Raw genomic sequence first — 72,089 nt, forward strand, 5'->3', positions numbered from 1 at the left:
ATAAAAATATTTTAATTAATTTTAATTTTTAATTTTTTTTTATATTTAACAGAAATATTTTATTTCTATTAAAAATTAAATAATTTTTATATATTTTTTATAATGTTTCACATGACAAATAAATTTTTTAAGATTAAATTCTGAAAAAAAAAATGTTTAACTTTATATAATGTCAAAAAAAACCTTTTTAAACCATCAAGTCGTCAAAATCACTCAATATAAATAAATAAATAAACTTTACAATAGAATAATATTATTACAAATCGAACACGAAAACATCAACACAACGGTAAATTCAGTGTAAATTCACGAAAAAAAAAATTCAATGATAAATTACAAAACTCCCCAATGATTTATTGTAAAAATTTGAAAGATGAGTAGAATTCCTGGAAATAAAAAAATAAAATACTGTCACGCTGTTAAATGCCTGTAATTACACTTCGGGGATAGATCGAAGGTTGGGCATGGAATTGAATTATTTAAATTAAAAGGATGGTCGCACTTTTTTCGTGTGGTTGATTATTTTTGCTAAAAATGTTGCTTTTGGGCAGAAGGAAGAGAAGTCACTCAAGCGAATGATTAAGGTCGATTTTGGCAAGGCATTCAACGGTGACATCTTCAAGGTTGTGCGTAAATTTTAATCAGGAGATTATTGGGAAAATCTGTTGAAATAATGAGAAAAAATTTTTTTTTTTTTTTAATTAAGAGAAAATATTTTTTTTACCTCACTCATTATCATCATTATTGAATATCCACGAAGAGCAAAAAAAAAAATGAGAAAAAATACGAAGAAAAAACTCCCAAGACGATCAAAATAAATTATGAAGACAATTTGTGTGGTACGAAACTTTTTATTATTATTATCATCGTCTTTGTAAATTTATTATTTATGTCCCGGTACAGTTCAAAAAGTTGCGATAAAAAAGTAGGACAAAGTATTCCTCTTTCATAAGCCAAGAAGGAAGCAAAACGAAGGATGCAAAAAATTTTTATTTCAAAAATTAACAAAGAAGGAAATTTTTTTTCTCAACATTATCAAAGTTTTTCCATTTGATTTGTGAAATATTTATAGACGAAAGTATCGGTGAAATGTCTGGAATTTTTTTTAAATACGGAAAAAATTTCACAGAGTTGGAGAAAAATTTAAAAGTTTGATGAGAAAAAGAATTTTGATGAAAAAAATCAGGTCGATGTACCTTCTTTGGGCTTTAAATAGCAGAAAATGTGAAAAATCAATATAAATAACAATCAAGCCCATAATCGTCGGTATCCTCCGCATAAAGACATTAAAGAAACATCGTCACCTAAAAACAAAAATAACTTTCAATTTTTACTCTTTTACTGCCAGAATTCCGAGACAAAGCAACGACACATTGGCAATTTCATGAATAAATAACACAAATGGCACCTTTATAGCTTGATTCACTCAAAATGTTCCTTTTCTCCTTACTCGTCTGCCATCGCATAACCTTCAAGACATACTTTTTCGGAGATGCTGCCTTAAATGTGGGTTGATGTCGACACAGAAGAAAGGTGAATAAAATGTAAAATATGTTAGAGATTTTTTTTTTCGTTTGAAGATACGAAGACGAGTGTGAAATGTGAGATATTTGTGAAGAAGAAGAAAAAATTCTTTAACTTTTTTTTCGTGTGTGTGTGAGCACATTATTGGAGTGAATGAACATGTAAATGTCAAAGGGAAATTAAATGCTGCCACTTGTAAGAGGGGATTTATGGCGGTTTATCAGTTAAAAAGATGTAATTTTGAGGAAACGAAAAAGATTTGACGAGGTAAGGATGGCAATTAGGGAAATGAAAAGGGTAAGTAGCTAATTTATGACATTTGAGTATTTGACTTTTTCATGTTTTTTGAGGTTTTGTGAACGTTTTGAAGAATTTTAGAGATTTTAAAGGAAATTCTTGAATTAAAATTTTATTTAAATTAAATAAAAAAAAAAAAATGAATAAAGTTTTTCTTTACATTATTCAACAATTCAAGGAATTTAATGCAAAAAAAAAAAATAATTATATAAGTTGAAATTTTAACTTGAAATATATAAAATATTAAAAATTAATTTAATAGAAATTAAAAAAAATAAAAAAAAAATTATAAAAAAATATAAATAAAAAAAAATAAGAAAATAAAAAATTTAATTTATAAATTTAAAAAATATTAAAAAAATGCAATATAAATAAATAACTTTTAATAATTTGTAAATTAAGAGACACATTTTGAGATAAAATTAATAAATTTTTATTTCTTTGGGTTTACAAAAAATTCTTGAATTAATTTAAATAAAATTTTAATATTAAAAAAAAATAATTGATTAAATTTAAAATAAATAAACTAATAAATAAATTGTTTAAATGTTTAATTTTTTTTTAATATTTAAAATTTTTTTCAGAGAATTATTTTTTAAATTTTTAATTTTCGTTTGAAAATCATAAATTATAAATGATATTTTTGTAAGTTTATTTATTTTTTTTTTTTGAAAATATTCGTAAAAATTAATATTTTATCAAAAAAAAATCGAATTAAATAAAATTCATAAAAAAATAAATTTATTATAAATTAAAAATAATTATTATAAATTAAATATATTAATCTTAAAAAATGCAAAATTAAAAAGAAAAATTTAAAAATAAAATATTTGAATATTAAATTAAAGTAAATTAATAAAAATTAATTAAATTAAATAATTTATTTAATAAAATTAAAAGAATAATTAATTCAAAAAAAATTTATAGTCAAAATATATCAAAATATACAAAAAAAAAAATAAATGTTTATTAATTTTTTATTTTTATTAATTATTTTTTCATATTTTTCTCTATCATTATTTGAAGTTTTTAATTGAAAATTTTTCGTTAATTTTTTTTAAATTTAAAATTTTTCTTTATCCCTTTCCCGGGCCAAAATTTTTTCGATTTTTTGCGCGTTTTGAAATTTCTCTAAAATTTCAAAGACCAAAATTCAAAAATATTTTTTTGTTGAAAAGCTTGAACCCTTGGCTTTCAAGTACAACTTGAATTATTTTAATAGCTGAACTTAAAGTTAATGAAAAATTAGTTTTTCCAAATTTAGAAATGTCCTCCTCTGTGGACAAAACCGGGAAAGGGATAGAAAAAAATAAAAAAAAATATTTTGCAAACAAAATTTTAAATTTCTTATTTTTATAAATTTATTTAGTTACATAAATTCACCCATAATCCATTAAAAACTTCCATTAACTTGTAATAGTTACAAAATAAAACTTTTTCCTGTAATTTTCCTACATTTATCTAACCAAACCCCCTTTTTGCGGTTATTTTCCACACACACAGAACGAACCAACCTCATACAGAATTCATTTGAAAAATGTAAACAATGCTAAAAGTCCACATTTTCCCATAGGAAATTACTCCATTTGAATTGTTTACTCACATAAGGCCACATAAAAAGGTAAATAAATAGAAAAACACAAAAAAAAACTACTTCCGCATTGCATTGTTGTTGTCTTTTCCTCCTTTTTCTCGTCAAAAGACAAACAGAAAAAAAATAAATAAAAAAGAACAAATGGTCATCTTGCTTATCAAAAGAATCCATGATTGAAACGATTTTTAGTGTCTTTTTATTTTTTCAGGACACTGCTCAGGCGAAGACACGTGTTTGTTGTTTTTTATTTCGAGTTTCATCAATGAACTCCCCTCAGTTCACGTAAAAATGGTCACGCATGCGCTTCATGCCAACCTTGAAAACGAAATTTCTCCTGTTCACGACACTTTTTCAACGAAGGGGAGGCAAAAAGACACACAGGACGTTTTTGCGAAAACCTTGCAAATTTTGAAAATGAAATTTAGTACTAAATGTGCCGTTCGTGATTTCACACGTGTTTTCGAAGGAGCTCCCGGTAAATTATTTTCCAATATTTTATTTTTTTGGAAAAAAAAATAAAAAAAAATTATTTGAAAAAAAAAATAAATAAAAAAAATTCGTGACATGTTAATTACATGACAAACAGTTAATTAAATTTGTGGCGCAATTCCCATGTGAGCGTAAAATTACACGAAAAGCACAAAAGATAGGAGTGCATAAACAAAAGTGATTAATTAATATATATGTCAAGGAAAATTTAAATAATAAATTAAAAAAAAATGAAAATGGAAAACAATTTTGATGTGCATACTTAATTAAAATGTAAATATTATCACACATAAAAAAATTGTAATGAAAAAAAAGACGGACAGGAAAAAATTAAAAAATACATTCAGCATTCAAATGAAGGTAAAATAAAATAAAATTAAAATTGTCGGGAGGAAAAAGTGTGAGCGAGATTTTTTTTTAAATTTATTCAGAAGCATGACAGGATTTTTTTTTCAAAGTTTTAAATTAAAACTTTAATTGTTTAAATTTTTTTAAAGAGAAAAAAAAATTAATTCCGGAAAAAAATTTAAAAAAAAATAAAATAAACAACAATTTTCTTGTAAAACAAAAAAATACCTTTTCACAACAATTCGCTTCAATATTCATGCCGAACCGACATACACAACAAAATATGACTTGAGACTTACAACAACTTGCTTTTTGTTGTTATGCGAGACGTGCAACAACATCACAGCCAAATAAATTTTTCACAAACTTTTTTTTTCTTTTTTTTCCTTTGCTTTATGATGCTGCCGACGAGTTTTGCACATTATATCTTCATAGAATTCTCGCTGTGCATTAGATACAATAAAATATTTCTTGTAATTTTCATACTTTTAACAGAAAACTCCTCGGAACGGATATTCTTTCAACACAAAAAGTTGTTACATATAAGCGTCATGAGAGACGACGAGATAAATGTAAAGAAATTTGTTTTATTTTTATGCATAAGTACAATGTTCGTTTTAAGTGTTTTTCATTTTTTTTTTTGCTATTTTTATTTTTTATTGGAGAAAAAGATGGAATTAGGTTAGGAGTTGAAACGAGGTCAACATGCAAATTTTTTTTTTCGATTTTTTGTTAGAAATTCGAGAGGAAAAAAAGATGGAGACATTGAACTATCCTTGTTCGTACATTTTTTTATTTTTTTGTACGGTGAAAAATTGTTTTGAATTGCTTTTGTTGTTTATAAGTCTTCATGCCGTTGAAAAGTTTTCCTACTTTTTTAATATTTTTTTTTTTCATTCAAATTAAAGTCATAAAAAATTTTAATGAAAAAGATTTGAATTAAAATTATTTTTTTTAGAATATTATTACTTTAATTTCTTTATTTTTTTATTTAATGAAATAAAATAATAAAATAAATTCTTGAGTTCACAAAAACATTAATTTTAACCTCATTTAAATTTTTTTTCTAATTTTTCAATATTAAATTAAATAAATATTTTTAAATAAAATAATTTATAAACTAATTTTAATTGAAATATTAAAATATTTTATTTAAAAAAATATGATTTTTAATTCTTTTATTAAATAATTTTTGTTAATTTTTTAATATGGAAAAAATTGAAAAAAAAATATTAATTTTTAAACAATTATAATTTTTAATTTTTAACCCTTTTTATAATAATTGAATATGTTTAAGAAAAAAAAAATATTAAAAAAAAAGAATAAAAAATTAATTAAAGTCAAAAAAATTTTAATGAAAAAATTTTGAATTAAAATTAATTTTCTAAATAATTTTATTTTTATTTAGGTATTTATTTTTTAAATGATGAAATTAAATAATAAAAAAATGCTTGAGTTCACAAAAACATTAAATTTAACCTTATTTAATTGAAATAATTTTTTTACAATCCAAAATATGTATTTTATAAAATAAATACCTATGTCGAAAAGAAAATTTAAATTTTTATAACTTTTTTTTTCAATATTTGTCATTTTATTTTTTAAAACTGAAAAATTAATTAATATTTTTAATTTATTTATAAAATAAAAAAAAAATTTTAAAATATTTTTTATTTTAAATTTTTTATTCAATAAAAAAATTATAAAACTATATAAAAATTATAACATAAAAGTTCTCTTTACAACACATCAAAAAATTATCTTTTTTTCATTCAAATGAACAATCACAAAGTATTTTAACTGAGTTTGAACTACTTTTTAACAAGCAAATTAATTATTATTTTAATTGAAATAGTTTTGTGCAGTCAATATAATTTTTAGCGGTTTCAAGATTGTTAGAGAAAAAATATTTTTTATTACATAAAATAGTTTCAACAAACTTTTTACATGAAAATTGTCAATTTTTAATAAATTTTAATTGAAAATTTAATTTTTGATTAATTATTAAAAATATTAAATATAAATTTAATTATTATTAAATTAAATTAATATTTTTAAATTTATTTAATTTTTAATTTAATTAATAATTTCATTTTAATTTTCTTTTATTTTTATTTATTTTTTAATTTAAACTGAAAAAAATAAATCTTTAAATTTTATTTAGTAAAAATTTTAAAACTATTTTTTTCTTTTAAAAAAAAAATATAATATTGCAACAATCCCAAAATGTCACAGTAAACCATATAAAATTTTAAAAATTAAAATAAAATCCAACAACGTCAAAAATTCACAAAAAAATGTTCAACATTTCCCATCTTCCGGTTACTCACACATGATACCGTGTGATGAACATGCCAATCAAACAGAACCACATCGTCGGTTCAAATAATTTTCCGCCAAAAGTAAATATTTTATGCGAACTCACACACACACCGCCAACATACCTTTCATAATAAAAATAAAAGCATCAAACATTTATTTTGTTTTTTTTTTTTATTGCAGATCCGTGACCACTTATATTGATCAGGGTGTGATGATAATTAATTCTATCGGATAAACACACATTAAAAAGTGACGAAAATGTCGAAATGAGAAGGGGGCAGTGTTTTAGCATCACAAAAATAAATAATAATAAACATCATACAAATTTAATGAGTGGATTATAAATAATGAATAAAACGTACGGAAAAATGTCGTTAATGATGTTTTTTGTGTGTTTGCAATTTGAATAAATTTCAGTATTAATAAACTAAACAGATTACCGAACAGCAGTGGTCAAAAGTGCAAACAACAACCCCCTCTTTGGAAAAAAGTGTTTTTCATGCAGATTTTTTCTGTGTCTATACACATACGTATACAGCATACCTCGTACAGAAGTGCACTCGAAAAAGTGATACACACGCCCGATAAGGGTTTTAATTAAATAAATTAGCAAATGTCGAGCAAATGCTGCAAAAAATAAAATAAAGCTGAATTGACCGTCATAATATTCGTGCGGTTTCAAAAAAAAAAAAAAAATTTGTGAACTCATGCAGTGTAATATCTATTCAATTTAGCGCACAATATAATAAACTTTAAATGGTCGTCGTTGTTTAGCCTCCGCCAACCTCCCCCCGTATATCGTCATCATCAGATAAAAGGATTAAATTAAAGGTAAGAGAACATTTATTTATTCAAGCGTTTTATTGTTCATTGTTGGCGGACCAGTTTTATGTGTTCGTGTCGTGTGATGTTTATATTTTGTATTGAATTTTATCTCCACGTAAAAACTGGGTTAAAGTATTTAGCAAAGTAAATGTGTGTGAGAAGCATTAAAGTGGAAAAGTTTATCGATGAACGTTTACTTTTACGCTACGGAAATTTATGTAAAATTTACATCGATTCGATTTGAATTTCGGTAACAGACGGAATAAGTTATTGTTTCAATATTTGCGCAGTGATTTGACGCTTGGTTATCGTTTCAATCAAATGGAGAAGATTTTGAATCATTCTGAGTGATTAAATTTAAATATTTTTGTTTGAATTTTCTACCGGGTTTAGTTTTGATTTAATTTTTTATGAAAAATGTTGAGAGATGATCGTTTAATTTAAATTTTTTAAAGGTACCTAATTTTTTTTTAATAAAAAAAATAAAACCTGATACTTGAAATAATTTTTTTTTCATAATTGCGAAAATGACTATATTTTATTAAATATTTTAAATAAATTAAATTGTAAAATTTTTTAAATTATTTTTTTAAAAATTTCCCTTAAAACTTAAATTTTATTTAAAATTACGAGTATTAAAATATTTTTAAAAGTTTTAATTAAAAATAAAAAAAAAAACTTAAAAAGTTATTTTTTTAAAAAATTTAATTTTAAAATAATAAAAATTAAAATTAAAAGCTAAATTAAATGAAAAAAGTTAAGGTTTATTAAATATTTTGATTTCAAAAAAAAAAAGTATTAAAATAATAAAAAAAAAAATAAAAATTAAATCAAATTAAAAATTTTTTATAAACTTTTTTTTATATTTAACATTTTTTTTTTAAATTAAGAATATTAAAACATTTAATTTTAATTAGAAATAAAAAAATATTTAAAAAAATTATTTTTCATAGAGTAAATGGTAAAATAATAAAATTTTACAGAGCAAAATTAAATAAAATTTTTAATTTTTCAAAAAAAAAAAATTTTTTTATTTTTAAAAAAAAATATATGTATTATGTATTCTTTTAATTTTTAATTTTTTCTTAATTTTTCTTTTTAATTTTTTAAATTGTTTAATATTGAAATTAAAAATTATTTAAAAATTTTTAATATAAAATATTAAATAAAAAAATAAGGAATTTAAAAAATAAAATAATTAAAAATTTAATAAAATAAAAATATTAATAAATAATAAAATAAATATATATTAATTTATCTCAGTTGACCAACAACATAAAATCACAAAATTTAATTAAAAAACAAAACTTTCACAAAACATAATTATTATTTATCAAATTTAATTAATTTCTCCTGTCGCCAAGCAACTTTATCTCTCTCTATTAAAATCTCTTTAAAATTTTCATCTTACAAAAAAATTAAAATTCAAGTCAAACCTCGATTTTCAGATAAACAAAAACAAATCCACAAAGACAAACAAACCCCATTCCATTGCCAAGTCAAGCCAAAAACTTTTCCCCAAATCGATAATGACTACTTTCCAAATTGATCTTTATTGATCCATTTTGTTCTCTTAGATTTGCAATCACTGTCCCTTACGTGTCTTTAACGCAATGCCATCATCTCGTATCAAATCACACAAAGTTTTACTTATTCATTGATTCCTACTCTTACCCTTTGGAAGCAAAAAAGTCATTCTGGCATTAAATCCCAAACACGAACACGAAGGCGTTTATCCCGAGTAACGTTTCCGCATTTTTTTTTTTTTTTTTGACTCAATAATAGACAAAGAGGATTGTGAGGAATTTTCAAATGATGGAACAACAAAAAAAAATTGTGTCCCTTTTTTTTTGCTATGACACACTTTTTGGGATTTGCGTGATATGTTAATAATATTAAAATACCTTTTTAAGTTATTTTTAAACGTTTTTTGTTCACTTAATGCTTTTGCTGTTTGATGGAGATGACGATGGAGAAAACATTACCACAACCGAATAATAATGGGACTATGATGATGATGATGCTTGTTTCGCTACAATTTACAGAAGGAAAAAGTTTCTTGTTTTGCTGTGTGTCTGTGTGTGTGGTTATGGAGATGGGGAAAAAAGGCATCGCACACACTTTTGTTTGTTTAAAATAAGATTTGAATAAATTATGAAATATCCATTATTTTTGTCGTGTGTTCAGTCAAGGATTTTTGAGTGTTGTCGTCTTGTTTTTTGTTGTCTTATGGTAATCTGAAGAGCATGTGGATTGACTAAAATTTGCTCAGTTAAGGGATTGGGAGTGAATTTGACATTTTTGGAGTTGTTTTACCATCTTAAGGATTAATTTAGAATTTTTGAAGAATTTTATTATTTTCTATGATTTATTATTTTTAGAATTTTCAACGAAAAATTAAAAAAAAATCAATATTTTTTTTTTTAATATTTATGAAAATTTATTTTTTTTAGAATAATTTAATTATTTTTTAAAGCTCTTGAATAATTAATTTTATTTTTTTTTTTTTGCTTAAAAAAATGAGGTTAATTTAACATCTTCAGATGTTATTTTTCGCCCTCAATATTTTAATTTAATAACATTGGGAATTATTTTATTTATTTAATGAACAAATTAAATTAAATTAAAAATATTTTAATTTATTTTAAAGTGCATTTTAATATTAAGGGATTAAATTAACACCTTTAGTGCTAAATTTAACAACTTAAAATTGTATTTTAAATTCTTTTAATATTAAAAATAAATATTTCACTCAAAATAAACGTTTTGAGGTTATGTTTGAGTGTTAAATTAACTTCTCTTGATGTTATTTTACTTTGTTTAAATTTCCTTATTCAGGAGTTAATTTAACACCTCAAGAGGTTATTTTAGCATCTTCAAAATCAATTTTTTGAACATTTTTTTTTAATTTTTAAAGATTATTTTTCTGATTGGTTTTTTTTTAAAAATAATTTTTAGTTTAAATTTACATCTATAAAATTTTTTTTAAGCTTTTCCTGTGTTAACTTAACATCTTTAAAAATAATTTTAAATAATTATTAATTATTTTGAATAAAAAATTTTTTTTTAAGAATTTTTCTGCATAAAAAATTTTGTAAAAATCAATCTCTTCTCAATCCTCAGAGCAAAATTCCTCGAAAAATTTGTAATTTTAATCCAACGAAGCCAAAATTCTCCGAAAGACTTAAATTTCGTCGCCAAAATCAGATTCTAATTAACCAAAGTGCCTGTTAAACATTTTCCATTGTTTATCACGCGTCTTTATTCCTCCCTTTCTCCCGTTCACGCATGAATTTAAGTGGTATTTACCATCTGCCAACCACGGAGGCAAGGAGAGAAAAAAGCATTAAGTACGAAAAAGTCCATTATTATTACATCCTTGAGTTGAATGAACACCAACTGTTCGACGCATTTATGTGTTCAAGGGTAATTTACTGTGTGTGGCATTGTCCTTGAACCGCTTCTGCTTACTTAAGATTCTCTCGCTCGCTAACTGGATGAATGGATGGAGATATGGACCAAAGAATGAGAAAAAGAGCAAAAAAAAAGGCAATCATGATCAAAATCAACCAAAATAAATCATTCAACATCAGATGCGTTCATCTAAGTTTTATCGAGTTTCCTGTGAAAACAAGAAGAAAATAAAACAAAAGTCTTTGCAACTCGGCTAAATAAATGAAACGTCTTGCTTTCGTGTCGAAAAAAAGCAAAACAAATGTAATTGTGAATAATTTATTTATTTGGCATGATATTGATTTCGCTTCTGTTCTCAAGCAAAATATGATTGAAGTTTGTTTTGTTTTTTGCAGCATATTTGTACTTTTGCGGCTTGTATGTGAGAAAAAGTTGAAAAGGCAAACGTTTTTGTGTGGGATTCTCGATTTTAATTGGTATTCCGAATATTTGTACAAGTTTTCTGCTTTTGATTGAATATTTTTTTTGATGTTGAGAAAAATAAAAAAAAATAATTAATAAAAAAAAATTAAATTCAAAATAAATTAATAAAATATTTGAACTTATTGATAAAAATTTACTTAAAAAATTAATTTGAAAAATTTAATTTAAAAATAATTTAAATTAAAAAAAATATTAATAAAAATTAGAAAAATTAAAAATAATTAATTAATTTAAAATTTAAAAAATAAATATTAAAAATTAATTAATTTTCATTTAAAAATTAATTAACTAAAATTTTAAAAATAATTTAATTTAATTTTATTTATCTTTATTATTTTTTTTTCTGATGTCCAAATCATATCTTAAAAAAAATCCTTTAAAATAAACTTGTCACAAAAAATAATTTCACTAAATTTATGGAGCAGTAAAAACTTCAATTTTTCAATAAATGTCTGTTCATGTCGAGCAACTTCAACGTCTGTTTTCATGTCTGCTTCACATGGTGCTAAATAAACGAAGAGTACGTTAAAAGGAAAAAAAGAGGAGAACAATTTTCCAGAAATAGAAGTTCATTGACGTACTTTTTGTAACGTTTAATTATAAAATTTCATACTCAATTATTAACGACTGACATGTCTGTCGATGCGATGTGACTTTTCAATTTTTAACGGTGATTGTCGAACATGTAATTTTATGTGAACACTGAACATGACGTTTTTTTTAGTTTTTTTAGATGATGTAATAAAAGGACAAATTTTCTATGATTCACTATTTTTAGAATTTTCAACGGAAAGTTGAATAAAAATATTTTTCAATATTTTAGAAAAAGTAATTTATTTAATTTTTAATTATTTTCTTTAAATTTATTTAATGATTTTTTAATTTATTTTAATTATTTGAATTAATTTATTTTTTTAAAATAATTATTTTTTTAAGTAATTTAATTATTTTTAATTTTTAACAAAATATTTTTATTTTTTATATATTTAAAATTTTTTTTTCGCTGTTCTAAAAATTAAAAACTTTAAAAAAAAATAATTTATTTTATTATATATATTTTATATATTTATAATAATTTTATTATTTTTTTAAAATTCTTTTTAATAATTTTTTATTTTCATGTTTTAAATTTTAAAGTTTAAAAAAAATATTTTTTTACTTACTTTATTAAAATTTTATTTTTTAATCAATTTAATTATTATTTGAATTTTTTTTAAAATACTTTTAAATTTTTTTTAATTTTTTTTGTTCTTTGAAATAATTGTTAAAAAATTTATTTAAAAAAAAAATTAATTAAACAATTTTCTTTAAACGTCTCAAAAAATTCCTTGAAAACCAAATTATTTTAAGACACTTACCGCATCTCAGTTCCTCATGAATTGTTCCAAAGCATTATCTTTGCCAAAACCAACCAACTAAACCGAAACCATGACAAACTTCTTCCATTTCCCGTACAAAATGATCGTTCAATGAACTCATTTCCTCCTTGCCTGACCTCAAAATTCATTTTTGTTTGCCCAATTCATTACACATGCACGCACAAACCACAACTGATTCCTTCTCGTACGTAATTTGTAACAAAACTGATGTCCGATTGGCATCTAATTTCCTTCCTCTTTTCTTATCGCTTCGCAAAACTTCTCTTTTGCTCCTACGAAGAAAACAACCCACGTCTTTTTGCGAAATTCTACTTAAATTGGTCTCAATTTCAATCAATATCAATAAAGTGTCCCTTTTGTCTAATAATTTAAAATTACTTTTCTCCGAGCAATTGAACGACAAAAACAAGAAAAAAACTTCGCACACGCTGTAAACATTAATATTAAATACGTGGACATATTTCTCTCGGTTTTTTTTTGTTTTTGTGTGAAAATGAAATACTCGCAAAAATAAGTATTAAAAAACAACTACCTCGTCGTAGATGGATAATTTATTGCACAAACCATACATTTTATGGTCATCAAGTTTAATGTCTTTTATTTTTCTCGCAAAAGTCTCGGGCAATTTGCACACAATGAGAAAAGTAGTAGCGAGCCAGAGAGAGAGATAGTTTGTTAAAGTAGATGACGACAAGAAAATAAGGAAGTAGTTATTGTCGGTTTTCTTTTCTCCTTTATTGCTATTTCATTTGTTTTTGTTCCAAAAGACCCACTTTCACATATATTTTCTCTTTAAAAAAGTTTTTCGTGTGTTTGTGTGAGTGTTCTTGGCCACAAATTGTGACAAAAGTTTCGACAATAAAAAAAGAAAGAAAATAATAATAATCATCATCATGGAGAGAGATTGGGAAAACTAAGATTTAATTCAATATATGGTTGCATCTGTAGCTTCTTTACCCATTTGTTTCATAAAGAGATAAAATTAGTTTTTTTTTTATTTTTTTAAATTGAAAAATAAAATTTTAAATTAATTTAAATTTTCAATGAGATACGCCCTTAAAGTATGCAATAAAGCTTTCATTTAATATTTTCGATTTTTCACGTGTTTTCCTTAAGTTTTTCTAATTTTTTTTTTTGAACATAAACCTTCTGAGGGCTTACACGGATATTTTAAAACTACTCCAAAAAATTTAGCAAAATTTGATCTATTGTGTTACAAATTAATTTTAATTTAAAAAAAGTTAATTTTTTATGTACAAAAAAAATTAAATAAAAAATAGAATTTCTCTTCAAAAAATTACATGAAAAATTATCGTCAATAATTTTTCATTTATTTAATTATATTTATTTTTACGCGAAAAATAATCAAAAAATAAAAAAAAATTATTAAATCCAAAATTTTTCGTATAATTATACGTTCACAGAAATAAATTTGAAAAAAATATAAAATTGTGAAAATTTTGAAATTTCCTCTCAACAATTTATAAAATAAGTAAATATTTAGTTTCTAAAAAAATAAACTAAAAATCTTAATTTTGTAGAAGATTTTAAAAATGTATTGATTAAAAAAAATAAAATAAAAATAATAAATAGAAAATTATTGAAATCTTTTAAATTTTAAACGTAATTTTTTCATCAAATATTCTTTCTTCTGTATTTTTTTTTATTTAAATAATATAAAAAATAATTTTTTGAAAAATTAATGAAAAATTCTAATTTCTTTAATTATTTTAATTTATGTTTAAATTTAATTTATTTTTTAATTTTAATAAATTTTAATTTTTAGAATATTTGAAATAATTATTAATTAAAAAATAAAATAAAATAAATAATCTTTTGATTTCAAAAGTTATTTAATTTTTAAAATTAATATTTTCCTTTTTATTAAATAATTTTTCTAAAAAAATATTTTATTTAAAAATAATTTATTTTAAAAACTTTATTTAAATATTAAATTTAGAATATTTTAATATTATTACTCTATTTTTTTTTTTTATTTTTTAAACATTTAGTAAAAAATTGAAAAACAAAATTTATTTAATTTAATTTATTTTTTTCATTTAAATAAAAGTTAATTTTTTAATTAATTTAAAATAAAATAATTTAAAAAATTTTTTTAAAATAATTTTTTGCTTAAAAAATTCAACTTCGAAAAAAGATGTTAAACTTACCCTTAATTCCTGCTCTGAAACGAACATCCTTTCAACCTTCAGGGCATCATTTTGTCATTGTCAAAAATATATCGTCTAACGAGAAAATGGCATGAAAACTAATTTCCCAACAATCCGTATATTTAGCTCCGTATTCTGTGTTAGTAGGACAATGATTGAGAAACAAACACAAAACTTTCATTGACATGCACTTCCCTTGTGGGTGATCTCGTTACAATTCTCTGCGTATTGTCTCGATGGAGAAGCCTGCTCCATTTCACTCTCCCTTTGGCGCCGCAGGTAAACAAACAAAACAAGATACGAAAAAACAAAAAACAAAAAAAAAATCAAATTTCTTACGTGACATTTCTGGCTTACACATGTCTGACTTCCCAACATTCCATGTCCTTTATTTACAAGACTTGTTTCTTTCTTTTTGTTGCGGAAAACGGAAAAACAAAAAAAAACTATCTCTTGATTCAAAATAAATGTGATTTGTTTGTGTGCAACCGCAAAATCGAGGAAGGAAATTTTACAACGGATGGGAAGAAAAGACACTCCGAATGACACACGGTAATAAAATATGGAATGGACAAGTCTCGATACACATTTCTCCATAAATAACGACACCATGAACTACAAAATGAGCACATAAATAAAATGACAAGCACTTGGGGTGTATGCCTCGGATTTTTGCTTGTAATGCTATCGGAAATATTTTATTGGGCAGATTTTTCGTCATGAATTAGGCATTGAATGGCAGAGCAGAGCAGATTTAATTTACTGTGAGAGGTAATTTGGCCATGAACTTTTTTTCTTGTTTTTTGGCTTGTTTCTCGTCATTGTTCGGAACTAATTCGGGAGAGTAACAATATTGCAATAAATTAACGGGAAAATAATTGAAATATTTCGATTTACCTTTATTTGATGATGTTACGGGGGCGCTTTTGCTGAAAAGGTCGTTCAATTCATTTAATTTAATTTTCCCGAAAATTGCTTATCATTAAATTTTAATTATTCATTATACTTAAGACCTTCTTTCGTCGAAAAGATCAGAAGTGAATTACATTGATGATGATAAAAAAAAATGAACAATGAAATATAATTATAATTCAGGTGCTTTGTAAAAGATTTTTTTTTGTGTTGCCCACTCCAAACAAAAAAAAAGTCTTTTAATTTTCTCGAAATATTTTCATTTTTTATATTGATTCGAATATTTCAAATATTTTTCGAAATATTTTTTCGAAATTTCAACTAAAATTAAATTTCAGAAAAAAAAACTATTCAGAATAGATTTTGAAAAATTAGAGTTTTTATTATTTTTTTTAGAAAAAAAAAAATTAAATAAATTTTAAAAAAATTATTTTTGTTTTTTTAGTTAGAAAAACAAATTAAAATAATTTTTAAAAAAAGTTTTAATTAAATTAATTTAATATTTTTTTTAATTTTTATTTATTTTGAAAATTTTTATATTTAAAGTATTGAAAATAAAATTATTTTTAAATGTAGAAAAATTGGTAATGAAAATAATTATTTAATTTTTGAAATTTTAAAAATATTAAATTTATTTTTTTTTTTGACATATTTATTAAAATTTATTTAATTCTATTTATTTAATTAATTTATTAAATTTATTATTTATTGAAAATTTTTAGCAAAAATTATTTTTTTTTAGTTATTTAAAAATTATTTTATTTTTTTAAATTATTTAAAAATAATTATTTTTTTTGAATTATTTTATTTTAATTAATTCGGTATAAAAAATTTTAAAATTTTATAATTAAATAAATTTTTGTTTAACGGAAATTTATTTTTTTTAAAAATAAAAAAAATATCGCTCTAAAATAATTTTTTTAAGTTCATTTCGCGCCCCTGAAATGGTAAATAATAAATAATTATGTCTTCTTTCTGCGAAAACGTGATATAATTGGAAGTATTATATTGTTACTGCGAAAACAACAAAAATAAAATATTTTCAAGAAATCTCCTTATTGCGAACGAATTCTTCTGAAATTAAGCCTGATTAGCGATTGTTATTTTTTTTATGCTTTTGGTAACAAAAGTATCAAATTATTTTTTGCACAAATACCTCAAAAAATAAAAATAAGAAGATTAAATAATAAATTTACCTCGAAACAATAAAATTAATTGAAACCTGAAATTACCTGTCATCCAATACTTCAACTTGTCCTCAATTCATCTAAAATTACCCGAATTTGACACATTGACCGACAAATTTCTCTTTCCACGAAAAGTGCCGCCCAGCATTTCAATTAAATTAAAGTTTTGTCACATCGTCACATCTGATATCCCGAACCAAAGTCACACACATTTCCGCTGCTTGTGCGAAGAGACACACGCTCTCACATAAAAATAAAATAAAAAAAGTTTTTCCCTTTCATTTGGAACAAACGACAAATAAAGCTGTGAAAATAACAATAAAACCTTTTGTTACCCAAGGTCGTTGGTTTTTCGTTTCGTTTGCGTTCGAGTTGTCGTCTTCCACGAAATAAAATATAAAATAAATGAAAAATGGGCACCTTTTCATCACGATGTCGTTTATTTCTCTGCCGCAATCATTATTTTGTTGTTTTTCTCTCTCGTTTTTATTCGCCATTCTTTTTTTCTGCGTGAAGACAATTCGCGTTTTTCTGTGTCTTTAATTGTCCATAAAAAAAATACGAGAGGCAAAGATGTGAATTTTTAACGTCAAAATCGACTTTATCGTATTTTTATTTTTTAAATTTATTTTTTTAAATTATTTCACATTTTGTTACTCCTCAATAAATAAGAATTATTTTTTTTTTACATTTTTGAACACTTTATGAACTAAAAAAAAATTTTTATTAACTAAATTGCCTCATTTTTACAATTCTGTAAAAAAAAAATTTAAAAAATCACATTTTTATACTCCTCAATTTAAAATTTTATATTCTTCATACCTTTAAAAAATTTCTTATCAACCCTTACTTTTTTATATATTTCATAAATTCCTAATTTAATATTGTAAAATTTTCTTACTCCTTACTCCGAGTTTTTACAATTTATTACTCTTCATTATCTTTCCTCATTATTTTTTTTTATTCGATTTTTTTTTAAATACTTAAATTTAACATTTTTATTCTTCTAAATTCACAATTTTGTACTCCTCCTCAACCATTTTCAAAAAAAAAAATTTTTTAAATTTCTTACTCGTCTTGAACTGAATTTTTTTCCAAAAAAAAATTTATCTAAATTTTTATCAACAGTCTGAACATTTTTTCTAAAAATACAAAAAAAAACACATTTTTATACTCCTCAATTCACAATTTTATACTCATTAAGTCTCAAAAAAAAAATTTTTAACAACATTTAATTAATCACTTTGAAAAAAAAATTTTTTCAAAAAATGAAATTTGGACTATAAAAAAAGTTTTGCATTCACCAGCATGTTAATTGAACTAAAAGAATTTTTCAGATAATTTTCAATTTTTTACATTTTTATACTCCTCATTTCACAAATTCGTATTACTCAACGACAATTTTACCGTAAAACCACATTTTTTTCTTCGAAATGCGGTAAAAAAAAACAGATTTGCGATTCCATCTGTCTCTCTATCACTTTGTTTGCTCAAAAATATGAGACAATAAAAAAAGTTTTATTCACCGCATGGCACCTCACATTATCTCACATTATGTACACTTTTCATTATTTATCCTCTTCCGCAGTGCTTAGAGAACCGGATGCGCGAATATTTGGTTTTTACATTTTAATTTCACGAATAATTTCACTCAGTCGCTTTTTTCACATGTACTTTAGATAATTTGTTGGCTTTTTTATCTAAATAAATACCCTTTTATGAAAAAATTTTTGGTTTCTGATAATTTTTGTTTGTCATGTAAATATTTTGAGAACCTCATTAAATTTGAACACGAGAGATGATTAATTGCGATTTTGTACAAAAAAAAAAAAAAATCAAAATTGCTCCCTCATGTGAAATTGTGTGACATCTCTTCTTCCAGCGTGTGGTAAACGTAGACACATAATTTATCAAGAACTACGTGGCACGAGCAAGTTTCTATTGATTTTTCGGCTTGTGTGTAAAATGTACAAAAAAAAGTTGTTAAATATTTAACAAGCCTTTAAAATTTATAATTGGATAAAATTTCCAAAATTAAAGCTTTATTTTTAACAAAAAATTTTTTTTTATTTTTTTCTCTCAGTTACGTCAAAAAACGTGTCGTTAATTAATTGTCGACATTTTACGGGGAAAAGCTAAAAATAAATATTTTTTTCCATCGATTTTCACGTTTCACTGACTTTAATTAATACCCGAAAAAAATGTCATTCGTCCAAAAAATTAAATTAATTTTTTCTTACCGACACAAAAAAGAAGTGGAACATCGCTCGAAGGTATTTAAAGATGAAATTTTATAAAACAAGTTAATTAAAAAGTTTCCCATCCTTCGTTCATGCTTCATGGATTTTATGATTTTGTGGAAAAAGAAGAAAAAAAAGTTAAAAATTATACAATGTTGTTAATCAATATCTTACTTTTTGTCATGGGCAACATACCAACCTGACATTTTTTGACTAATAAAGTTTTAATCACTTTCGGTGAAGTTAATTTGAGTAACAATTTCGGTAGCAGACGACTTTTGTCTTTTTGTTACAAGTTGAAATCCTTCGGAGAAACTTATTTTTCAAGTTTTTAGTTTCTTTTTTTTTAGTTTCTTTTTTTTTTTGTTTTTTTTTAATAAATTAAGAGACACACTGACATTAACCTGTAAAAAAATAAAAAAAAAATTAGTTGTACAAAATTTTAGTTTTATAGCTATTAATTTTTGCGAAATGTTTTTCTTTTTAACTTTATTGTTTTTTAAAAATTAATTTAAATTTTTAATTTATTAACTTTTGATTTTAATTAATAAAAGTTAAATTCGTGAATAAAAATATTTTTCTGAACGTTCTTATACTTTTATAAAAAATTAAATAATAAAATTTTGATTTTTTGAAAATAATATTTTTTGTTAAAAAATATTTAAAGTTTTTATTAATATTTAAAATATATTAATTAGAATTTAATTTGATTCAAAAATTAATTTTATTATTTTTTTTAAATTTTCAAATTTAAATAAACAATAATTAAAAATTAGGAAAAAAAATAATTCAAATTAATAAAATTTTTTTATCTTACTTTAAAAAAAAAATTAAATAAGAATAATTTTTTTATTTATTAAAATTTAATTTAATTTAAAAATAAATTAATTAATATCATTATTAATAATTAAAAATAAAATAAAAAAATTAAAAATATAAATATAAAAATATAAATTTTTAAAAATAGTCACAAAAAATTAATAATTCAAATTAATAAAAATAAACTTTTAAAAATTATTTCGATTTGCTTTCTAATGAAATTTAAATAAGAATTATTTTTTTTTTTGTTAATTAGAATTTAATTTAATATAAAAAAAAAATAAAAAAAAAGTTAAAAAAAAATCTAAATATAATTTTTAAAAAATAATTTTAAAAAATATGAATAATTAAAATTATTACAAATAAAATTTTTAATTTGAAATAAAATATTTTTGTGTATTTTTCTCAACTCAAAAAATCTGATAAAAAAATTCAAAACAATATTTTTTTAAAAATAGAATTTCTTCCATTTTCCATACAATTTTTTCTTGCCATCAGCGAAATACCAATTTATCACAGTACAAGTACAAGTTGCTCCGAATCCAATTGTTTGTCGAGTAAATAATTAGATACCTTGTTAGTTCTTTTTTTCATTGTGTCCTCTTTTATTTTTGTGTGTAGGCTTTTTTTTTGTTGGATGTTCAGTTGTTTGCTCAAAATGAATGTTAGACATGCTTCTATCCTCTGGCGAAAATCTCTTGTCTTGTTACAAGAAAATATATGACTCCTCTAATATTTTGTGTTGCACCGTATCATGATGCTGTCTTTTTTGTTATCTTTTTGCCAGTCTCTGTTTGTTTTCTTCGCTCTTTGTTTATTTTCTTTTTTTGTCTTTTGTGGGAAATCTGACTTTTATTTATATTATGATGTCATGTCTTATTTATTTATTTTATTTTTTTTACGAGAAAAAAAAACTAAATTTCTTGGAAAATTAATTCATTTTGTTTGACGAATCAAAAAGTTTTTTAATTATGTGGATGTTTGTGACAGAAACACGTGTTTAGAATTCATTTTTATTAAAAATACTTGGCGTCTCCATTAAATTTTCCTTTGTTTTTGTCTTTTCAGGAAATTACGTGATAAAATGCCAACATCAATTAAAGTGCACGTGAAAATATGAACGAGCGGATTTTCGTACTTTCTTAGAGAGGCGTACGGGCGAAAAATGTATCAAGGTGGCTTATGTTGCCTTCTTGTTACGATGATGACAATATGTGTCGCAAATCAGGAGGCTGAACTGAAAGATCAGCGGATTGTTGAGCATCCGCCGTCGAATGGAGTACATGATCCCCATGCGACGCACAAAGGACACACGAAGAAAAAGGAGCATTTAACAAGTAAGTTTCTCTTTTTTTACGATTTTTTCATGAAATAAACGAGATTTGCGTTAAATAAAAAAAATAATAAAAGATAAACAAAGCAGCGGTGTGTAAAAAAGAGAGAGAAATAAAAGTTGACTTCCTTTGTTAATTTTTTTTTTTGCTAAAATTATCCCAAAGGCTCCATTCAGGTGAGAAACCAAAAACACAAAAAAAAATTTCGGGTCGAGAGATTAATTTTCTGTCAAAAAAATCAAAAATTTTTCTTTAAAATGCCTCGAAACATTTACCTTCCTGATTCATTCAACCGTTGAAGAACTTTGTGTCTTTGCTTTCTCGTCGTCGTCGTTATTCTCGTCTATTGTTATTAAAATTAAGTATGAAAGCAAAAAAGGAAAATACACTTTCCTTTTCTTCTTTTATGACGATGTTGATGATGATGATGGTTAAGTAAGTTATACAATCAACAAAAAAAAAACGTATTTTGACTTCGTTCTTCCGCGCGTAGAAATTGCGGCAAAAAAGGGAAAACTTTATTATAATAAATATTTATTTTGCGAAAATTCACTTTAATGGATGGCGGGTTCGTGTTTATGAATCGATGAGTGAATTTAATTTTATTGGTGCGAAAATTTTCTTTTTTCATTAAGTTTTTAAATAAATTTTCTTGTTCAAATGGGAATTTTTGTTAAAATAATTAAAATTCATTAAAATTATTATTTTTAATAAAATTCATAAAATTTAATTTATAAAATTAAAAAAAATAAATAAAATAAAATTAAAAATAAAATAAAGTAAATAAAATAAATTAAAAATAAAATATAGTTAAAAAAATGAAACAAAAATAAACTCAATAAATTTTTTTTTATTAATTTAAAAATTAATTTTTAACAAAAAATAATAATAAACATTTTTTGTTTAAAGGGAATTTTTTTAAATAATAATTAAAGTTCATGAATATTTTTTTCGTTTAAATTATTTTTTTAAAATTCTTGTTAGAAACTTATTTTTTTTTAATTGAAAAAAAAAAGAAAATTGATGAATAATTTTTTTCATTTAAAAAAATAATTTTTAATTTTTAAACATAAATAAATTTTATTCAATTTTCTATTTAATATTTTTTTATTTTATATTTATTTATTATAATTATCATAAAATAATAAAAAATTATGAGAATTGTTTTGAATTATTTTGATGAGTTAAGAATTTTTATTTTATAAATTTATAAAAAATAAAAAAAAAATTTTATTGAAATCGATTAAAGAAGATAATTTTTTAGCACAAATAATTAAATTTAATTAATTAATTTAAAGGTTTAAATTTTATTTAAAATTTATTTATTATTTAATTAATTTAATTTATCTTTTATCTTTTATTTTATCTTTTAATTTTAAATTAAATTTTAATAATTTTTAAAATTATCAGAAAATTAAAAAATTTAGTTTTGAAATTATAAAAATTATTAAAAATAATATTTTTATATTTTTACATTAAAAATAAATTAATTAAATTTTGAAAACAACAAAAAAATATTTGAATATGCCCAAAATTATTAATTAATTTTTATTAAATTTAATTAATTTGAAAAATTATTAAAAATTTATTAAATTTATTTAATTAAATTTAAATTAAAATTTATTAAAATATTCTCGTGAAGTCAATTCATTTAAAAAAACATTTTTCTTTCGATCTACCTTGACCTTAAAATAAAAGAAAAAGGTAAAAACTTCTAATCTTATTAAGGAACCTTAATCAAAAATTTATCGAAACATAAAAAATCGCATAACCTGGGACAATCTAATTAAACTTGCGAAAAATCCATTTCATTCGAGTTGTCTGTGAAATTATTATTATTACGCCAAAAAATTTATCTTCTGGAAAGTTTTTATTAATGTTTTAATTTGCAAACTTCTTTCATCTTGATTCTATCAAAAAAAGGCGGCGGCGCGCGTCTGTGAGTCAACAAACTATGTACCTTAATTTATCTGTCTAATTCGCACTAATTTGCACTGTTCAACCTGTTTTCCTCCGCCGGGCAACCTAAAAAATAAGACAGAAGAGATAACATTAAAAATCTTTATCTTGCTCTGCAAATTTATACAACGACCGGAAAAATTACTCCGTAGATTATGTTTTATTTGTTCAAGTAATGAAGGTAGAGCATTAAATCCATTACCATGGATATTTCCGTGTCTGTGTCAATAAAAAGTAATAATATTAAAATGAAATTACAAACAAATAATAAATTGGATTAGATTATTCCTGAGCATGTTGCAGCGTGAAAAAATGGATTATTATGGAAAATTTTCTGTGTTTCGTGTTTTTTCTGCTGTTTGGCGTAAATTTTAATTAAATCCCGGCAGCAACAACAACAACAACAACTATCATGTCATCTGCATAATCACAAAACAATATTTCATTTTTCTCTGAAGCAGCGGCGACGACATTTGCTTAATGTTATTATTTCGTTATTTATTTTAAATGCCAAATTTATTATTCTATTTGTCCGAATGCTGGGTGTCGTCGTCGAGTGCTCTGTAGATAATTTACATTTATTTTTCAGTTGTGACCTAATAAAAAGAAGCAAAGTTGTTATCACACTTAAGCCCGTGCAGAAAACTTTATTATATTAAAAAAAAGAGTAAAATAACGTAAGAAAACGAAATCCCATAACCGACACACAAAAGCGAAGCTACGCAAGAATAACAACAAAAAGGACAATACCCTTTCTATTCAAAAGTTTTTTCATAAATAAGTTTTTATTACGACAAGAGAGAGTTCTCGAGGAACTTGTAATACGAAAATTTGTGTTAAAATCATGAAATCGCATTTTTTTAAATTAATTTTTATTTTGTTTTAATTTATTAAAAAAATTAATTAATTGGATTAAAAATTTAAAAAAAATTATGAATTATTCTCAAAATTTTTTTCAAAATCAGTATTTTCAAAATTTTTTAAAAATATTTTTATTTTTTTTCAGTTTAATAAAATATTTATTTTTTAATGATTAATATTTTATTCAATAATTTTTTTATTCTTTATTTTGATTTTTTTTTCATTAATTTTTTTCTTTTTGATTTTTATTTTTTTTTATTATTTTAATTTTTTTTAGTATTTTTATTAATAAAAAGTATAAATTTAAGAAAAATATATTAATTTTTTTTACTTTAATAAAATATTTAATTTTTTTAATTAATTTTTAATAATTTTTTTAAAAAATTTTTTGAATTTAATATTTTTTTAATTTAACTTTTATATAAAATATTTATGCGAAATTTTTTTTTTATTTTTTTAAGTTTATTAAGTATTTATTATTATTTTTTTTTTCTTGAATACCATAAGAGGATAAAAATATTTTTTTACATAATTCAACAAAAAATATAAAAAACGGATGATTGTCAAGGTCAAGACCCAGTTGATGCCTTCATAAGTCCATATTTTTCATAAAAAGTAATCAAAATATCTTTTCAATAGAGAAACATCAGTCCTTTGGCTTTGAAAGGGTTTTTATTAGAAAAAAAATATTATAAAGAAGCATTCTTTGGGGATTATTGTTGAATGTGTTGAGTTATTTTTGGCAAGTTTATTGACTTTATTTTGAATATTTTAAATAAAAATTTATAAATCGCAATTTTGTAAAAAAAAAATTATAATTTTTAGTAAAAATTTAATATATTAATTTTTTTCACTTTTTAAAAAATATTTTAGACTAATACTTAAACTTTAATTAATTTAAATTAAAAATAAAATATTGTTGAATTGTTGAATAATTAAATAAATAAAAAAAAATTTAAAAAAAATTAAAAATTTTTTTTTTAAAAATTTTATTTAAATTAATTTTAATAAATTATTTTTAAATTAAATTAAATATTTTTTTTAAATAATTTTTTTTAATTAAAAAATTTTTTATTAATAAATTTTTATTTCAATTTAATTTTATATATTTTTAATTTCATAAAAAGAATTAATTTATTTTTTTTAAATTATTTAATTTAATTTTTTTTTAATTATTAAATTATTTTTAAATTTATTAAAATTCATAAAAAAATGATTAATTTTTTTTAAATTATTTTAATTTAATTTAATTTATTTTTTTTATTTAATAAGTTTAAAAAAAATTATAAAAAAAAATTAAAAAAAAAATAATTTTTTCAGGAGATAATTTTTTTTTTGGACCTTAAAAATAATTATTTACACAAATTTTCAAAGACACAAAAAATCTCTTCAAATATTCAAACAATATCAATTTCACGAAGTTCAACAACAACAACCGGCAAAGTACTTGCCAAAAACCTAAATAAATAAATAGTGTAAGGTGTTGTTACCACGTCTTTGCCATGTTCCCGTCGTGTTGTCGTGTTTAAAATGCCAAAACTTGAAACTTTTCTCTAGATTTCCTTCCCCCTTAAGAGACACGAACAGCTTCATTTCTCTCATTTTTAATCTGATTATTTCACCGTGAGACTTTAATGTGATTAAAAATACGGAAACTTGTTCACAAACTATTCGCAGATTCGAAAAAGTGATAAAAGAAGAGTGTTACTCAACCCGTCTAAGCTACTTCTTCACTCCCGACGAACTTTGCATGCGACAGAAACAAAACTATAAAAAAAAAGTTTTTTTTTTAAAGGACAAAGTTTGTTTGTCTTTAATATGGCACTTTATCATCTTTATTAAGTTTCACGTGAGAAAAGTTTTTACGTCTCGTTATGGAGTGTGAAACATGGCGACTAATAAAGTTCAGCATGAAACATGAAGGAAGAACGACAAATTGAGGGAATTATGTCGGATGGATGGCAAAAGACGAAAAATAGTGCAATTTGGATTAGATTTTCAATCAATTCAGTCCCTTCTGGCACGGATTATCAATAAGAAATTGATTTAAATTCTTTGATGATCCCTTTTTCCTTTAGATATTCGATAAGCAAAGACATGGAAATTTACTTCCGGTACAGAAATTTTTAGTAAAAAATATTTTTGATATTGAATATTTTTGCTTTGACATGTCCCTGAAGCAAATGTTGCTTATTTCCTATTTTTTTTTTTTTTTTTTGAAAAAAATATCGGACAGGAAATTTCCAACTTAATATTTGAAAATTTTTCAACTCTTTTAAATAAAACCAAATTTTAGCCGCAAACGAACAAAAAAAAATAAATCATAATAAAAGCAAATACTTGAAAAAAAAAATAAAAAGTATCGTTTAATTTTTTTCCGTCGCTCTTTTATCTACCTCACTGCGCAAATAAAAGCTCCCATCCAAATAAGTAGCAAACCAATTGCATATTTGAATACAATTTAACAGCAAAAAAAAAGAGCGAGGAAAAAATTCTACAAAAAAAAAATTATTTGCATTTCATGAATATTTTTAATGTTTTCTTAGCTCGACACAGCGCAACATTTTAAACTTTTTTTTTGTTTGAGATGCGCTTTTGTGCATTTATTGTGCACAATACAAAATGGTAAACAATTTTTAAAATGTTAAATGTTGCCGTGCTTTCGCTAGCAGCAAGACAGAGATTACTATCCTTTTGGTGAATCAACTAACAGCACAGAAAAAAAACGTTATTGATAAATTTTTGTTTTATTTTAGGCTGTTAGATTTTTTTTTTGTTTGAAGATGATGATGATGATGATGCTGGCGATGATAAGAAGAGTTGTTTGCGTCAGATGAAATATAAATGATTCAATTGAAATGCTGATGCTTTTTTTTTCGTGAATGCATTAAGGAATTTCTTTTTTTCTCTCTGGAGCATCAGTTGTTGTTTAGGTTTTTTTTCGAAGCGAGGTTTTATTTTTTTTAAAGATTTTTTTGACTTTGAGGGTTGTTTTGTCTGTCAGTTTCTTTTATAAAAAATTTTTTAATTTAACAAAAAAAATTAATTAAATTTTCAGCAGAGGATTTTTATTGAATTTTTAAAATTTTAAGAAAAATGCCTTAAAAAATCGTAAAAAATATTTTTTTTATATAAAAAAAAATTAAATTAAAAAATAAAATAAATTAATTAATTATTTAAAATGAATAAAATTAGAGACTTTTTAATTATTTTTTTTAAATAAATTTATTTAATTATTTTTTTAAATTTTTTAATGAAAAACTCTACAAAAAATAAAGTTGTTCGAATAATTTAATTTTTTTTACTTCAATTTTTATAATATTTATATTTTTAAAACTAATAGTTTCGAATACTAAAAAAAAATTCAGATGAAAAATAATTTAAATTTTGATAAATAAATGAATTTAAATAAAAAAATTAAAAAAAAATAAAATTAGTGACCTTTTAATATATTTTTTTAAATAAAATTCAAAATTCGAATAATTCAAAATTTAATGTTTTTTATTTTTAAAATTAATATTTTAGAATACTGAAAAAAAATTTCAGATAAAAATAAATGAATTTTTGGTAAATAAATAATTAAATAAATTATTTTTTTAAATAAATTAAAATAGAGACTTATTAATTAATATTTTTCAATATAATTACTTATTTAATTATTAATTGATTTTTCTAAATTATTTCTTATTATATTTTTTCTTCTTTTATTTTATTATTTTTACTTTATTATTTTTTAGTACTTTTTTTATTATTTTTTATTTACTATTAATTATAATTAATATTTTTGAATACTTAAAAAAATGTCAGATGAAAAATAATTGAATTTTAGAAAATAAATAAATTTAAATAAATTAAACCTTTTAATTAATTATTAATTAATTAATTAATTTTATTAAATTATTTGATTAAAAAATTCTTCGAATTAGAATTCCGAAATTTTTTTTTTACTTGCTCTTAATTTAAAAAAAAATATTTTAGACATTTTAAAAAATTTTTCTACTGAAAAATTATCAAATAAAATTATTTTTGAATTTTTGGTTGAAAACTCATAAAAAATTGAATTCAATTCAATTAAATTCGCAAATTTTCATATTTTCATAATAAATACGCTCACATTTTAAACCAAGAAACACATAGGCTATTTTCGGTATTTTTTTTACGTATTGATTGCTGAAAAAGAAAATTTATTTTAAAATCCTGATTTTTGTTTGAAAAACAAATGCGTGACCCAATTTTTGCTTCTTTCGTTTCACAAAAGAGACCTGAAAAAATCCAATAATTTAAATTTTCATAAAAAATGAAACTTTTTCTGCAAACAAAAATAATTTTCTTACCTAAAATCGATGTTCCGCATCTTCTCGTCACTCTCATGTTATTTACTTTTCTCCCACAGATACTCACGTTTATTTTCCTCCTCAAGTATCCTCCTCAGCACATTAAAAATATTATTTATCTCGGTTTGTTGGGCGGCGGCATTCACACACGCTCGCGTTATCAAATCAATTGAGCATGAAAGCAACATCTACGCATTGTTTATTTTTCTCGTCGATGTTCGTCGTCGGTAAACAGTGTTTGCTTGTGGCAAGTCTTAAATTGATGTCATTTAAGTATACACAACACTTCTTTACTGCTATTCTCGCTTTTTTTCTTCGTTTTTCTATTATTTCATCGTTGCATGGTGTTTGGTTTCCCGCATGAAATGAGATTCGCTCTGCGTCTCAAACGCCTGCATTTGTTGATTTTTCCTCAATTTCACGGTGTGTCGACTTGAATGTCTCTGCGCTTCAGAAAAAAGGCACTTCACACGTTCTCAACGAGCTAGAAGTAGAAAAAATAGAAAAGAGCGTAAAATAATTTGATAAAATTCACATAAATGTGACTCCAATGAAGCGCACAATTTTATGTGATATGTAATTGTGTGGTAAATGAAGGAGAAGGAAAAATATAAAATTAGAAAGCAAAGTACACTCGACGAGATTACGTTACACATTTTTACTTTTTCGCGACGAGATGCATAAATAATCCCCAAGCGTGCGAACACTCGAAACGTTTTAAGCATCTCGTGAACGTACAATTATTATATTGCGATTCGCTGTCATTCAATTTATCATGGAATAAAGTCAGACCGAGATGATGACGACGACGAGCGACAATGGAAGCCCGAGTGATATGGTGCAAGGATGAAAAATGAATGTAATTTAATTGACGGAAAATGATATTTTGTACTTAGTCTTTCTTTTACTTTTTTTTAGTTGTTTTTTAATGAAATTCGCTTTGTGGATTTTTTTCAGTCACTTTTTTTGATTTTTTACTCTATTAATTTTTAAAATTGTAAAAAAAATTCATGTAGTTTGAAACAATAATTTAAATCTTAATTTTTGTCATTATATAAAAAAAATAAATTTTTTAAATTTTTGATTTAAAATAATTATTTTTTTTTTATTAATTATTCAATAAATTAAATAAAATTATTAAAAAAGTAAAAAAAAATTAAATTGAAAATTTAAAAAAATAATTAAATTTTATTAAGTAATTAATCATGTAATTTAAATTAATTAAAAATTATTTTAGATTTTTTTCCAAATATTTTAAAAAATTAAAAATACTTTAAAAATTTTTAATTTGATTTTATAAAATTTAAAAAAAATTAAAATGATTTATTTTTTGTTATAAAATAAAAAAAAAAATAAATAAAATGTCAATTTTAAAAAATTTTAAAAATAAAAAAAAATAAATATTTTTTTATTTTTTTTTTAATTTTAAAAAAATTTAAATTTTTGAAAATTTATAAAATTTAAAATATTTTAATAAAGTATTTTTAATCCTTTTTTAAAAAAAACTTTATAAAAATAAAAAAAAAATAAAAATTTTTTAAAAATTAAAAATAAAAAAATTTAAAAAAATTTTTTTATTTTAAAGGAAATGTTTTATAATTAAATTTTTTTAATTTTTTAAAAAATTAAATTAAAAATTTAAAAAATAATAAAAAATATTTTTTGATTTTTAAGGAAAAAAAAATTTAATTTATGAAAATTCTCAAACTTTATTAAATTAAAAATATCAAAATTAAATAATATTTTTTTTTTAAATAAAATTATTTTTTTTTAATTTTTAATAAAAATTTTTTCAATGAAAATTCCAAATATAAAAATCACAAAAAAAAATAAAACAGTAATTCAACTAAAATTCAATTTTAAATTTTATTTTCTACTTTTAAGGATTCTTTTAAAAAAATTTTTTCTAATCTTTTTTGCCTTTCACGCAATTTATTGGATTATGTAAAATTTAATTAACAAAGTCATACATTTCTCTCTCTACGTTTTTCTGACGTGCCCAAATGATTCAATTTTTCCTTTTTTCTCTCTTTTAATTCCATTTGCCACAACATAGCAATCGGATCAGTTGCGGAACAGCAAGAGGAAAAACTAATCGAAAAATCGACAACTTCCTTGCCAACATTGGCAATATCAAATGCAGATATTCAATCAGCAGCTGTCAATAATAAAAGTAGTGTTAGTCTAACCGAAAAGTTAACATCATCATCATCGTCGTCGTCGTCATCATCGTCACTCGCAACGAGTACTTCGACGTTGCCATCGACGCGAATAACAACGTCGCTCGTCGAGACTTTGGCAACAATCAATGCGAAACTCGTGTCAGCAACGTCAGAATTGTCGACAATTGCAGCGACATCGAGTACCATCAGTAGCGTAAGTAACAGCAAGGCAGGCAGTAGAAATAGCAGCGAGGGACTTTTAACGGCGACGCATCACAACAATAGTCGCATACAACGAATAAGTGCAGTTAAAGTTACGTTACCGCCGGCCGGAGGCAAAAGTGCGGTTGGCATTGCGGCGAAAAACAGCAAAATTAATGCGCCGCCCGGACTGAATTACGTTTTCGATGCTCATCCGAACATAAATAAACATCATCATCACGACTACAGGTGAGTAGCGAACATTTTCACAGCAGGGTCGAAAATAGTTAAAGTCAAAATTATTTTATTTATTTTTTTTTCATAATTTCTCAAAAAAAAAAAAAAAAATTTTTAAATTTAAAAAAATAAAAGTTTGATTAAATTAAAAATAAAAAAAATTTTTTTTTTTTAAAAAATATTTTTTTTATTTATTTATTATTTAATATTTTTTTTTTAATTTAAAAAAAAATTTTTTTTTCTAAAAATTATTAAAAAAAATTAAATAAATTAATTAAAAAAAATTTTTTTTATAAAAAAAAAATTTTTAATTAATTTGATTAAATTTTTAAAAAATTTAAATTAAAAAAAATAATTTGAAAATTTAAAAAATTTATTTAAATTTTAAATTAAAAAAATGTTTCTTTATAAATGAATTTTCATTGTTAATTGTGAGAATTTTAGAAAATTATTTTTTTATGACAAAAAATTTTTTTTTATTGATTTATTAATTTTTTTATAATTTAATTAATTTATATTTTTAATTTTTTTTTCATTAAATTATTTTTTTTTTATTAATTTTTTGTTTTATTTTTTTTAAATTCTGAATGATTCAATTCTCAAGCAAAAGCATCCATTTTTTGGACTGAAATTATTTTCGACCCTTGTTCAAATTTTTCATTTGCGATCTTTTACTCGTCAGTTTCTGTGTATTTGTGTGCGACGATGACGATGTTGTTTTAAAATCCATTTGGGACGAAACTATTTATTTAAGCAGCATGTAATGAAAAATATATTACACGTGTTCTCTCGCGGGCAAAAAAGCGAAAATAAATTACAATTGGAAACCACTCGCTTTGTGAATTATTTTTCGCCTAAAATACGAACAAAAGTCTGTATTTAAAAATTTCTCGCATTTCTGAAACAACGGAAGCAATTAAGAATCAATTTGACCACGTTGCAATGCAAAAAGTACGGAAAAAGAGCAAAACATGACGAGATAATCTCAGAACAAGTCCCTTTTTTGTTGTTAGTGTCTTAGGATGATTATCTTGTTACGCATATTTACGGATTTTCACCTTTTTCATGCCTTTCGTCTGTCTCATGATGAGGAAAAAATCTGAGAGACGATGATTATGTCTTAATAGAGGTGTTTGTTTTCACAAATGACAAGGCAATTTACCCGAAAATTGTGAAATGTGTCGCCTCTGGTAAGACAAAGATGATCAAATCCGATGATGAAAGGTGATTTACTTTCATAGTTTGTTTTTTTTTTTGGATTTAAGAGATTTTCCTTTTCTTTTGAAGAGAATTTTCAAGTTAAAGAAATTTTGCCATGAACTTCATGAAAAAAAAATTTTTTATATTTGAAGAAAATTACAATGAAAAAATTTAAATTTTCATTGATTTTTGACAATAAAAAATCTAATTAACTTAAATGTAAAAAAGTTGTATTTTTGAAAAATTAAAAAAAAAAATAAAAATTTCCAATAGAATTTTTAATAAAAAAAAAATCGGAAATAAAACAAATTTCTTCAAATAAAAAGATTAAATAATTTTAAAAATAGTATTAATTATTTTTATTTAAAAGAAAATAATAAAAAAAATATTCAATAAAATTAAATAAATTAAAATGATTTTTATTGAATTATTTTTGCTCTTGAATTAGTTTAAAAAAAAAACTATGTCAAAGAAAAAATTTATTTTCAGTTTCAATTTTTTGGCAGTTTTGAGTTATAAAATGATTAAAAATGATAAATTAGAGCCCTCTGACAAATTTTTATCCATTTTTTGACAAAAATGCTTTGACACAGTTTTTGACACAGTTTTTTGCTCTTGATTTAGTTTTTAAAACAAAACTATGTCAAAGAAAAAATTTTTTTTCAGTTTCAATTTTTTGGCAGTTTTGAGTTATAAAATGATTAAAAATGATAAATTAGAGCCCTCTGACAAATTTTAATCCATTTAGAGCAAGATTTGACAAAAAACTGCTTTGACACAGTTTTTGACACAGTTTTTTTGCTCTTGATTTAGTTTTCAAAACAAAACTATGTCAAAGAAAAAAATTTTTTTCAGTTTCAATTTTTTTGCAGTTTTGAGTTATAAAATGATTAAAAATGATAAATTAGAGCCCTCTGACAAATTTTTATCCGTTTGGAGCAAGATTTGACAAAAATTGCTTTGACACAGTTTTTTGCTCTTGATTTAGTTTTTAAAACAAAACTATGTCAAAAAAAAAATTTTTTTTTCAGTTTCAATTTTTTGGCAGTTTTGAGTTATAAAATGATTAAAAATGATAAATTAGAGCCCTCTGACAAATTTCTATCCATTTGGAGCAAGATTTGACAAAAATAGCTTTGACACAGTTTTTGACACAGTTTTTTTTTGCTCTTGATTTAGTTTTTAAAACAAAACTATGTCAAAGGAAAATTTTTTTTTCAGTTTCAATTTTTTGGCAGTTTTGAGTTATAAAATGATTAAAAATGATAAATTAGAGCCCTCTGACAAATTTTTATCCATTTGGAGCAAGATTTGACAAAAATTGCTTTGACACAGTTTTTGACACAGTTTTTTTGCTCTTGATTTAGTTTTTAAAACAAAACTATGTCAAAGAAAAAAATTTTTTTCAGTTTCAATTTTTTGGCAGTTTTGAGTTATAAAATGATTAAAAATGATAAATTAGAGCCCTCTGATAAATTTTTATCCATTTGGAGCAAGATTTGACAAAAATAGCTTTGACACAGTTTTTGACACAGTTTTTTTGCTCTTGATTTAGTTTTTAAAACAAAACTATGTCAAAGAAAAAAATTTTTTTCAGTTTCAATTTTTTGGCAGTTTTGAGTTATAAAATGATTAAAAATGATAAATTAGAGCCCTCCGATAAATTTTTATCCATTTGGAGCAAGATTTGACAAAAATAGCTTTGACACAGTTTTTGACACAGTTTTTTTGCTCTTGATTTAGTTTTTAAAACAAAACTATGTCAAAGAAAAAAATTTTTTTCAGTTTCAATTTTTTGGCAGTTTTGAGTTATAAAATGATTAAAAATGATAAATTAGAGCCCTCTGACAAATTTCTATCCATTTGGAGCAAGATTTGACAAAAATAGCTTTGACACAGTTTTTGACACAGTTTTTTTGCTCTTGATTTAGTTTTTAAAACAAAACTATGTCAAAGAAAAAAATTTTTTTCAGTTTCAATTTTTTGGCAGTTTTGAGTTATAAAATGATTAAAAATGATAAATTAGAGCCCTCTGACAAATTTTATCCATTTGGAGCAAGATTTGACAAAAATAGCTTTGACACAGTTTTTGACACAGTTTTTTTTGCTCTTGATTTAGTTTTCAAAACAAAACTATGTCAAAGAAAAAATTTTTTTTCAGTTTCAATTTTTTGGCAGTTTTGAGTTATAAAATGATTAAAAATGATAAATTAGAGCCCTCTGACAAATTTTTATCCATTTGGAGCAAGATTTGACAAAAATGGCTTTGACACAGTTTTTTTGCTCTTGATTTAGTTTTCAAAACAAAACTATGTCAAAGAAAAAATTTTTTTTTCAGTTTCAATTTTTTGGCAGTTTTGAGTTATAAAATGATTAAAAATGATAAATTAGAGCCCTCTGACAAATTTTTATCCATTTGGAGCAAGATTTGACAAAAATTGCTTTGACACAGTTTTTGACACAGTTTTTTTGCTCTTGATTTAGTTTTTAAAACAAAACTATGTCAAAGAAAAAAATTTTTTTCAGTTTCAATTTTTTGGCAGTTTTGAGTTATAAAATGATTAAAAATGATAAATTAGAGCCCTCTGACAAATTTTTATCCATTTGGAGCAAGATTTGACAAAAATAGCTTTGACACAGTTTTTGACACAGTTTTTTTGCTCTTGATTTAGTTTTTAAAACAAAACTATGTCAAAGAAAAAAATTTTTTTCAGTTTCAATTTTTTGGCAGTTTTGAGTTATAAAATGATTAAAAATGATAAATTAGAGCCCTCTGACAAATTTCTATCCATTTGGAGCAAGATTTGACAAAAATAGCTTTGACACAGTTTTTGACACAGTTTTTTTTGCTCTTGATTTAGTTTTTAAAACAAAACTATGTCAAAGGAAAATTTTTTTTCAGTTTCAATTTTTTGGCAGTTTTGAGTTATAAAATGATTAAAAATGATAAATTAGAGCCCTCTGACAAATTTTTATCCATTTGGAGCAAGATTTGACAAAAATAGCTTTGACACAGTTTTTTTGCTCTTGATTTAGTTTTTAAAACAAAACTATGTCAAAGAAAAAATTTTTTTTCAGTTTCAATTTTTTGGCAGTTTTGAGTTATAAAATGATTAAAAATGATAAATTAGAGCCCTCTGACAAATTTTTATCCATTTGGAGCAAGATTTGACAAAAATAGCTTTGACACAGTTTTTGACACAGTTTTTTTGCTCTTGATTTAGTTTTTAAAACAAAACTATGTCAAAGAAAAAAATTTTTTTCAGTTTCAATTTTTTGGCAGTTTTGAGTTATAAAATGATTAAAAATGATAAATTAGAGCCCTCTGATAAATTTTTATCCATTTGGAGCAAGATTTGACAAAAATAGCTTTGACACAGTTTTTGACACAGTTTTTTTTGCTCTTGATTTAGTTTTCAAAACAAAACTATGTCAAAGGAAAATTTTTTTTTCAGTTTCAATTTTTTGGCAGTTTTGAGTTATAAAATGATTAAAAATGATAAATTAGAGCCCTCTGACAAATTTCTATCCATTTGGAGCAAGATTTGACAAAAATAGCTTTGACACAGTTTTTGACACAGTTTTTTTTGCTCTTGATTTAGTTTTCAAAACAAAACTATGTCAAAGGAAAATTTTTTTTTCAGTTTCAATTTTTTGGCAGTTTTGAGTTATAAAATGATTAAAAATGATAAATTAGAGCCCTCTGAAAATTTCAATCCATTTGGAGCAAGATTTGACAAAAATAGCTTTGACACAGTTTTTGACACAGTTTTTTTGCTCTTGATTTAGTTTTTAAAACAAAACTATGTCAAAGAAAAAATTTTTTTTTCAGTTTCAATTTTTTGGCAGTTTTGAGTTATAAAATGATTAAAAATGATAAATTAGAGCCCTCTGACAAATTTTTATCCATTTGGAGCAAGATTTGACAAAAATTGCTTTGACACAGTTTTTGACACAGTTTTTTTGCTCTTGATTTAGTTTTTAAAACAAAACTATGTCAAAGAAAAAAATTTTTTTCAGTTTCAATTTTTTGGCAGTTTTGAGTTATAAAATGATTAAAAATGATAAATTAGAGCCCTCTGACAAATTTTTATCCATTTGGAGCAAGATTTGACAAAAATAGCTTTGACACAGTTTTTGACACAGTTTTTTTGCTCTTGATTTAGTTTTTAAAACAAAACTATGTCAAAGGAAAATTTTTTTTTCAGTTTCAATTTTTTGGCAGTTTTGAGTTATAAAATGATTAAAAATGATAAATTAGAGCCCTCTGACAAATTTTTATCCATTTGGAGCAAGATTTGACAAAAATAGCTTTGACACAGTTTTTGACACAGTTTTTTTGCTCTTGATTTAGTTTTTAAAACAAAACTATGTCAAAGAAAAAATTTTTTTTTCAGTTTCAATTTTTTGGCAGTTTTGAGTTATAAAATGATTAAAAATGATAAATTAGAGCCCTCTGACAAATTTTTATCCATTTGGAGCAAGATTTGACAAAAATAGCTTTGACACAGTTTTTGACACAGTTTTTTTGCTCTTGATTTAGTTTTTAAAACAAAACTATGTCAAAGAAAAAAATTTTTTTCAGTTTCAATTTTTTGGCAGTTTTGAGTTATAAAATGATTAAAAATGATAAATTAGAGCCCTCTGACAAATTTTTATCCATTTGGAGCAAGATTTGACAAAAATAGCTTTGACACAGTTTTTGACACAGTTTTTTTGCTCTTGATTTAGTTTTTAAAACAAAACTATGTCAAAGAAAAAAATTTTTTTCAGTTTCAATTTTTTGGCAGTTTTGAGTTATAAAATGATTAAAAATGATAAATTAGAGCCCTCTGACAAATTTTTATCCATTTGGAGCAAGATTTGACAAAAATAGCTTTGACACAGTTTTTGACACAGTTTTTTTGCTCTTGATTTAGTTTTTAAAACAAAACTATGTCAAAGAAAAAATTTTTTTTCAGTTTCAATTTTTTGGCAGTTTTGAGTTATAAAATGATTAAAAATGATAAATTAGAGCCCTCTGACAAATTTTTATCCATTTGGAGCAAGATTTGACAAAAATAGCTTTGACACAGGTTTTGACACAGTTTTTTTGCTATTTATTTAGTTTTTAAAACAAAACTATGTCAAAGAAAAAAATTTTTTTCAGTTTCAATTTTTTGGCAATAAAATGATTAAAAATGATAAATTAGAGCCCTCTGACAAATTTTTATCCATTTGGAGGAAGATTTGACAAAAATTGTTTTGACACAGTTTTTGACACAGTTTCTTGATTTAGATTTCAAAACAAAACCATGTCAAATAAAATATTTAATAAAAATAAAATTATTTTTGAAATTATAATTTTAATTATTTAGTTTAAGATACCTAATTTTTAATAATATTTAATTAATAAAAATATATTACTAAAGTTTTGGCAAAAAATGTAATTTTAAAATATTTCTTTCGCTAAAATAATTAAAATATATTTTTTTTTAAATTAATTTTTTTTTTTTGAAAAATAAAATTAAATAAATTTTATTATTTTCCTCGCATAAAATCCCATAATTTTTAAAATTTTATTAACAATACAATATAAAAAAAAATCATGAAAAAAACTTTTTTAAGCTCTCCTCCTCAAATATGCTAATTTTACGATAAATTTATTTTCAGTCGTCTCACTATCGCTGCACCCCCATAAAAATAAATGAATAAAAAGTTCTTTAAACTTTTCGCCCGTTTTTCTTCTTTTAAAAATTTTTTTTCGCTTAGCTAAGATTCTTTTCTTACGAAACAAGAGAAAAAAGTTTTTTTCCGTTGATAATTTCAGTTTAGTTTTTTTCTTTTACAAAAAATAGAAAAAATGCAAAAAATGATAAGCAGCAATGACGAAGCTTCAACCACGAAAACGAGTTTCTATGATACGCCACAAGAACACGACGATTATTATTTTTACTGTCTATTGTATTTGCGGCATGTTCCGTAAAATAGAAAAGGACAAAATTGTGCATTGTGTATTTTTTTTTATTTAGCAGAAAATAAGAAATTTGGCATGCCCGAGAGAGCAAACGAGTAAAATTTAATGAAGAAAAGCGAGAAGGAGATTGGATCAGTTCTGACCTATTCGACGTTGTTTTTTTTTGTTGTATTGTGGTTAAGTCAAGTGCATTTTTTTTTGCACAAAACAAATTGCATAAAAGTATTATCTCGAAAAAGAAGCGAAAAGATGAAAAAAAAAATACTTTCGAGAAGAAGAAAAGTAATTTAACAAAAGAAGATTTATATTTGTGTGTCGCCGTTTAAGTTGCGTCTGCCTGCCTCCATTCCAACAAATGAGTAGCTAGGATGTCAACTTTAATGTGTTAACAATGGAATTTCATTATAAAGTACTTAACCGTTGATTGCGAGATAAGGAAAGTGCAGCAGAAGTGCATGACAATGACAAAAGATTCAAGTGGCTTGCTTTTTTGATGCTTTGTTGTCATTTTATTCAGAAGCTTGTGACAACTTGATGCTTTGTTGTCGAAAAGATTACAGTTTGAAAAGGATTTACAAACAAAAAAAGGTTGAAAACTGATGCTTTTGATTTTTCAATTATTTTTTTGTGTGAGATTAATTATTTCGAGTTTCGAAGTATTTATAAAAAATTTTTTCAAATTAAATTATTTTTTCGAATTATTTCGAATGAGTTATTTTAATTTCGAATTATTTTCAATTTTCGAAAATTTTCAAAGAATTATTTTTTCGAACAATTTTTCAACGAATTTTTTTAATCTTCGAAAAATTTTTAAATAATTATTTCGAAATACTTCCAACGAATTTTTTCAATTTTCGAAAAATTTTCAAAGAATTATTTCGAACGAATTATTTCAATTTTCGAAAAATTTCCAAAGAATTATTTCGAACGAATTATTTCAATTTTCGAAAAATTTCCAAAGAATTATTTCGAACGAATTATTTCAATTTTCGAAAAATTTCAAAAGAATTATTTCGAACGAATTATTTCAATTTTCGAAAAATTTCAAAATAATTATTTCGAACAAATTATTTTCGAAATTCGAAATTTGAAATTATTTTCGAAATTCTTCCATAGAATTATTAATTTTAAAGAATAAAAAAAAATATTTAAAAAAAAATTTTGCGCCATCCTACTTAAAGTTTTTTCTATAAAAAAAATACCATAAAAACGAACAACAGAGCAGTAAATTAAAAGAGAAAATTCATTTGAATCCCAAGTGTCGAACAAAAGTAGGACGAATACCTGCAAATTTCACACAACAAAATTTCTATTTTATTTTTCTTCTTCTACTTTCATTTCGAGTCACATTTTTTGTGCAATATTAAATTTTATAAAAAAATTGTATTTTATTGGAATTTAATGAACCGATTTCTTGCAAAAACTTTTCTCCTCACATGCAGTCGAACTTTTATTTTTTTGTAATTTCCTTCAAAGAATTGAGTGAACGCGTCGTCGCACACACATTTTCATTTCTCGGTACTTGAATCAACTAACTAACCTTTTGACTTGTTGTTTTTTCTCCGCTGCCTTTCAGATATGGACCACACTTTGAAACAGGAAACGTTACAAACATCACAGTGCAAGCTGGCAGCACTTTCTATTTACATTGTAGAATAAGTTTATTATTGGATAAAACGGTAAGTAGCTTTTTTTCTCTCGGTTTTCGAGGCATTTAATTAAAAGTTTCCGTGTTCAGGTTTCATGGGTGCACCGGAGACAGGGACAAACGGCGTTGCAGCTCCTGACAGTGGGCAAACAAACGTATTCGGGCGACGCGCGGTACACCATCGACTTTCAGTACCCGAATAATTGGCGCCTCAAGATCGAGAGTGTCATCAAGGATGACGAGGGTGTCTACGAATGTCAAGTTTCGACGCATCCGCCGCGAATAATCACCTATCATTTGCATGTGAACGGTAAGTTTAACGACTTTCATTGATAAAAAAAAGGCGACGTGACATGACTCGACATGACGAGGATAAAATCATTACGTTTTTAGGACCCATTATCATAACAACAACTTGTGTGTCACTTTTCACACTTTTTCATGCGACAAAAAAAAAATAAAAATGGTAAAGGTGATAATCATTTCGTTTTTCACACATGTGAGAGCACGTGTGGGTCCCTTGGGCGTTGAAAGACGTGAAAAGTTTACATTTTCAACAACAAAGGTGAAAAATCGGAAGTTATCAGCACAAAGGTGACGCATCGTAATAATAATAATGTTGTTTAAAATTTTTTAAGGCAAGAAAATGACGAGCACGAATAAACCGCAAGACGTTTATTTACATTTTTTTGATAAATTTCCTTTTTTTTTGGCAAAGTTGTAAATCGTTCAACCCCCGAAAATTTTGCTGATGGCTTTGATTTTTTTTATGAAAAATGTAAAACACGCAAGAGAATTTATGTGTGAAGTGATTTTGTCAATTTGAAAAAGAAATTTTTTTTTATAAATATTTAAAAAATTTAAAATTTAAATTAATTTTATAAAATTTAATAATAATTAAAAAATAATAAAATAAATGAACAAAATTAAAATTAATTTTCAAATCAAATAAATATTTTTTTTTTTTTAAATTAAAATTAAATTAAATTTTTATAAAATTAAAAGTTTATTAAAAATTTTTTTTTTGAATAAAAAAAATATTTTTTAATATTTTTAACTATTGAATTTTTTAATATTTTTTTATTAAAATTTAAATCTAATTTTTATTTAAATATTTTTAATTTTTTTTTTTTTTTTTTTCAAATATTTTTTTTTATTTTATTAAATTAATTAATTTAATTTATTTTTTTTAAAATTATTTAATTAATTATTTCATATTTGTTCAATTAAATTTATTTTAAAATAATTATTTTATTTTTAATTATTTATTAAAAAAATTTAAATAAATTTTATTTTCTTGAAAAAAATCAATTTTATGATAAAACATTGAATTTTTATTATTATTTTTTTTATCATGATGAATATTGACATATTTTTTCTGAACAATTCTGCTAAAAAAATGCATTCAAAATTGACAGACAAAATTCTCTGAATAATAAAAAAATTAAATTTGGATGTTTTCACAAAATTTTTCATTGAATTTTTACTGCATGAATTCCATTGAATTTTTTTTTTTTGACAAGAAATTTTTTCAATGAATCGTTTTTTAATTTCGTTTGACAAATTTTCAGACAATTTTTTTTACAACTTTTTTCTCCCCGCAAAAAGTGCTTAATCAAACTCAATGTAAATTTGACATTTAACACGATTCGGCAATCAAGAAGCGTTCTCAATTCTATAGAAAAAAAACGGCAACAAAGAATCCTTTAAATTTTCTCCCTTCTTTTCGGGCAATTCGCTTCCCTTTTAATTCGAGTTTATTGATCACCTTAAAAATTTGTATGGTAATGCGTGTGATAAATGACACGACAACAACAGCGACAACGACGATGATAAGCAATATTGATGTACTTTTTGAACGTGTGACTTATGTGGCACTCAAGACATTTTTTTTCTCTCCTTTGTTCCATTTACTTTTTTCGTGTTTTTTATTCTTTTTTCCCTGAGTAAATAAGTTATTGCCGTGTGTGTGAGGAGTCGTTTTTCGCAATCTATTGAAAAAAAATTGTATAAAGAGAATTTTGTGAGAAATTTACTTTTCGAAGAAAAAAAAAAATTAAAAATTTAGCTTAAAGAAGAAAATTAATTTTGCAATTTTTTTTTAGCATTTTTAACTTAATTTTATAATTTTTTAACAATATTTAAATAAATTTATTTAAAAAAAACTTATAAAGTTAATTTTGTTAAAAAAAAAAAAATTTAATTGTTGATTTAAAAAATTTAAAATTTCAAAAAAAAAATTTTTTAAAATGATTTCTTAAAAAATAAAACTATTTTTTTTAATTTAAAAAAAATTGGCATTTTGTTTAAATAAATTTTTTGTGACAAAAAAAATTTTTAAAATTTATTTTTATTTTAGCTATTTTTTTTAAAATTTTAATTAAATTTAAAAAATTAAATTTTAAAAAAATAAATTATAAATAAATTAAATAAATTTAATAATAAAATAAATAAATTTAAAAAATTAAAATAAAATTTTTAATAATTTAGAAAAAGTTTGAAAGATAAATATTTTAAAAATTAAAAATAAATAAATAAATAAAATTGTAAATTAAATAAAAATTAAATTTTAAAAAAAAATTAATTAGTTATTTAATTTTTAAAATAATTTATTAAAATTATATTTAATAAATTAAAATTTAAAAAAATTAAAATTTTTATTTAAAAAAAATTGAATAAATAAAAAAAAAAAATACTTTCAAAAAAATGTTTTGGCTTAAAAAATTTTTAAAAATTAATATTTTATAAAATTTTAAAATCTCGCAAATTTTATCTTTACACAAAAGAAATTTTGTACAGTAAAACTCGGAAAATATCATCTCACAGGTGTATAAAAGCGTTTCCAATCATTATATTGGCGCATACACAAAAACCAAAAGAGGAGCAAATATTTCACATTCTTTCCTTTTCTTCTTCGTCTTCTTTTGGTTTCCTTATCGTTTGCATGTAATGATGATAAAGCACGTGAATTCCCGAGAACGACGCAAGATTCCCCATAAAATAAAATAAATGTCGGTGTCGAATGAATTGAATGAAGTACGAATTTGTTTTATCTTTTTTTTTTCTTTTTCGAAGCATCTTGGCAGGAAAAATCTGGAAAACTTGAAATAAGTCAATAATTGATGGTCGTTAGTTTTTTGATGAATCGTGCCAAAGTTTGGATTACTAAAAAAAATATTTTTAAAAATTTTGCCATAAAATCCTCTAATCTATTTAATCTCTTCTGGCACGCCACTTTGTCTTATAATTTATTTTATTTTATTTTACAAATTTGTTGAACAATGAAAAAAAAAAGTTTTCATCATTCCAAAAGTTTAATCCTTTTGTACAACTTTTTTTTTGCTGAATGAAAAAAAAAAGCTAAATAAAACATCAAGCGAGTTACAACAAAACGAGATGAAAATCCTAAACATAAACATGGTTTGTCTAAAACAAACAAAAGTTTTACAGATAGAGAAAAATTTTCCGGCAATGACGAATGTCGACAAATGCAACGCGCCGGATGCTACTTTGGTCCTAAAGGAGAAGCTTTACAAGAAACTTTTATTTTATTTTTTTTTTATTTTAACAAAAAATCGCATCGCACTAAATATCGGGCTTACTTTCGAAATATATTAAACAAATAAAACTTCTCCTCCCCCGATTTTTTTTTGCAGTCCATATTTCGACGGATTAATTTTTTTCTCCTGTGTCGAATAATCATCGCCATCCCATTCTTTGTTTATTTTCTCTCTTTTTCTCTCTCCGTTCATTCATTTTTAAAACGTTGATGTTAGATTTTTTTTTGCAAAAATAAAAGATTTGGAATGCCAGTAAGCGAAAGAGCGCGCACTGCAGAGATATTGCTGTCATCAAGAACAATATAGAGAAACAAAAGGATTTATGAGTGTTGCCGTCAAATGAAAGAAAAGCAACGAACGAAAAAAAAAACAAAAAGAACAACATGCGATGATGTTACGTTTCGTTCCGGTTGCAATAAAAAGTTATCTTTTTTAATAACAGATTTTTTGCTTTTTTGTGCGTGTTGAGATTTTGCAAAAAAAAAAGGAGAAAATATTATAAAGGAGTGAAAGTTTTAAGATGAGGACAATGGGACAAGGTGTTGACATATTTTGCAGAAATAATGCGATTTGGAGATTTTTTTGTTGTTTTAAATTTAAAAGTGTGACAAACTTCAGTTTATATACCTGAAACATTATTTAAATAATTTAATAATTTAATTAAAAATAATAATTTTAATTAAAATTGATTGATTAAATTTTTTTAAAATTATTATTAAAATAAATAAATGATAAATAAATTTTAATTATTAAATAATTATAATTAATTAATTTTTATTATTATTTAATTTAAAAAAAAAAAAATTTTTTTAATAATTTTTTTTAATTTTTCTTTTAAAAAAAAATATTTTTGAATTTTTTTCAATTTTACTTAATCTTTAATATTTTATATTTATATAAATTTATTTATTTTTTTTAAATTTTATTTTAAATATTTTTTCAATTAAATTTTTTTTTAAAAAAATTAAAAAATCTTTTAAAATAATTTTAATTGAAACAAAAAAATTTTTTTAAAATTAATATATTTCAAAAAATTTATTTAAGTGAAATTCAAATAATAAAAAAAAATCAAAAATAATTTTAATTAAATAAAATTAAATTTTTAAATAAATTTTAATTAATATTAAAAATAATATTTTATTATTTTTTATAAATATTATCATTTTTAAGTAAAAAAAAATAAAAATTCTAATTAAAACATGAAAAAATAAAAATTTTGAAAATTTTAAAATTAAAAATTTTAAATTTTATTAAAAATTTTTAAATTTTTTTAAAGTTAACAAATTTAATAAATTTTTTGTTAAAATTATTTGATTTTTAATTTTTTGTACATAATATTAAAAAAAATATTTTATTTTTTAATAAAAAAAAAAAATTTAAAAAATAATAAATTTTTATCCTTAAAATAATTTTTTAAATTTTATTTTTGAGTAAAAAATAAAAAAAAAATTAAAGTCATGAAATATGAAAGAAATGATAAAACAAAAAATTTATATAGCTTTTTAATTAAATTAATTTTAAATTAAAAGATTAAATTAAATTAGGAAATTAAAAAATAATTTTAAGTTAAATAATATTGTAAACTTCACTTTTTTTTAAATTTTGTTGATGATTGAACATTTAAATTAAAAAACAAAAAAAATCAAACTTTACGAAAATCTTTTCAAGACAAAAAAAAATATTCTTGCTTATATTAAATTTTCCATGTTTAATTAAATCCTGTCTTGTTAACAATTTTCCCTCCTATCAGTTCATTTCTTTGCTCTACGATAAATTTAAGATCAAAATCTTCGCCTCATGTATTCCCAATTTCTCTGTTTCGCATATATTTTGGCATTTTCTCAACGTATCTTCATTTATTAATTCCCATATCTATAAAAGCTCATTTCAGCACAACATGAAAAACTTTCTTTTTATCATTCCAAAAGAAATTCGGGCCATGTAAGCACTTTCACTTTTCTTTCTTCGTCTTCGGCGATGTGCTTCAAGTGTTGTAAAACAACCACAAATATACATAATTTCATCATCATCTGAAATGTGTGTGCGGTATCTGAAAATCGATGATCCTAAAATAATATCGTGTGTATGTTGTTTAACTAGATGTATTCGGCACACAAAAGCAATAAAATTGTTTGCCGTTTATGAGACATAAAGTTTCCATTTATTATTGTTATATTCTTCGTTTTGCCATTTCCAATGAGTTTCGTTGATGATATTTATTCAGAAAAGTCAGACATGTGGTTCTGCAAAAGAAAAATTAATCGTATTATTTTATTGGAAAAAAAGCTAAAAAAATTCTTTTGCGAAGATTCTTGCTATCAGCAAATTAAAACAAATTGACTTGAGCTACCAGGCGCCTGCACAATGTCCTTCGCCTTACACGAGACAATGTCTGGGAAATTTTTGCATCATTTATTTGTAACTTTTTTTCCCTTTTTTTCCTTCGTCAACTTTTGTACATCTTTTTTTGTCCCATTTTTTGTCGTCTAAAAGCATGAGTAATCGGAAATGTGCGTACATGAATTTGTGGATGTCATCGTTTGTTACACAAAGGTCTTGCATAATACGAAAATATTGCCATACACACAGAGAATTTGATTTATTAGACGACATCTAACAGAAAATGTTGTCCCATTTACTTTTATTGATGCCAGTTAAAATATACAGATGTAAAAAAAAATATTCTGTCTGATATGGTTATCATTTTTTTTTTATTTAGACAAGTCCACTCGGAAAAAAAAATCGAAAAGGAAAACGAAAAAAAAAATTGATAGCTACATGGAATAAATATTAATATTTTTTATTCGATAAAAAAATTACAGTTTGAGGGAAAAAATATTTTTTTCAAATCTGTTGTTCATTTAGTTTGTTTTTCATCACTTTAATTGAATAACACTCGAAAAAATTAACATCCGTTTAAAATAAACTCGGACTTTAGAGTTAAACAAACAAAAAATAGCGAAACTTTTTTTTTGTTATTTACCTGTCTAAAACATTTCATCATTCTCTGTTTCAAATGGGAAATTGAGCAAACAATCGACGAAAAAAAAAATAAAAAAATAAAACAAGTCTGTTATTGATATTAGTTTCCTGTCCGAACGAATTTTTAACTTATTTCCGCAAAAAATGTACTTTTTAAAAAAATATTCGTTTTAATGGAAAATTTTCTTTAATTTCCTAAAATGACATTTTTTTAACAAAATATTTTTATTTATTTATTTTAAATAATTTTTTTAATAAAAAAGCGCTTTAGTCCAAAAAAAAATTTTTTAAATTAAAAAAAAAATGAAAATTGAGCCATATTGTTGACAAATCCACAAAACAAAAAAAAAATATAAAAGTTTATTTGCAATTTCCATTTTTTTTTCATCCTCAATTTGAGCACGTGCAACAAAAAAAATTCTGTCGTTTATTATTATTGTTATTAAAAAGGAAAACAAGAAAAAAACAGTCGAATAACAAATTTAGAATCAATGACTTGGAAAATTTGTTTTACTTTTTATTTTTTTGTGGAAATTTTTTTTAAAGTTAATAATTTGAGTTTTTTAGTGAAATTTTGCTGTAAAAATTTTAATATAAAATTTAAGAAATTTTTCAATTAATTTAATTATTTTTTGAAAATTTTATTTATTTATTTAATTTTTTTTTATTATTAAATTTTTTATTGAATTATTAATTTAACTATAATTTTATTTAATTAATAAATTTAATTTTTATTAATTTCATTTAATTAAATAAGAGACTTTTTAAATATTTTTTAAATTTTATGGATTAAATTTATATAAAAAAAAAATTCACCAAAAAATAATTTATTACAATTTATAACAAATTAATTTAATTTTTAATTTTATTATTTTTTTTATTAATTAATGAAATTCAATTAATAAATTTTTTTAAAATTATTTTATAAATTTAATTAAATTTATTAATTAATTTAAGTTTTTTAAAGAAAAAATGATTTTTTTAACACTAATTAAAAAATTAATTAATAATTGAATAAAGAATTTTCGAATAATTTTCAAAATTGATCAAAATAAAAAAATAATAAAAAATATTTTTAAAATATTATTAGTCATAGGTATCGATACCGATTTTCTAATTAAGACATATTTCAAATTTCAGTAATTTTTTACCATTATGTAGCTTAATAAATCTAAAAATATCTATTTTCGTTAAACTAATATTTAAAGTCTATTTTTTTCATTGAAACTTTTGCATTATTGATAGAAAAAAATAGTCACCCTCGTTTTGAAACCTCAAAACCTTTTTTCAAAAATTTGAAAAATCTTAAAAAAATGTATGTGTCGTAATGTTTTTTAGAGCTATTTAATCCAAAACATTTGACTTTTATTGTATCGGTCTTTAATAGCTACTAAAAAAGTAAAAATATTTTTTTTTCTTTAAAAAAATAATTTCCTTCAAAATATTTTTATTTTCATATTTTACATGTCGACATGTAAATTTTATGCTGCATGCAGGTCGACATGTATATAGGGAGAACACTATTATTTATTAAATTAAATTTAATTTAATTTTAATTTTATTTAATTAACAAATTTAATTTTTATTAATTCCATTTAATTAAAAAAAACTCTTTTTAATATTTTTTTTAAGATTTCATAAATTAATTTTATATTAAAAAAAAATATCGAAAAATTCACTAAAAAATATTTTATTAAAATTTTTATTAAATATCTAGATAATAAATTTAATCTAAACCTAAACAAAACAATTATTTGAACGAAAATTCCTGTTACTAACAAATAACATTTATTTAATAATTTATCAAATTCTGTGAAAAATCAATTTATAAAGACAATACCATATTTTGCAGCTCATATGAGGAGAATTCTATGCATTTCATAGATAAACCTTTAAAATAATTAATTTTCTAAATTTGACATAAATTAAATTAAATTCCGTCTGAATCAAATTTTGTCATCAAAATTTAATTTTTGGATTTCAAGAAGGAATTCAATAAGCTCCAATTAATATTTGAAACATATTTCTCGGATTTGCAACTATTTAATATCAAAATCACAATTGAAGCATTTCAAATATTTCTCTTCGATTGAGTCGAAAATTGGCGTTCTAATCGATTTTTTATTAAAATAAAAAACTAAAAATTTTGTGAAAAGAGCAACTTTTGAGAACACGAGTTTCAGTTTTGCAGTAAACTAAATTGCCACTGTTAAAACTTTTTATTGGCTTACACGACTCGAACCGATACTCTTACAAATTACCATTTATGCATACATTTAGAAAGGCATTGCGGGCTGCTTGACAAAGTTTAACGATAAAATTTATAACATTGTGTTATAAATTAAGTGGTTTTTGTCTCTCTGGGTGTCTCTGCGTTGGCATGTGAATGTTGACTGAAAATTATCCGATGTCGCGGAAATTCTATCGAAACTTTTCTATGCACTCCATTTAACATTTGATAGAATTTCTCATCGCACCACAAACGACTTTACAACGTTTAAAATGAACTTGTAACGAGAAATTTTGCTCAAAACAAACATTTATCCAAACATTTATTTAATAAAAAAAGAGGAAGAAAATTAATGTTCTCATCAACTTCAGGAAAATTGTTTTTCTGCGATCCATCCACGTTCGACAAGAAGATGAAATTATCATAATAACTCGATTAGGGGGACTTTCATCGTTTTTCGTGTGTTGCGTAATATATGTGCTGTCCTTGCGGTGCCATTTAACGTTCTCTTAAATGGAAAAATTCATGTACCTTGACCGTTCGAGAGATTCAAAGCAACAAAGCCACGACACACACAAATATTTATGTAATAATAATAAAATTACGAAAGAAATCCAATCAAATCCATTCAACTGTATTATATGGCTTGTCGCGTGTATGTTCGAGTTCATGGGCATCGGACACTCTATTACTCAGAAAATCAAGAAAAATTTTTGCTGAAAGTTGTCATCAATAAAATTTTAAAGTAAAGCGTTAATTTTTTTACCTAATGTAAGAAAATACAAACTTTTTAACAAAATTTTAATAAATAAAAATTTTAGCCCAGTTTACATTTTAAATATTTTTCTCAATCAAAATTGAAAATTTTTGTGGTCTAAATTTTTTTTTATTTTAGATAATTAATTAAATATTCATGAATTTTATTTTTTTTTTAATTTTAAACTTCTGAAATTCATTGAAAATTTCTAAAAAAAAATATTGCACTGAAATTTTTTGCCCAATGCACATTTTTAATTTTTTTTTCTCAGTTTAATAAATTTAAAAAAAAAATCTTTCAAATTTTTGAATTAAAAAAAATAATAAAATATTTAAAAATTATTTTTTTTTCTTAATCAAAATTTTTTTTATTTTTTTGTTTTTAACAAATAATTAAAAAAAATAAATATTTAATTTAAATTAATTTAATAATTAAAAAAAAAATAAAATAAAAAATTTTTTTTTTTTTTTAATTTTTGAATTAAAAAAAAATAAAAAAAATGTATTTAAAATTATTTTTCTTCTTATTCAAAGTTTTGTTTTTCTATTTTTTTAACAAATAATTAAAAAAATAAAAATTTAACTTGAATTAATTATTTAAATTAAATTAAATAAAAAAAATTATATTTGAAAAAAAAAATCTCAATATATTTTTTAAAAATTTTTAACTATTTAAAAAAAATTAAATAGGTACTTCATGTCTGCATAAAAACAAATTTTTTCATCGAAATGCGTTTCAGAAAAAATAATAAAAAATAAAATATATAAAAAAAATTGTCTTGCCCATCATATGTTCGTTGCTCACGTTCTTATTTGTTGATTATATTTATTTACGGAACATTTGTAGGACTCTTGACAAAAAAAAAAGAAAAACAACCTCTTTGTTTATTGTTATTAAATTTACGATCGTTTTGACAAGGCGCATTCATCGGTAAAATTAAATTTTCTCTCCTTACAGACCCAAAAATACTCATTGTCGACGAGAAAGGTAACGCTCTGCTGGACAAATATGTTCAAGTAGACTCTACAATAAAATTAGCATGCATTGTTCGACACATCTCGATGACATCTTCCGTCGTTTTTTGGATGCATGGCAGCACAATATTAAATTACGACTTGACAAGAGGCGGAATCAAGTGAGTTTCTTCTTCTTATTAATTAATTTTTGTTCAATTAAATAAATAAAAATAATAAATTTTCAGTGTTAAAACCGACCTGAAAGATTTCGGTGCCAACTCAACGTTATTCGTTGCGAAAGTAAATCAATCAGATTCCGGCAACTATACGTGTTCCATTGGCCCGCATCAGTATTACACAGTGACAGTTCACGTATTAAACGGTAAGTCCTGATTTCACGATGATTTATTTTTTTCGATTCATTTTTTTGTTTAATAATTTGAGAACAATTCAAAGAAATTAAAAATTAACAGTTCACTGAGTTTGTCCTTTAATGGCTGGCAGCTAAAATCGCCAAAGCCTTTTATTTATTAATAAAATAATGGTATATCGAAGCTGTGGTTAAAAATAATCCATGACGTAAAACAATATATTGGAGAACCGAGAAAAGCGAACACACAAAAAAAAACACAAAACCACTTTAGTTCTATTATTAATAATGATAAAATAATATAAAACGGATGAAATGGGATGCTGTAAATAATAAAGCTGGCGTGTCAGGGATGAGAAAACATAATGCCATGATGGCGAGAAATAAAGTTGTTCCCGTCCCTGATACCGAAAAATAAAAATGAAAGAGAAAAAAACTAATGAAGTGGACAATTATAAAAGAGATCTTTAATATTGTGGAAGGGACAATGGACGAGATGCAGACAAACGTTGCATGTGGTTTGATGGCGATGTAAATAAAATATAAATAAAGCTTGTGTGAGGTTAGGAAAGGACGAGATATTTGTGAGAAGTTGTCGTTAGATTAAAAATTGAACATAAGCGCATTTTTAGATCTTATGATCGTTTGATCTGTTAAGATCTTTTGATCTGTTAAGATCTTTTGATCCGTTAAAATCTTTTGATCTGTTAAGATCTTTTGATCTGTTAAGATCTTTTGATCTGTTAAGATCTTTTGATCTGTTAAGATCTTTTGATCTGTTTTGATCTATTGATCTGTTAAGATCTTTTGATCTGTTAAGATCTTTTGATCTGTTTTGATCTATTGATCTGTTAAGATCTTTTGATCTGTTAAGATCTTTTGATCTGTTAAGATCTTTTGATCTGTTTTGATCTCTTGATCTGTTAAAATCTTATGATCTGTTTTGATCTGTTAAGATCTCTTGATCTGCTTTGTTCTCATGATCTGTTTAGATCTTGATTTTTACAATTTTCTAACAAAATGAGACAGACCAAAAATAAAACTATTTTTTTCTCAAACAACGCTGAAACGAAGTAAAAAATATTAATAAAGAGAACATTGTTACTGAAGCATATAAAATTCCCATCGCTTTATTCCTCTTCTTTCGATACACACGCCATATCACATAACAATTATATCGACCGATAACAGATTCTTCTTTTCTTGAAGGAGTGGCGAAATGTATCCAAGTGCTTTCGATTAAATTCCCATTTTTCCAATTTTCTTGCCTGCCATAGCAAAGAACTTGTCCATTAAAGCTTGATTTTAAGAGTTTGTGTGTAGTTCAATATCCAATTGAATTCAGAGCAACAACAACAACGACGTAAAAACGGGTCCAAGCCGAAGAATATAATCAACAAAAAGTTGTATGAATTATGTGGAAATTATTCAGTGAACCGTATGGAAAAAACGCTATTGAATTAATATATTTTTCTCCATTTCAAATATTTTGTGCCTCGCCAAGAATGGTCATCACGTGCTTAGCCCCGAAACTTCATTAAATTATTTTTTTACATTTTTTTTTCAAATTATAACGCAGAAACAAAAAAATGTAATAAGTGGATTTGATTGTTTATTTTATGCTCACTTAAATATTTATGGAATTGAGATGAAAGTTTGCAATAAATTAAACACGGAGAATTAATTGAATTTGCGATGATGATGTTGTTAAAAAGTAATGGGCGTCTCCTTTTAATGCTTTTTTTTCTTTCTTTTGAAAATGTTGTTCTATGAAATGCTTGCGTAAACATTTCTCTTACATTTATCAATTTTTATTGTTAAATAATCAATTCTGGCACGTTTGATGTAAGAAAGCACGTAGTTGTAATACTTTGTAAAAACACCTGCAAAACTTGCAAGAATATTGTAATGTAAGAAAAGGTTTCTATTTCAATATTTATTTGTTTCGATATTGAGTAAAGTAAAAGATCTTGAGGTATTTTATTACAAAGTAATATTTTCATTTTTATTAAAAAATTGTAATAGGCAATTTTATCCAAGTCTTTTTATTTTTTTTTAAATCTGAGAAAAAAATAATTTAAAATTCTAAAAAATAAAAATAAATAATTAATTTGAATTTTGAGGTTCAAAAAAATTTTTATTTTAATGTTAAATTTGATAAGAAAAAATTTTTGATTTAATTCATTTTTTTTAATTAAAAAAATTAAATGAATTAAAAAAACAAATTAAAATTAATTAATTAAAATTTTTTTTTTAAAACTAAATTAATTTTTTTTAAAATTTTAAAAAAATTTAAAAAAATTAAAATTTTAAAATAATTTAATTAAATAAAATTTTAAATTTAATTATAAAATTTAACTGAAAAAAAAATTAAAATTTTTATTTAATAAAATTTTTAAAAATTTTATTATAAATTTAAATTTTTTTTAATTTAAAAAAAATTAAAATAAAATTTAAAAATTTTAAAATCAAAAAAAATAATTAAATAAATAAAAAATTAAATTAAAAATTTTTTAAATTATTTTAATTTTATTAATTTGATTTTTTTTTTAATCAACAAATTTTAATTTTAATTTAAAATTTTAAAATTAAATAATTAATTTAAAAGATATTAAAATTAATTTAATTAAAAATTATTATTTATTTAAAAAAATAAATTCAATAATTTAAAAGTTATAAATAAAAATTTCAATTTAACGAAATTTTTTATTTTAAAAGATTTTATTTATTTTTGGCTTTTAATAATTTTATGACGAAATATTTATTAAAAAATCTTCAAAAGGAATAATTTTAAAACCTTTTTCCATAATTCTTCAAATAAAATAAATTCCATCTGACAAAATATTTTTTAATTGATAAATTCTCTACTTTTACCAAAGAACTAAATATTTCAATCAAAACACATTCAATTTTCCCCGAAAACAGTTTTTGCATCAAAAATCCCATATTACTTTATGAAAATTCCTGTTTTTCAAAAGAGTCGAACGAAAATGTTTGTTTTAATCGAAAGCCTCAAAAGCTAAAATCCCATTTAATGCCTCTCATAAATCAAAGTAACATTTTTAGAGCGCACACACAAACCAACATGTGTGATATTAGCAATAACAAAAATAAAATAATAAAGCGAGAAAATTTGAAGTAGGAACATTTTATGCAGAAAAAAAACATTTAATGGATAAATAAAAACAAATTATGTCGAAAATGTCTGTGAAAATATTTTAAAATGTCAAAATAAATATTTTTCGGAATCTTCGTGAGAGAAAATTTTCCTCTCTAATTTTTTTGTGGGATGCACATTTACTAAATGTGTGGGCCAAAAATGGACAAAGAGAATATTTTGGCAGAAATTTATTCGTTTTAAAGAGAATTTCAATGAGAAACGAGGACAAAACCGAACCCAATTACGATGATGATGGCATGCGACTGAATTAGTATTAATCTATCCTCGTGTAGCCCTTTTTACAGTCGAGACAACACAAAATACATGAAATATGTCTTTTTCAAGAGCAATAATCCCGAAACTGTAAATGTGGTTTGTTGCGATGAAATAATTTTCGAGACCTGAGATGATGTTTTTCATGTTAATGGCCTAATTTTAATTATATTTCGGTTTAATGGGCTTCCTTTTGAGGCTTTACTGCTTTTGGATCCGGCGAAAACCCTCGTAAAAGGAGATTTTTGTTAATTGTAATGATAAATTTCACCAAAATTTGTCCATAAAAACAGAAATCTGATTAAAATTCTCGTGAAATTTGATTTATGACGATCATATTGGAACGTTATCAAATGATTTCATCAATTTTTCGGCAATTAAAAGTTGTTAATTATGAATTCATGATTATTATTTGGCAAAGATACGTTCATGAGAATTTATTGCCGCGTTGTAATTATTGTTTTATTCATTGTTTGCGCGTTAATGAGAAATTTCCTTTGTTCATTTAAATTAAATAAAAATTAATTTTAATATTTTTAAAATTAAATTTCCAATTAAAAAAATATTTTTCAACGAAAAAAAAATTTAATTTTACTAAATGAAAAAATTTTTTTCCCAATTTTCAGTTGAAAAAATAAATCATCACAAAATTCAGGCATCATAGCATTTTTTTCATAAATTTCTGATATTAAAAGTGTCGATTTCCAAATGGAATTTTTATGTAGAAAAAAATTTATCTAACCTCGTTTCTGCGTCTGTTTGTTACATTTTTTTTGTTTTATCGCTTCCTTGTTCGGCGAAATTCATTTTATTTGTACATGCAGCACTATTCTAAACATTTTTTTTCGTGTGTAAGCTAAGTAATAGTTGCGGAGAGTGGAATAGGAAATAAATTAACTTGTATATTTGTATCATATTTCACAAAAATTGTATATATCGGAAAAACGCAAGCCGATATTTTTAGCATGGAGGCATATTAGAGGAAATATGCATAAAGTGTAAGCGATGATATATGTTGGAACGATTTATTTGTTTTTTTTTTCTAAAAATGGGGATTTCGATTTTGTGTTCGAAAAACAAAACAAAAAACTTACACATGAAGGAACTGAAACACGTGGAAATTTAAAAATAAAATCTAATTTAAATTTTTTGATTTGAAAACATAAAACCGAAAATAATATTGTTTTTTAAAAAAATTACGCATAAAACCAAAATAAATGGCATGAATTAATTACTGCAGAAAAATTTAATGACACGCTGATCTGACTTATCATCCGAAAAATCCAAAAATTAAAACATGAACCTATTAACATCATTATTCATAATTAAATGAACGGTAATTACCTTCAATTAATGAAATTAAAATTGGAGTGATGTTATTGACTGCCGTTCATAATAATAAGCTTTTACTGCGGTTATTTTTTTCATGCAAATCAGATTTTCACCCAAAACAGACACTTTGTCGTCTTAAAAGCCAAAACAAATTTCTTTTGACAGTTGGCATGAAATATGGGCGAAAAAAATATTTTTTTTATACAAAAAAACTCCTTTATATTGTGAAAATTTTTAATATTCATAAAACACTTCCTACGTCAATGTTCGTACTTTTTTTTCGTTTTTTTAGCTTCTCCGAGTAAGTAACCGAGCAAGGCAAAAAAAGGCGAATTCTGTCCCAATTTATTCAGATTTGTGTGTGTGTGTGTTGTTTTTTCACGTGTACAACACCCTTTATTATTATTGTTTTTACCTTGACTTAAACGATCCTCATGAAAAATTTATTGTGCAAAAGGATTTTTTGCGCCTGTCCTATTTGCATGAAGAAGAAGCGAGCGAAAAAAAAAACTGTGAAACGAGCAACAATCGGCTTGTTTTTTTTTTTTGAGGCAAAAAAAAGTTTTGTACATCAGGAAATGTCGTTTTTTTTTGTAAGGCGAAATAAAAATTCGAAACAAAAACGTGCGACAAAGAGGAAGATATTAACATGTCTGTGTTAATTCGAAGTCACTCGAATATTTATTCGAAAAAAAGTCAGAAAGCCCTTAAAGTTTATTATGAGTTATTTTTTTGTTTTGTTGAAAAAAGAGGGAAGTTTTTTTTGTAACTTCGAGGCTTAAATTGAAGAATTAAAATATCATATTTTATTTTTGTTAGAGTTAATTTTAGAAATTAAAAATAAAATTAGGCTTCACTTTTTTTAAATGAAAAATTTCTTTGGTTAAAATTTTATTTTTTTAAAAATTAAAATAATTTTATTATTAATATATTTTTGTTTATTATCAATTTTTTTTATTTATTTTTTAATATTTATCATTTGGAAAAAAATATAAGCTTTTTTAATATCTCTCAATACTTTTTTATTACAAACTTTTCAAAAAATCATAATAAAAAAAATAAATAAATGAATAATAAAAATAAAATATACAAGAATTAATAATTTAAAAACTAATTAAATTTTTATAAAATTATTTTTTTTATGTTTGTTAAAATTTTTTCAACATTTTATAATTTTTTAAATGTTTTATACGATATCATATTTTATTTTCAAATTAATTTTTTATTTTTTTTTAAAATTATTTTTTAATTTCATTACTAAATAATTCTATTTAATTTTTTTTTTGATTTTTTAAAGAATTTTTAAATAATAAATATAAATATTAATAAATAATTTATTTAAATAATATTAATAAATAATTGAAATTATTAAATTTTAGTTAAATTTATTTATACAAAAAATTAATTAAACAATATTTTTCAATTTTTTGTAAAAAAAATTAATTAATTTTCTAATTTATTTTTTTAAATTTTTTTTTTACAGAAAGTCTCGCTGAACTCCATCACAGCAGTAGCAGCCAATCGATTCACACGTTCGCCAGACAGAATTTCCATCAGTTGGCAGCCTTATTCATAACAATTATTTTATTTGTGTCAAATAGCAACTTTGTAGCAAGTACAGCAGCGAAATCAATACGAGCCTCACGAACACATGCAGTGCCGTCGTCAATGCAGAGCACAGCCGTTAGGTGAATAAATATATATAAATAATGAATTTTTGGTTTTTAGTTATTTTGTCAATTTGCTAAATTAAACACACACACGTTGCAGATATGCTATGAAAATGTTTGTTTTTTGTACATAAACGTAAAAAAATGTTTTGCTATGCAAAATTTTGTAAGAATTGGCGCAATTTATTTTGTGAGATTTTCTGGAAAGTCTTTTTCTTGTTTGCTAAACGTGCGGGAATAAAATAAAACAAATTAAATTTATGCAGAAATCATCTTTTGACAAAGAATATCAAAAGAAAACGAACGAAAGAATTTAATCAAAAGAGAAAAAAATATATTTACATCAAAACTGCAACAAAGTTTAAAGAAAAACGGAAAGTAAACAGCTATAAAAAATGTGGACAATAAACAGAACTGACACAAACGAAAAAAATAATTTTTTTTTCGCACTCAAGAAATTATACGAGAATTTTATTAAAATGACAAAAAAATAAAAATATTCAAAGAAGAAAAAATTATAGTTAAAAGAAAAATTACTCTAAGTGTAAATAATTAATATTAATAATTAAAATAATAATTATGTATAATGAATAAATTAAAAGAAAAAAAATATAGAAATGAATAAAATTGAAGAAAATTTGTAAATGTATTTTTTAATACATTAAAATAAAGAAGAAAAAACATTTAAATTTATTTTAGAATTAATTTTGATTTTTTTTATGAAAAGAAAATTTAATTATTATTTTAATTTATTTTTTAAATTTTTTTTTAAATAAAAACCCAACAATTATACATAAAAAAATTATTAATGAAGATAGTGCTACGAATAGGACCTGTAAATATAAAGAAAAATAGTTAGTGTGAGTCTGGATAATAAAATAATGTTGAAAAAAAAATATTTATTAGAAAAAAAGAACCAGAATGAGAAATTTAATAGGGAAAATTTTACAGAAACAAAAAAAATATAGAAAAGTTTATTTAATTATATAAGAGAGAACAACAGTGTTTTTAATGAATAAAGTGAAGATTTTATTACCGAGACTATACAGAAACAAGATAAATGAAGAGTAAGTTAGTTAGTTAGTAAGAGACTGATTCAAATAAAAAAAATGTTTAAATTTAATTTTTTTTATAAATTTAATAATTTTTAGTTTATGGATTATTTATAAATGTATTTGTATATAAAATATAAGAGTATAGCGAACGTTTATTATTATAATAAAGGAAGTTTTTGCTGAAAAATATAGAAAAAATGTTTTTTTTGCATCATTTATAAGGCATATGGAATTTAAAGAGGTAAGATTTATTTTTAATTTTTTTTTTTTAAATTTAATTTTTTTTTTTTTGATAAATTAATTTTTTTTTTTGAATTATTTTTTTTTTTAAATTAAATTAATAAATTATTTTATTTTAAAACCTTTTAATTAAAAAAAAAATAAAAATTTAATTGAAAAAAATATTAAAAAATAAAAAATAATAAATTTTTAAAAGTATTGTAGAGTTAAATAAATGATATTAAATTTAAAAAAAATAAAAATTTAATTAATTTTTTAAAAAAATATCTTTTCAATAATTAAAATTTATTTTTAATAATTTTTATTTTAATTTTTTTAATTTATTTTTAAAAATAAATTATTTATTTATTTTTTTTTAATAATTTTTTTTTATTTTAATATTTTCAAATTACAAAAAGAAAAATTTTTTAAAATTAAATTAAAATTTTTTATTTAATTTTTTTATATTAATTTAATTTAATTTAATTTTTTAAAATTTTTCTTTTTTTAATTTTTTTCAAACAAGAAAATATTTAAAATAATCTAAAAATTACTCGTTTCACAAGAACTTTAATATTTCGTTTTTAAAGTAAAAAAAAATCTCGTAAACTTGTTCCTGTAACAACTCCATAATCATCGTTAATTAAAAACTTTTGCATAACCGGAAGAATAATTTCCACATTGTGTTAATCAACATTTATTTTATCGTCAATCAGATAAACGACACTTTTTCCGTGTTTTTTTCAGCGGAAATTTTCACGCGAAACGACGCTGAAGACAAACTCATAAGACAAACACGAGGTGTGATAATATCTCTTTTCCGGTATAATAATGAACACCTTCTGTTTTACACAATTTTTTCCCTTTTTCCATATTTTTTTCCTCTTTTCTGTGCGAGCCATTCATTTCACAAATAATAATAATAAAAATAAAGATGTCATGAAAATATACGTTTTGAGCCATAGACAACGACGAAGAAAAAAAAAAGGAACAGAAAGCAAACTCTGGGCGCGACCATTTCGTTTGCTTTCTTTCTTCATTTCCCGTTGAACGCTAAACGACAGTTAAGTAACGCGGCACAAAACGGAAAAGGTTAATATTGGCTTATCATCTTTTCCGTCTTTTGCATATTTCTTTCTCCGGCCCGTCGTATCGTAAATTGATGCGAAGTTTGCTGTGATTGAGCATCTGTGTGCGTATCAAATTCCTCGAGCAAACATCTAAAGTGTATCATCATCATCAGCATGATTCTTGTGATGTTAACGTCGAATTAATGTTGGAGTTTAGGCAGAAACTAATAATGCGATTTTGAGAAATATTGATTTGTTTGTGGTAAATGTTTCATTTTTAGGTCAAAAAATATCATTTTTTAATAGCAGGGAAATTTTTCATTTTTTTTATTTAATATTAAATTTTAAAAAAATTACTTTTTATATTTTTTTTTTAATTTTCAAAAAAGATTTCCTTTTTTTATTTTATTTTAATTTAATTAATTTAATTTAAAATTTATTTATTTAAAATTTTGTTATGCACATTACTAATTATTTCGAAATTTAATATTAAATTATTTTTATAATTTTTTTTTTAAATTGAATTAATTAAATAATTTTACTTAATTTGATTAAAAAATATATTTTAAGATTTTAAATTTTTTTTTTATTTTTTTTTCATATTTCGTCTTTTTTGTTTTCAAATTGAAAAATATTTATTTTATTTACCAATAATTTAAAAAAAATTAATTAAAAAATTAAAATTTATATCAAGAAATTCAAATTTTTATTTAATATTTTTTTTAATATTAATTAAATTATTATTGATTTTTTTTTTCAATAAAAAATTTATTTAATTAATTATTTTTAATTTAATTTAATTTTTTATTAATTATTTTTTTTTAAATTAAATTTGATTTTTTTTTAATAATTTTTTTTCCAAATGATAAAGTTCTTGTATGAAATTTACCTGATAATTCAAAAATAATTTTTTTTAAAGAAAATTCTCACATAAAATTGATAAATTTTAACAGATTCGATATTCAAGAAGCATAAAAATCCCTCTAAAGTAGGGCACTTGAAAAGTGATTTGCTGTCCAGGTGCGAGAAATTGCAATAACCAAAAGCGGCACATTTTGCGAAATTTTTTAGAAGCATTTCATTTCCAATAAAATAAATATTTAGATGGGTTATGTTAGTACACAACGCACGAACTAACACACACATGCAATGAAATGGCAAAAAGGGAGATAAATGCATGTCAGATGGCGAATGGGCCCCTTTCGAAAAAAAAAATAAATAAAAAAAATCTAACAAAAAAGGTGAATAGATTTTTTTTATGTGGTTTTATTTTTTTTATTTTTATCATTTCATTGCTTTATTAAAAAACGTGTTTCGCATGTAAAAAAAATATTTAGAAAGAATTTTAAAAAATTTATTTTTTTTTACCAGACGCCTCCTTAATATTAAATAAATGAGTCGATTTCCCTTCAAATTAGTCAGAAAGTTTATTTCAATCAGCTTTTTTTTTGCTTGACTGCCCAAAAGAAATAAATGACGGAAATTGTTTAAATGTTAATGTAATTAAATACTCCGACTTGATTATCCTGAACACCAAAAAAATTACTATATCATTAATTTTGTTTACACGAATGACCGAAAAAATAAGGAAATCTGAGATAATTATTCGAAATTGTGTTCGTCTGGGAGAAAAAAAAACAAAAGAATTTACCTACAAAAACGTAAATTTAACTTTTTTTGTCTTTTTGATGATCATTAAGAATAAAAAAAATATAGTAGAAAGTAAGCGTTAAAAAAAAATGACGAAAGAATTTTCAAAAAAAAAAAAAAAAAAATCCATTAAATTATTTCAAGTAAAAATAAATGAAAAAAATTTTAATTTGTGCATTGGGTTGAAATTTAAAAAATTTAATTAAATTATTTGAAAAAAATTTTATGAAAAATTTTTAAAATTTGCATTAGGTCAAAAATATAAAAATTTTAAATAGGGCAAAAAGTTTAAATGTGCATTGGGTCGAAACATTAATTTGCTTTAAGTTTATAAAATTATTTTTAAAAATTTTAATTAAAAAATTATTAAAAAAAAATATTTATTTTTTCAAATGTGCATTGGGTCAAAAATTTTATTTAAAATTTTTAATTAAATTATTTTGAAAAAAAATTGTATGAAAAATTTTTCAATTTGCATTAGGGTAAAAATATAAAATTTAGGTATTTAAAATTAAAAAAAAATATTTAAAATTTTGGACGAAAAATTTAAAATACGAATTGGGACAAAAATTTTATATTAAAACTGTTGACCCTATGCAAATTTATAATTTTCTGTCATTTAAAATTTTTATCCCAATGCACATTTTTGAAAATTTCTTTCAAACGTCAATTCTCTCATTACCGCATTTTTTCCTCGAAAAGTGGTAATGAAAAAACAAAAAAAAATAGACAAAAACGAGCAATCAGTGTAAAAGCAAAGTAATTTATAGGAGAAAAAACAAATTATACGTAACAAAAACGAAGAAAGGAAACATCTTTGCCTGCTCATATCTATTTTGTGTGTGATTTATTTCGTATATCATTTACATGTTTTCCTCCATCCGCACGGTTGCGCGAGCGAGTAAAAACCAAGAAAATCAAACATTCTGCTTTTCCACGAACTTCTTGTCTGCGCCAACAACATCAATAATAATATAACGAATTGATAGCAGCTAAAAACGAAGAAAAAAAGAGGAAAAAATGGAAAAGATAATAAAAGAAAACTAATATCAATACATAAAGAAGATGATGAAGAAACGAAGATTGTACAATAAAAATATCGAAGCGAAGAAGAAAAATTTGATTTTTTATTACGTTTGAAATATTTTTTCCTCAGACTTTTTTTTTCGAACCAAAGCAATGTGTGATAAGAATATGTCTCTTTATCGACTCGTCGACGACACGACATTCAACCTACATAAAAATATGGATTTTAATATCAAAGGAAGAACGGAAGACAAACCAATAAAACGCTCATTGTTTGCTCATAAAAATATTCTGAAAAAAACGAACAAAAAGGATGCAAAAAAATAAAAAGCTTTCAATCAAACGATTTTTTCGTATATTTTTTTTTTGCATGATGAAATATTTAAAACACAGATCGAATTTTTTCAAACTTGAATTGCCTTGGGAGTTTTTTCGTTCAAAGTTGTTATTTTTAATCTCAAGTGACGATGTCAAAGTTGAATAGACAAAGTCACAGATATAATTTTTTTTTTGTGTTGTTAAAAAAATAAAATACAAAAAAAAAAAACAAAAGAAAATGTTAATGGATAAGCTTTAAGGCAACACGAGTTAAACTAAACAAAAGTAACATTTTTAGTAAGAAAAAATAAAGTAAAAGTTTAATATACGGTCTTCCATAAAATTAATTCGTCAATATGAGTTTTGTGTTCTTTTCACTGTCTTTTCCGTTCGTTTTTGTCATTTCCTTTTTTATTTTTGTAAGAAACATACATATACTTTATTTTGTTTTTGGATTATGGTGTCTCAGAATTTAATTTAAAATTTAGTTTAAGGAAAAAAAGTAAATTAGAAAAGTAAATTTTTATTTATAAAAATAAAAATTTAATGAAATATTATTTAAAAAATTAAGAATAATTTTTTAAAATTTTTATTTAAATAAAAAAAAATTTTTTCAATGATTTTTTTTATTTTATTATTTTAATATTTCATGTAATAATTAATTTATTTTATTATTTTTTTAAATTAAATAAATTCAATAAAAAATAATTATTACCTAATCGAATTTAATAATTTAATATAATTTATTAAATTTATTAAAAATTAATTTAGTTGTTTTTAAGGAAATTTAAAATATTTAAGTAAAAAAAAAATTAATTACTAAATTTAAAAAAAAAAAAATAATTTTTATTAAAATATTTAAAAAAAATAATTTTAAAATTTTTTTTTATTAATGTAAAATTTTTAGCACCCTATAAGAAGCATAATACTAAAAACAAACAAACTTTCCCTCATATAAATTTTATTTTTATTTTAAATTAATATGATGTTATACTACATAAAAGTAAAGAAAAGCTAATTTTTTTGGCAGTTCGCATCCATTCAACTGTAGCATTAACTTTATGAACACAACAATTTATTTTTTTTTGTTTTGTATCTTTACGCTTCGTTATATAAAAATAATAAGATAACTCATTAAAATGTTGGTTCAAATATAAAATTTTGAAGTCAAACTGGCACTCTTACTTATTTGTTTGCTCTTTATAAATTAAAAATTTATAAAATTTTAAGGAAGTATTGAAAAGCTGTAATTATTAAGTAAAAATTTATTCAAAAGAAATTTTAGAAAAAGGAAAAAATTACTTTGCTAAGAAAAAAAGAGGGGAGAAAAAAACCCCAAATGGATACGTTTCACTCCTTTTTATTAAGCCATCAATAAAGTTTTGGCGTGCGTGATAATATTTTGGGTGTCAGTTAATATATGTACCAAAGCTTTTAGTTTGATTGCTTAAATTCTTGCCTTTTAAGTAAAAATAATGGTCATTTATTAAAGAGTTACTTTGCTCTTTGCGGTTAAGTAGAAAATATTCGAAAATAAAATTAAGTATTTTATTTTCACAAAAAAAAATCATTTTTATATTTTTTGGAAAAAAATTAAATAAATAAATTAAATTTTTCTTAAATTTTGAATTTTAAATAAAATTATTCATATTTTATTAATTTTTAAAATTTTAATTTTTTTATTAAATCATTCATTTATTTTTTTCCTTAAATTTTAATAAAAAATAAAATAATATTTTAAATTAAAATTATTTGTTTGATTAATTATTTATTTCATTTTAAATTTTGAAAACTTGATTAAATTAAATAATTCAATACAATAATATTGAAATTAAAAAAAAATTAATAAATTAATTTAATTAAATTTAAATTATTTATTTTAAAAAAATAGAATTTCTGATAAATAATTAATTTTATTATAATTAAATTTATTTTTTTTTTTTTAAATAAAATGTTAAATTAAATTTTAAATGAATTAAATAATTTTTATTTAAAATTAAAAAAAAATAAATAATTTAATTATATTCAATTTAATTTTTTATTTTATTTCCAAATAAAAAAAATATATTTTAATTTTTTTTAACAAACATCATCTTTAATCAACAAAATAAAATTTCTCTGCTAATCCAATATTTTTCTCGAATATATTGATTTATTCCAAAGTAGTCGTTCATTAAATCACCATCCATATCCATAAACCGAGAAAATAAAAACATGGCTTGCAATTCAATCTAATTTAATCAAAAACTTCGCTCGTCGTCGTCTCCTGCAGGAGATCGAAACCTCCCATCAAATGTGGCAAATATTCATTGATATTCCTCGTCGTTTCGTATTTATGATGTGTCTTTGATGCGTCGAAAATCTGTGTGACAAAGACGTCGCCGAAGACATGATGATGAATTTATTATCCACAAAATTGAGTTTTTCTTCATAAGCATCGTCGCAATTTTATTACAAGTACGTCAAAGTTGTCGTCATTTTTTTCGCTCAAAATCATAAATCATTGTGCGAGCAATCTCTCTCGACTTCTCGGCGAGTCACAAAAAAAATGTTTGTTTAAGAAAATCTTTTAATACGTTTTTTTTGCCTTTGCAGCTTAATCAGAGCAAAGAATTTTTTTTTTGTGAAAAATCATCGAAAATAATTTTTAGTTGACAAAAAAAAAGTGCCATAAATTTCAAGGAGAAATATAAAATTGCAACGAGACACAAAAGGCAAGGCGACAAGACAATGACAATGCATTTATTATTGTTATTTTGCGTCTTTTTGCAGTATCCTTGTACACATTTTTTCGCCTTTTTTCCTGTTTCAAGCAATTTTTGTCAGAGCAAAATCTCTCCCTGGTTGAAAGACATTTCGGCAAAAGTCCAGACAAGCATATGACAAAACAAATATTTTCGTATTTGCTCGTTTTTCTTGGAACGGACTTGTCTGCCTTGTCATCAAGACGTGACGAGTGGCGAAAAAAGAGGGAATCCGACACATGATAAGTGAATTATATAAGTCAAAATAATAAGAAAGGAGGAATTTTTCTGCATAGTCATGACAGAATTCGGTTTTATGATAATATTTTTTTTTTTTCGTTTTCTGTTTTGCGGTTTGTGGCGTTAAAAACATGTTTTGCGAGTGTGTGAGGAGAACAATATATAATAATCATGTCTCGGTAGTAGAAGTAGTGCTTTTGTAGTTATTAGATTAGATTATTTACGTGAAACGTCTTGTCTTGCCTAATTTGGGGTTTGTGCTTAACGAAAGGCTAACAAGCAGTTGTTGAGATAATCTGACGAGTTTTATGCTTTTTTTTCGTGAGAAATGAGACGTGATTAGTTCATTTTTATTAACAGAGGTCAGAAGTGAGGAAAATAAATAAGAAAATTTTTTTTGAGTAAATAAGATGAGAATAATTGTAATTTTTTTTATTTTTTTTTTTTAATCAAAATTTTATTTAAGAAAATTTAAATAAATTTTTTATTAATTTTAAAATTTAAAAAATTTTTAAAATTTTTTTTTAAAAAATAAATATTTAATTAAAAAATTAAAAATTAAATTTATAAAAAAAAATATAAAAAAAATATTTCACAATTTTTTTTTATTTATTTTACAAAAAATTCCTTCTTAATTTTAAAAAAATATAAATAAATATATTTTAAAAAATTTTTAATTTTTTTTTTATTAAAAAAATTACATTGAAAATTTTTTTAATTTTCCATAAGCTCGAAAATATTTTACTTTTTTGCAAAGGATAATTTTTCACAAAAATAAGCTAAAGGTAAAAAATTATTTTTAAAATTAGACTTTTCAGAATTAAATTTCATGTCTCGAGTGGATTTTCACGGAAAAATTTTATTGCGAAATAATTTCTCAACAACTCTTGTGTTTCAATTAATTCCATGAAAATTTTTCGTTTAAACTCATGAGAGAATTTTCTGAAGAAATGTGAGAACAATAAATAAAAATAACAAAAAATGTAACGCAATCCCACAATAAAAAGAATCCTCACGTCATTCAGACATGAAAACATGAATCGGGTCGAGTGTTGATTTCTATTGAAAAGTCATGTTATTCTCTAAACTCGAGGGTTGATTTAAACTTTTTCTGCTTCTGTCGAAAAATTTAGCAATAAAAATCCCTCGGATGGGAGAATATTCATGAAAAATGAAATAAAATAAAATAATAAGGACAAAGGCGTTGACCCAGTTATTTATTTATTTTTACGGATCGAGATTTTTTGTAGGGATTTGTTTGGATAAGGAAATAATCTAATGCGAGATGATATTTATGATGATGATAACATGACAAGGAAAGTTTATTTTTTTTTTTTGTATATGAGACGTTTATTTGAACAGAATATAGTAAAAAAAGTTTTGACAATGAGGAAGTTTTTGATGTAAAATTGCTCGAACAAGAATTTTTGTAAAAAGTTGGTTAGTTATAAGTTATCGATATTTTAAAGGATTAAAAATTATTAAATACTTATTTTTTTATTATTGTTTTACTAAATTTGAAAAAAATAAAAATAATAATTTTTAAAAAATAAAATCTAAAGTTCTATGATTTTTTTTTAATATTTTTTTTGGTTTAAAATATCAATACAAATTATATTAAATTAAAAAAATATTGAGATTGAAATTTTTTTTTCAAAATTAAAATTAATTTATTTTTTTAATTTAATTAAAATTAATTAATTTTATTTAATTTTTAAAAAAATTTAAAGAATTCCAAAAAATAATTTTATTTTAATTTTTTTTTAATTTCTTTAATTTTTTAAAATTAATTTTAAGAATTAAAAAAAATAATTTAAATTAAATTAATTTTAAAAATTAAATTTTTCTTTTTTTTTATTTTTTTTTATTAATTAAAATTGTATTGAAATTTAAAAAAAAATATTAAAAAATAAAAAATATTGAAATTGAATTTTTTTTAAATTAAAATTAATTTAATTTTTTAATTTAATTTAAATTAATTAATTTTATTTAATTTTTTAATTTAATTTAAAGAATTCCAAAAAATAATTTTGTTTTAATTTTTTTTTTAATTTCTTTAATTTTTTAAAATTAATTTTAAGAATTAAAAAAAATAATTTAAATTAAATTAATTTTAAAAATTAAATGTTTCTCTTTTTTTTTTATTTTATTTTTTTAAATGTATTGAAATTATATGACAAAATTTTTTTGTTGTAATTGTTAAAAATTTAGCTTTTTTACAAAAAAAAAATCTTGTAAAATTTTTGATATCAAACCTTTAAAGTTTTTCTTATGTATTTTCATTTATTTTCCATGTACTCTCCTCACTGCACTTTTCCTAAAAAAAAATATTAAAAAATCATGAGAAAAAAAATTATTAAATCAACAACATGCTCATCCAAAACGTGTTGATGTGTTTCTCTCCTTGTCTTCCGCAGCACCGAGAAGTGTCATCGCGCAACGTTACAACGACGAAAATTCAATTGACACACTATATTTTTCATGTTTTGAATACATTATGCGCTTCATAATTTTTTCTCGGTGTCACAAACTGTCACAAAGGTAAACCTTACAAACAAAATAAAATTAGAAACATCGCAAATGTTTTTTTTTCTGTAAACGACTCCCGTGTTTGTTTGCACGAATTTCTTTATTTTTGCAACAAATTCTCGAAATTCCGCTCTTAAGACAAACAATGTCGAGATGCAATTTCTTCCAACGGAAGAACAGATAAAATTCCGTCGTCGTCACACTAACTAAATATTTAAAGAGTGCTCCTCGACTGACATTGTGCTGCATTTCAGCGCGGAAAACAAACACACAAAGGAATGCAGCTTTTTACATCAGGAAAACTTTTTTTTTGCCTTTTTGTGTGTGCATAAATAATTTATTCATGAGACACTCTTAAAATCACTGCTTTTAATGAAAATATTCAATGTTGTCAAATGGGAAACATTGATTTTAATTTTCTTTCCTTTCTTCGGCAACGGTCGTCGTTGAATAGTTAATAACATTAAATTAAGTTGGTTTGTTTGCGTTTCACTCGGAATGACAAAAAATTTAATCAGAAAATGTGTCGGATGCAAATTCCCAGAGGTCATTACAGTTGCAATAATGTTCGATTCGATTCGATTCTGATGACTTTTCAATTTTAATTTATTTTATTTTTAGGCGTTTTTTCTTTTTTTTTTTCTCAAAAACAAAAAAAAATGAAAAAAAAAATTAGGAGATCAGAATTCTAATTTTCTCCAATTTTCTCAAAGGACTCATAATTTTTTTTTTTTCGTATTGAATTAACATTTTGTTTTTTTTTTTCGAATAAAATCAAAGAAAATCCTATTTTGGTGTCACATTAGGAAATATTTATCGCATAAAAGTGTGTCTTTCGCATTTAAATGGAAATGCAAATCTCTTTATTCGCTCAGAGGCTTTTTGTATCATGTTCGGTGTTTGGTATTGTGAACATTAACATGGATTTTAAATTACCCGTGACACTCAATCGACGCAGAAAAATATTGGAGAGATTTTCAAAGTGATAAGAAATTTATCCAAATTCACAGAGGAAACGATTTTTTTTTTCTTCTGAGATTTTTTTAAAAAAAAATTTCATGATTTTTTTTTGACAAAATCACAAGGTTGACTTTCCCCTTTTTCCAATTTAACGTGAGAAAAAATGTCAGGAAAAAGAATTTTAATATTCTCCGTAAGTCACGTCTCATTGAGGCGACCTATGTCAATGGGCTTTCCTTTTCATATGCATGTCAAAGACATAAAAATAATAATCCTCTGCAGTTTGGTATCATCCGAGAACCTTTCGTGGCTTCACTTTCGTTAAGGAACAGGTTTTCTTTTTCATGTCATAAACTTTTAGAAAGGAAACAGCTGCTGTGAAAGTGAAGAAAAATTTGATTAAATTGCATTTTAAGAATTATTTATTAAAAAAATATTTTTAATTTAAAAAAATAAAACAAAAAAAATAAATTAAAATTTAAACATATTTTTATTTTATTTTAAAAATATTTTAATTATTTAATTAATTATTTATTAATTTAATTTTTTTATATTATTTTTTAATTTTTTTTTTTATAAATTATAATTTTAATTAAAATTTTTATTTCATTAATAAATAATTTTTTATTCAAATTTAAAAAAAAAAACAATTTTTTATAATTTTATTAATTTTTATTATAAATAATTTAATTTTTTTATAAATAATTTTTTTTAATTAAAATTAAAATTTCATAATTTTATTTTTAAATCGATTTTTTTTATTTTTATTAATTAATTATTTTGATTATTTTAATTTTATTATTTTATATAGGTATTTTTAAAAATAATTTTTTTCAAATTTTTTATTTAATTAATTTTTGTTAATATTATACTTAACCTATAAGAATTTTTTCTATTTATTAAAAAAAATAAATTAATTTAATTTAATTTTGAATTGAATTTAAAATAAAAAAATGTTTATAAAAAAATTAATTTAAAATTAACTAAATTAAAATAACTAAAATTAAATAATTTAATTAAAATTAATTAATTATTTAAAAATATAAAAAATTTTTGAAAAGACAATATAAACAGATAAAACCGCATTTTTGCATGAAAAAATTTCAAAATGCGCCAAAAACTATCAACGTGAGTCATCATCTCGACACATTTCTACCTGCATGCTTTTTCCTCCGACATGCCAACTACATAAAGAGCAAACTACGTGAATTGAAAGAAAATAACAGGAAAAAGGCGGATCTATTGGTCCAAAGATGATATTTTGCTTTTTTTGGCCTCTATCCGCTCGGCAATCCATTAAATTTATATGTGATCGTAAAAAGAAAACAACGTATGGGATTTTGGGGTGAACAAAGCCCTCAAGCTGTTTGTACCTACGCGGGACATAAACCAGGTGTATTTCATATTATTAGCGAAATGTCATTCATTTTTTTTCCTTTCTCGCAACATTTTTGCAACAAATCCCATCGTTCGTTGCTTTGACAGAATCTTTTTCTCCGCTTTTGATTTGAAAAATCGTACCGAGAAACACACTGAGTGGGTCATAAATTTAAATCACGACACACACGACGACGACGACGACGATGGACTCTTTGGCATAAAGGTTGCCTCAAGGATATTGAACAAACATGACACAAAAAAAACGACAACAAAAAAAGATGGAAAAACTTAATTTGCATTCTGTCTTGAATATGGATGAGGATATTTTTATTTTTTTTTCGGAGGTTGAGGTTACATATGGTCCATTGTCTTCTTGTTTTTTATATTTATTCGTAAATCTCTGGAAATTCCTTTTGCTTTCTCATCCCATTTTTGTGCGATTTTTTCAATAACTCTGGATTTTCTGTATTGTTTCGCAAATATTTGTTTGGCGTGTTTATGTAAATTTATGATTTTAAGGCTAGAATTTGGTGCCTTATTTGTAAATTATTATTATTTCATCCGAAAAGAGACAAAAATGAACATGAAAGAGCTTTCATGACAAGCACGATAATTTATTTGAAACAAAAATGAGCGGAAATAAATTTTGTTCAAAGAATTTTTCTGTTTTTATGAAGAGAAAAAGGGTAAAAAATATTTTTTTCTTATTAAATTCCTTTCAAAAAAAAGTTCAATAACCGCAATTTTAATCCCCCGTCCCTCACTCCAAATTTTTATCTCGTGCCTATAAATAAATTACGCAATTTTACCTTTCATTCATCAAAAAAATTCAGGAAATCGATTCGGGCCCTTTTTTCCGCCAGATAATAACCATTTGAAATCAAATGATCAAATAATGACTAAACAAAAACATTTTTTTTTTTCAATCCCCTTCTTTTCTTTATTTATTTCAAGTATTTTAGCAAGTATCCCTCATATAAAGTAATTTACTTTATGTTGCACATATTCTTGGAATTTTCTCTTTTGTTGGAAAATTTTTTTTGCAGATAAAAGGTAGAAAGGTAAGAAAATAAAGTGTCTGTAAGTATTTTTCTCCTCAAGAAGTTTCATTAGGAGAAAATTCGTTTCAAGAGTGATGCAGTGAAATATTTTTATTACTTTTTAGAATTTTGTGTGATGAGGAAAATGACTCAACAAGTATAAGTGAATGAATTGAGGGCAGATGTAATGATTATTTTAAATAATTCAATTTTATTTAATGATGCATTTGTTTAAAAAAAAAAGAGAAATTAATATTATTTGAACGTTTATAAGTTAATTTAAATGAGAAAGTAGACTATAAAATAATTCAAAAATAAATTTTATAAAAAATTAATTCCAAAAAAAAATTAAATAATTATATAAATAAATTAAAATTAACTATTAAAATTCGTTGCGTTTTTTTTAAATTTTTTATTTTTTTCAATTTTATTTTTTTTTTGTTTCAAAATTACAAAAAAATACAAAATAATATTAAATAAATAAAAGTAATAAAAAAAATAAATAATATAATTATAATAAATTCAATAATAATTAATTTTTCAAATTTTTAATTAATTTAATTTAATTAATTAATTTAATTTAATTTAATTTAATTTAATTTAATTTAATTTATTTTAATTTAATTTAATAAAAAAAATTAAAAACAAATTTATTAATTATTAAAAATAAAC

At 22.7% G+C, this 72,089-nt stretch overlaps 1 protein-coding gene across 1 annotated transcript; it reads left to right on the top strand.

The window, feature by feature from the left end:
• The first annotated feature begins 4,210 nt into the window (after positions 1–4,210).
• Positions 4,211–57,208, top strand: LOC134837883 (uncharacterized). Its single transcript, XM_063853275.1, has 9 exons — positions 4,211–4,264; positions 6,755–7,405; positions 21,073–21,341; positions 30,549–31,104; positions 39,825–39,927; positions 39,987–40,206; positions 50,383–50,560; positions 50,627–50,772; positions 57,006–57,208. Exons 3-9 carry the CDS (start codon positions 21,170–21,172, stop codon positions 57,206–57,208), a joined length of 1,578 nt encoding a protein of 525 aa, XP_063709345.1. The 5' UTR covers positions 4,211–4,264; positions 6,755–7,405; positions 21,073–21,169.
• Positions 57,209–72,089: the final 14,881 nt, after the last annotated feature.

Source organism: Culicoides brevitarsis, chromosome 1 (assembly GCF_036172545.1).
Source record: "Culicoides brevitarsis isolate CSIRO-B50_1 chromosome 1, AGI_CSIRO_Cbre_v1, whole genome shotgun sequence".
In the NCBI taxonomy this organism is placed as follows: Eukaryota; Metazoa; Arthropoda; class Insecta; order Diptera; family Ceratopogonidae; genus Culicoides; species Culicoides brevitarsis.

Coding starts and splice junctions, on each gene's coding strand:
- LOC134837883 (XM_063853275.1), top strand. CDS start 21,170: ATGTATCAAGGTGGCTTATGTTGCCTTCTTGTTACGATGATGACAATA. Junction 31,105..39,824: donor CATCATCATCACGACTACAG/GTGAGTAGCGAA, acceptor GCTGCCTTTCAG/ATATGGACCACACTTTGAAA. Junction 50,561..50,626: donor TTGACAAGAGGCGGAATCAA/GTGAGTTTCTTC, acceptor ATAAATTTTCAG/TGTTAAAACCGACCTGAAAG.